Genomic DNA, 53,683 nt, shown 5'->3' with positions numbered 1-53,683 from the left:
CCTAGTACATATGTTTGCATACATAAGACTTCCAACCAATGAAGCATAGGGCCTCATCTTCATCAATTCAATCTCATGCTCAGATTTAGGACATTGATCTTAAGAGAACTTATCACCTTTGTTTACTGGGACATCGGCCTTATTACAACTTTCCATATTAAACCTGCTAAGGACCCTTTCAATGTAACCCTTCTGAGACAAGCCAAGCAATTTCCTCTGTCTATCCCTCACTATTTTGATTCCAAGCACATAATGAGCTTCTCCCAGATCTTTCATCTCAAAATTAGTGCTCAGAATTTTCTTGGTTTCCACAAGTAACTGCAAATCTGAGCTTGCAAGCAAAATGTCATCAACATATAGGATTAGAAAGATAAAGTTCGATCCTTTAAACTTAAGATAGATGCAGTCATCCATCTTATTTTCAGTAAAGCCATGAGATGTGATTACTTGATCAAACTTAAGAAACCATTGTCTTGAAGCCTGCTTAAGTCCATAAATTGACTTATTAAGCTTGCAGACCATCTTTTCTTTCCCCTTTTCAACAAATCCAATAGGTTGAATCATGTGAATATCTTCTTGCAAGTCGCCATTCAAGAAAGCAGTTTTTACGTCCATCTGGTGTAGTTCCAAATCGAAATGTGATGTTAAAGCCATAATAACCCTCATCGAGTCTTTGGAAGAGACAGGTGAGAATGTGTCATTATAGTCCACACCCTCTCTTTGATTGAACCCCTTTGCTACTAGACGTGCCTTATATCTTTCAACTCTGCCAGCAGCATCTCTTTTTGTCTTGTATACCCATTTACACCCAATCGGCTTAATATTGGGCGTGAAATTCACCAGTGTCCACACATTACTCTTGGTCATCGATTCTAACTCCTCTTCCATAGCTTTCTGCCATAGGGTGACTTGAGAACTTTGAACAGCTTGTTGATAAGTCACAGGATCATCAATATCCCCAATATCAAACTCAGATTCTTGGAGATAGACAAAATCTGCAGAAATAGCCGGTTTTTTAATTCTTGTAGATTTCCTTAAAGGCTGTTGATCAACTAATGAATCTGTGCTTTGAACATTTGATGGGTCTACCACTGTTGGAGATAGATCCAAAACATGATCTTCATCAGCAACTTCAGTAGTTTCGGTTCCAGGCATTTCTTCATCTAAATCAGTGACTGATGCAAGGGTTCTTGGTAACACAGAAACATGAGTATAATCCATGGAAGATGAACTATTAACCTGTTGTTCCAATTCTTCAAACTCGAAATTGTCTAGGACCAAATCTGATACATCTTCATCTTCTAGAAAAATAGCATTGTAAGTCTCTTGTATTCTGGTATGTGATTGAGGACAATAAAATTTAAATCCTTTTGATTTCTCAGGGTATCCAATGAAATAGCATGAACTGGTTCTTGGATCGAGTTTTCTTTCATGAGGGTTATAGAACCTTGCTTCTGCTTTACACCCCCACACATGAAAGTGATTAAAGGTTGGTGCTCTACTAGTCCACAATTCAAATGGCGTCTTTGATACTAACTTTGTAGGTACCCTATTTAAGATGTAATTGGCAGTCTTCAAAGCTTCTCCCCAGAGAAAACCAGGTAGCTTAGATCTTGAAATTAAACTTCTGACCATGCCCATCAATGTCCTGTTTCTCCTCTCTGCAACCCCATTCTGTTGGGGTGTTCCTGGAGTAATGTACTGAGCCACAATCCCTTGTTGCTCAAGATAGTAAGCAAAAGGGCCCTTCTGTTGCCCAGCTTCTGTATACCTGCCAAAATATTCCCCTCCCCTATCTGATCTAACAATTTTAATTACTAAGTTTAACTGTTTTTCCACTTCACTTTTAAAGATTTTGAAACATTCAAGGACTGCAGACTTTTCTTTTATAAGGAAGATGTAACTGTGTCTGGAAAAGTCATCAATAAAGCTCACAAAGTATGAATTTCCACAAATAGTTTTGACTGAAAAAGGTCCACAAACATCTGTATGTATGAGTTCGAGTAAGGCTTGGCTCCTCTTAGCATCTAACTTTCTTACATTGGTTGTTTTACCCTTCATGCAATCAATACAATCAGATGTATTTTTGAAATCAATGACTGGTATGAAATTTAACTTTGATAGCTGCAAAATTCTTTCTTTTGAAATATGTCCTAACCTTTTATGCCACAACATGTAAGTGTCATCAATATGCATTCTTTTGGTCGTAGTGTTCAAAACATGCTGAGTATTATTAACTATTGAACAATGCAACTTCCACAAATTGTCATGCAAGAATGCTTTTCCAATCAAGGACCCTCTTTTGAAAAAATTTGTGCATTCAACATCCCCAATGAAAACGATGCCTTGCTGGACTAGTTTTGATGCAGAAAGTAAGCTTCTCCTCATTAAAGGAACATAAAGGACATTTTCTAATTGTAACACAAAACCAGTCTCAAACTTGAGTTTAACTATGCCTACAGCTTCAACTAAAACTTTGGTTCCTTCACCAACAAAGACATTATAAGAATTTGATTGTTTTTGTTGTTTAAAACCTTGTAACGAGTTAGTTATGTGAACAGACGCACCAGTATCAAACCACCAAGAGTCTGCAGGAATTTCAATGAGATTTGACTCTTCACAGACATAAATATCAGTTCTACCTTTTGCCCTAAGCCAATCCTTGAATATTTCACAATCTTTTCTATAGTGACCTTTTGTTTTACAGTGATGGCATCTGATTTTCTCAATATTCTTAGCTTTCCTTTTAAAATTGTTAGATTTAGAGGAATTGGATATTTTAGCAGATAAAGCAGATTTTTCAGAGTAACTGGATTTAGAAGTTTTACCAGCATTCAAACTTCCAGAATTGGCATTGAACTCCTTTTTCCCTTTGGTTGTTTGTACAAAGTTGACAATCTCCACTTCCTTTCCTTTGTCATGCTTCTGTTTGTTTTCTTCTTGCACACACTGTGCAATCAATTCATCCACTGTCCAGGTTTTGTCTTGAGTGTTATAAGAAACCTTCAGTTGACTGAACTTCAAAGGCAGGGCTTGCAAAATCATGAAAACAAGTTGCTTTTCACATATATTCATATCTAATGAATTCAACTTCTCAGCTGCATCAGTCATCTTCATGATATGGTCTCTAATTGAGCCGCCTCCCTCAAACTTGTAGGTTGTGAGAAGTGTCATATACTGAGCGATTTCAGCCTTCTGTGATTCTTTAAACTTGTTCTCAATAGCAATGAGATAGTCTTTTGCCAGACAACACTTCTTTATTCCTCCTCGCACAGTATTTGTCATACCACTTTCCAATATAGACAATGCAACCTTATTTGCTCTTGTCCATCTTTCAAATTCCATTTTTTCAGATTTAGTGCTCTTATCATTAAGAGCTGCAGGCTGTGGCATGTCAAGTGCTATGTCATACTCATTTAGTGTCAAGAGCAATTCAATTTCTCTTCTCCACTTTCTATAATTGCTTCCACCAGTGAGTATAGGCACAGCAGCCAAATTAATTGTTTTGAGTGAACCTGCAGAATGACAACAATGAAATCAACTCTTTGAATCCAATAAGATTCCTGATTTCCATCAATTCTTTCACCTTATTCCAAATATGAATCAATTTAATCATATATGTATTCTCAATCTCCCAAGAGATAACACATATAGAATAAACAATTCATAAGGAATTTCAATACAGATTCATGTTTAAGAGAGTGAAAATCAAATATCACTCTGCAGATGTATTTAGCAATTTCAATGTTTGGTAAGATAGTTGCACTTATCAATTTCTATAGCAACGGAAGCACTTTAAACATACTGCAATATTGACTTACGGAATTACTAACAGCAAGACAAGAATTTATTTCATCTATATTTAAACATGTTCAATTTATCAGTAAGAACGTAGACAAGTAGGAAAACAATCATTCATACCTTCCAAGATTCATTTATGAATGCATGAATGAACAAAATCAAGATGGCAAAAATGAAGAAAGAAAAGAAACAATCTTCCTTTGTCATCACCATTCTTTGAAAGAAGGAAAAAAAAAAAACCCGAAAACCCAGAAGTGATAACCCAGAAAAAGAAGAATCCGAAAAGCCGTTTTTTTTTTTTTTTTTAACCGAAATACGACGTTGTTTAAGTGTCCCAAAAAAAAAAAAATTTTCTGGGTTCGCAAGACTTTGAGAATATGGCAGATTTAAGCTTTTGTTCTTCAACTTAGATTTTCTTAATTCAATGGTCGAAATACTTTGGCTCTGATACCACATGTAAGACATATATTAACACATGTATGTCTTAATACCATAATTCATAAGTTAACCAATTGAATTATCAAGAACTAAGAACAAGATATATATCTAGACCAAACATGCTCATGAGAAAACACTGAAAGTTTGCATAATAACTAACCTGCAGAACCCGAGATTGAAGACAGCGCCATTGCAGCACTTCGAATAGGCTTAACCTTCTCCTCTTTAACAAAGCACAAGTACTCACCGAACAATAGGTATTCGGATCAATATCAAAATTGAGCAGACCTTTGCAAGAGCAGTGGCTAAACATATATATAGCAGTGTTCCAAGAATTCTCCTATTAGAATTCGTATGGAACTCAAACAGCTAAATCATATCACAATACGAATTAAATGGACTCCTGATATTGAGTCAAATCCCATATAGAATTGGTATACCACACTCTCTCATAATTCCATAACAAAACAGGATTTACCAAAAGCTTATCAACAGAACTTTTCCAAACAAGGATTTATACAATCTGGCTCTAGATGTTTGTCTCATACTCATACTCTTACAGTAACACTATATTTTCATATGCCCTATGGTACTTTTACTCACATGCAACTACAAAAGTTTTCCACTCATTGATTAGTTTCATGCAAATTGACGTTACTTTTTTTGAATCAACATTTATCTTATTTTGCAGCAACACAATCTGCTTGATTATTACAAACAAATCTTGCATAGACTACTTTCTACGACCCAAAAGCTCGATACATTGCGAACAATCATAATTAGCAGCTTCAAATATAAATGAGGAGCAGCTCCCTTAAGTTGTATTCTCCTTCTCACATTCGAAATTTTATTTTAACTATCCAGAATACAAAAGAGCACCCGGGTAAGTGATTGGGAATCTTTTTGCAAGAGATACCCGAAGTGGTGTTGCTATCTTTTTCTTATTGCTTGTGATTAGAGATTATGATTTACATGAGGCCAGAGTTGTTTATGCTATCAACTTGGGAAAACTCAGTATGGGAAGTGCAACGAAGTACGGAAAGTGCCAAACATTGGGAACTACGTACCCCAGGAGGAGTTAGGAACAGGAAGAACAGCTAACTAAATGAAAGATACCGATACGTACCATGAGTTTGATTTCATAGTGCTGTGCAGACTGTACAATTAATAAACAGATCTCTCTTATTATCAGAATACTCCAATTTCTAATTGATCCACAAAGTTTGAGGATTTTTTGACAAAATGGTCTGATTGATTGAAGTTAAGTAGCATCCTGTAATATGTTGTCCGATTCGGTCGTGTCCCATTTGGCTATTTGGAATCATCTCTACTAATTAAAAGAAGTTGATGAATGTTTCTCGCACAGCAGATTAATCAATTATTTATAATATTTGCTTAAATAAATAATCATGCATCAAGTGCTCTCTCCTTCTCTTCTTGTGTTTTTGTTTGAAAGTGAATTAGTCACGAGCTAGCAAAGGACATTCCCATGATTGGAAGTAGTGTTTAACTTCTGCAGAAGCAAAGGGCGCTGAAATTGAGCTTAATTAATTACCAGAAGAAAATTTAATTTCTTCCTAATGATGCCTGAGTTCAAGTTAGAATTTACTTAGCTGCATTAGTTATTTGCATAAGATTGTAATCAAGTGGGAAAAGATGAGCACATCTCAGATAACACCATGTGAGCTACATGTTTCAAAGAATCCGAACTCTCCAGACGCAAGCGGCTAATTGCTCCAGGTATTAACATAAAAAGAACTAACATATTATATATATGGTCCAGGGATTAACACACACACACACATATATATATAGAGAGAGAGAGAGAGAAACAGAGAGAGATATGGATGTTAGGGGGACATGAGACACCATTCCCCATATTTTTGCTGAAATGAAAACTGATTTTTGATATTGCTGTCGACTACTTGTAAACATAATAACTAAATGAGAATGAAGTGGAGCAACAAGAAATCATCTTATAATTATGATTAATATTCAATTGAATGCATTAATATTTAATTTAGTTCTTCTAACAATCGCGTGATCTTATGGTTGAATATGATCGTATTGGAGGAGATTTTGTTCCCCTTTCTCAGGTCATCTTTTGCTAAGATCATGCACATGTATAGCTGCGTGTTTACAGATGTTCATTCGTCCTAATTGTTGCAAATTACATTTTTGAATTTTTTTACGCAAGTTATATATATATAGTTTCTTATTACTACCACATGCAAATTGGTCAAAGTATACATGTTTAATGTGTGCAAAGTGTACATGTGTGTATATATAACATACCGCGACATTACTGACACTATATCAACAAGTCACAAGAACATGTCCATGTTCATATTTACACTACATGAACGCGGCATCTAGTATCGGCAACTCATATCAACATTATATCAATTATGGATGACTTATCAATGACATATCGAGTTTATATAAAATGATTCATACAAAAGTCTTAGTTAGTATTTTGGGTAATTAGTGCGATAAACTAGCTATAAGTAAGATCTAGCTCCAGATGAATTGTCCTATGCTCATTTAACCTATGCTTAAGCCTAAGGTTTCACTTTGTCCCAGATGAATCATGCACCAATTAATTAAATGACCAATTAATCACAGCAATTAGCGTTGTATATGGGATACATATAGAATCTAGCTGAACTAGTTTTTAGTTAAACGCATTTAGACAACCAATCCGTATTCATGCCGTTTAAAATTCTGATACAAGCATCTGCTTCTCAATAATATACAGGATGCATCTTGCATGTTTTCACAGGCAACTTATCACGGAAAAACAGGAAAATCTTTATCTGCTTATAATGTTAATGTAATGGATGATTCTGGTAAGTCAGTTGCTTAATTTCCACTCAAAAAGGTGTTTGAGGAATTCGAGAACAGTGATTAATTTTCTCGGAAATTTAGACGTGTGTGTGTGTATCCTTAATTAATCAAGTTTTGCAATGGATTAAACCAGTTTGTCCTGCTCTGTTCTATGCTTAATTTCCTCTTTTTTTGGTAAAAAAAACAAGTTGAAAAATTCAAGGTTTTTCTTGATGCATATGACCAACTTAATTTCCTCTTGTTCCTTCTTAAATTCAAGGTTTGGGACCACTAATAATGCTAGCTTTTCAGTTTTCTTGGAAGCAATAGCAAAGATTATATACTCCTCTATTCTGATATGTACTTACCAGCTCCATATATTTCTGATTAAATTGTTAAACAGGTTCTTGATTCCTGCATTGAGTTTTGAAACCAATAACAAAAAAGAGACAGAATTAACAGCCTGAAAAATAAAAAATAAAAACCCTCCAATAAATCATTTTTCTAATTTCAACAGTTCAAAATAAAGTGCAGCCAGCCAGCCTCCTTTAACCATGCCATGTTAATTGGATGGGGAACACTAGAACTATAAAAACTATGAATTGAGAATCTGAGATATATCTTAATTATTTAAATTCATGAGGACCTTATGCATATCTTATCATTTGGCTTGATATAATTAAGATGACTTGGTAAACAATCAACTGTATTCTTCAGCAGCTGCACAAGAAACGTTTGATTTGATTAGGAGTCTTAATCTGGTTGAATAATTATATATATATATATATATATATATGTTGTTTGGCTGTCTATACAAATTACCACAAAACAAGAAAGATATAATTACTTAATAAAACTAATGATTCTCTCTTAATTAGTGCTACAAAATCTGTCTTGGGTCAATAAGCTTCCAGCATTACCCCCTCTACCGTGTTTAGTTACGCAGATACGGAAACCCTTTACACAGAGACAAAGAAGGTGAGAGAATCGCTAACTTATCTTTGCTTAAAATAATTTATGAATCAGCAGGAAATAATTTAAGTTGATTGCTTTTCAAGATTGATTACGGGACTTAATGACAATCGGGACAATGATTTGTTTAATTTTTTTATTTTCTATTTCATTGTATCTTCTCCTAATTCAATTCTCACTAAGATTTGCTGCATATTCCTCTAAATTGCTGATTTTGAATTATTACTTTCATTTCTGATTGAACTCATCGCTATTTGTGGCCAATATTGCGACAACATTTACAATGTGATTACTTGATTCAATAGTTTTCTGAAGAAGCCAGAACAAAGCGATTGATCCAGTTTAAACAAGTGAAGTATATATGCAGCACTTGGGTGGCGGGGGTTGAAATTGAACGTACGCAAATTATTCTCAATGTGATGAGTGGTACTTTTAGACACATGCAACAAAATCCCAATCAGATATTTATATATTTCTTCCACTATTGATTAAACACTCAAAAATTGATAATTCTCTATGAACAGACGTTATTATCTTCTTTTGCATCAACACTTTCTGCATAGACTACTCTTAAGTTCTATGAACCAAAACTTCGATACGTTGCAACAATCCGTTGGGCCCTCCTTTTTCCCGCACCAAACTCAATCATTAGCAGCTCAGTTATGCCATGTTACTAATTGGATGGGGGAATATATATACCCTTGAAATCTTTCTGCATGCTATCTTCTTTTTGCTTAAGCTTAGTGATTAGGGCTAATGATCGATTGAGAGAAAAGTTGTTTATACTTACTGCATACTATCAACTTGAAAAAACTCTTTAACAGCGACCATGAGAGTGATTTGCATAGTGCAGACTGTAAAATTAACAAATAGAATCTTTAATCTTGGTTTTGATACCATGAGATTTGCATATTTGCAGCTTAAAAATTAATTGCAGCAGTGGATAATAAGATTAATGATCTTTTATGCCGGGTTTACAAGATATCTTCTTATATCAGCACATGGTTTCTACAAAGTTCTAGGATTGTTTGATTAATTAGCAATGTGATTGATTGAAATTAATTAACATGCATATATGTTGTCCTATTCGGTCGCATCCTATTTAGCTATTTAATAAGAATAAGAGTAAGAATAATATTTATTTATCAGAAGTGCAAGAATACGCTTCTCAGAGATTTGTATTATTGTATAAGCATGCCAAGATTTTATTTCTAATGATGATTAAATTATATTTAGATCCTTGTCTAATTTGACCAAGTTGGAAGAGATGACTATGTATCTCCATGTGAGCAACATGTGCATATGACCAACATAAAACTAAAAAAACAAACACAATATAAAACAAAACTATTAACAACAACCAAGTAGCAACCAAAACTTATTCCACTTTCAAGCAAGAATGAGAGAGAAAGGAGACATGATCATTCCCATATGTGTTGTTCACTTCTAAACAAATTAATTAATCAAATTACGAAAATTAATTACAGCTACAAGGAATCGACTAAGGCGATTTAGTGCCTTATAATGTTTTAATTTTGGTTCTTGTTCCTTGTTAACATTTTCTTAAATCTTAGGTTGATTATGGTCATAATTGGAAGTGAAATTGTTCCCATTCCTCAGATTATATGACCCAAAAAAAAAAAGATTATGTCATATGATAATATCATGAAAATTGGTATATGAAAATGTTGATTCATCATGTTTTTTGCAACTAATAACCTGATCTTTTAATTCTGTTTCAAATAGCCATGTGTGTTATTTAGGGCATGTTTTATGACTTTTTAAAATGGTTAAAAAAGTCTTTCTCTTTCATGTGAAGAGAGTGTTGTTGGTTCATATAAATATTTTTTAGTGCTAAAAAGAATATACAATCAACTGCATTTCCATAAATAACTTAAACTTATATAAATTTTTTTTACTTACTTTGTAGAAAAAACACTTTCAACATAAATTACTTGCGAGCATAAGTTAAGATATGGATATATATAAGGATGACTTCCCTAAATATACAAATTCTACAAAAGGACAAAAATATAGCCCATTAAATTTCCTGTCACCCAATAGGTCTTTTGAGCTGTTTAGCCTCGCCCAACAAGACCACAACTTACAACCCAGCCTGTACAATTTGTGATCCTAAAGATTAAGGCAAAAAGAAATGCAGCAGAATGTTAAATGTCCCACATCGGTGGGTTCAAAAAAATCCAATGGGTATAAATAAAATTACCATACTCTAACTAATACCGATTTTTTTTGTGGTAAAACCCCACACCTGACGGATTAGGCAAGTGGTAAAGTTGAGGATAGTATTGGTGTCTTTAGAGTGGGGTGGGCCTGGCGATTCAAAAATCCAACATGATATCAGAGCCCACAGTTTCGGGTCCGTGCAAACCAACGAGCTTGTCACTCAGAAGGAAACAAGTCTGAACTCATAATATAGAGACAACCGCTAAGTTCCATTAAAAACAAGTGGGCCCAACATGAGCCGATCTCTAAGTTTTAATTACCGATGTGGATCTCCATGTGTAAACCACTAAATGGGGTTATACGTGAGGGGAAGTGTTAAATGTCCCACATCGGTGAGTTCAAAAAAACCCAATAGATTTAAATAGAATTACCCTACTCTAACTAGCTAATACCGAGACCTATCTTATGCCCAGAAACAAGACTCATGTACTCCTCTACTTGTTTTTTTTACCTTAATTTTACAATTCGTAATATAATCTCGTGCCTAAAGAGTGCATGAAGATAAAAAAAGGAGTGCAAAATCTTCCTCAGAAGAAAATTAGGAGAGGGAATTCATGGAAGCTGCGTCCAGTACTGATTCAAGGCCAAACCCATATTAAATATTGTGAGTCACTTTTCACCAACTTATGGAAAATCATATCAAGTTTATTTCGACCAACTTATTGATTGCAGGGAATAAATCAGATTACAAGGTATGATTCAAAACGCATCATTAATTGGTTCATAGGAAGGGAGGTGTATCATAGAAGAACCAAACATGATAACAGAAAGCGAATTTTCTCACGACTGTAAGTTGAACAAAATATATAACCCTAAAAATTCCTCCATAAGAACAACTGTAAGATCCGTTTAACCAACCAACATAGATGTAAGGTGTCATCAAACCATAGTAGTTTTGGTCTGTTGATACTTCTCTTCTCAACCATCGAAAAGATCCCAAGAGCGAATCACCATTCCACAATGATGAACAAAAGGTGTCATCCAGCTATCTAACTTATATACAAAGAAACAAAATGGACTCATGTTTACAAAACAATGTGAATTTACAAAAAGTTTGAAGCATATATGCACATCATCCCATAGAAAAGGTTCCATATATATACATACATAATATCTCAAGGACAAAGGAAATTCACGCTTGAAGATAGGTGAGCTCTGTAATGTATAATTCGATACAAGTTTTCCCTTGTTTACACGTCCTACTGTTAAAACATTTACGCACATTAAAAGGTTTCTGGCTCTTTATGTTTCATTAAGTATAATTGATCACTACTGATTGATGCTGGTCTGGATCTCTCAAAAACAATATGCAAACAAGAGACCCATCAAATAAGATCAAATCACTCTGAGAAACGAAAACTCCAGTAATATCAAGAGACCTAAAATAAGAGTATAATAATTAGGGAAGTGATAAACACTCTTTTTAACTTCTTATACACCTCTATTAAATCTTGTTTGTTGATTTTGTTTGATCTATCCAATATGATTGCCATAAACTAAGAAGAGTGTGTGAGAAGCTAAAACGAGTGTCTCCCTTACAATTATTTCCAGCAAAGATATATAGCTTATGCATCACATTAATGAAATAATTCAAACAAATATTGCATCAAATTAACAAGATATTTAGCATACTAAGTAGTATAGTAGTAAAATAAAACCCAATTAATACGGATCCACAAGACAGACAATTCTATAAGCAATGTGAAGCATACATTTATGAAAGCAAAACAAGCCACATATATAGCAAAATCTTTGGCTTCTCCAAACCCTAAAGTGCTATGAAGATCAAACTATATCCATAAAGAAAACATGAAGTCAAATATTTTCTTTTAATTAAAATCTCAGGATCCCAAAAGCATATCCTATGTACTCAACAAAAAAACATCATGAGTACAAAAGATTGTAAAAAAGATTAGAAAAGATATCCTGAAGCAAAGATATAAAACTCAACTATTTTCCGTACAGATGCAAAATCATGATTGTATGTGTGACTCTCTATTGTGTGCCAATTAATTCATGTTTAACTATGAGGAGAAAAGCTGGTCACAAATCTGAACGCCATGGTAGATGGGTAAAAATCGATCTAGAGTAAGAAAAGCCAAAGCCGAAATAAAAGAGGATATCTAGAGAGCTCAGAAGTACCCAATAAACAAAAGGTGCCCATGCCTTCTCGTACCATTTCGACCAAAGTGGACATTCCTGAGATCAGTACATGGTTTGCAGTTTCAGAAAATTTATCCCCATCTGAAACTCTGATCAATGAACTCAAAAACTCTCCCTCATCTTTCTCTTTATCGATAACGACAAAATCGCAGAACTCGAAATGGTGCAGGTGGAAGCCAAGCAAACCGACACAGAACCCAAACCATAAACATGTGTGGTTTGCTGGTTAGCCTGGTTAAACAAATTAACAGGCCAATAGGAAATACAAAAAAAAGCAGCAATGTCAAGATCAATGAGCTAAAACATAGATTAGAGTATTACTTAAAACCAAATTAAAACAATAGTAATGCCAGTATCTCATATAATAAATTCACCAGAACCCTAAAAATTGTAAAAGTAAATGAATATACTCGGCAGTATTTGTTGGATTGCCGTCTAATAGTAATTATCCAGTCTCCACCCCATGATGCTGATGATCCACCAGAACCCTAAAAGCATATGATGATATTAGTCATTTATTGCCGCTGCAGCATCATCAAGATTCTCATATCATCAAATGGGGCTAAAATTGGAGCCCAAATAAGATTGTGAATCTTGATGATGCTCCACCCGCAAAAAGTGACTGGTTTTTCTTTCTTGTATTGAGATGGTATTTTTCCATCCGCATCCATCATCACAGGAGGTAAAGGAAACCCTAGATATCGATCTAACCCTAAATCCATGGAAAGAGAAAAGTAAGGAGAGGCAGAGGAGGCATGACTGAGAAGGACTTTAAATACAAAAAGTAAAGGTAGCAATGTGAATATTTATACATGGACCCAGGGACCACAGGGTGAAAAGAGAAAAAAAGAGAAAAGGGTAAAGCCTTATATAGTTCTTCTCTGTGCTTGAACCGGCAATGGAAAAGTGAAAATATAAAAGGAATTATTTGAAGGCTCAACGGGAAGTGGATAAAGAAAACTGAGGGAGTGGTAAGAGGCGGAGGGCATGAATATATAGAGATTCACCACAGGAGTAGGCTGGTAATTTAATGAGAGAGACAGAGAGACAGAGAGAGGTGGGTTGGTGACGAGAGATATGAGGAGAAGTAACAGTTATCAATCGTAATATTCGGCACCAAATTGACCAAAATCTCAATCCCCTCTGACCCAGTCTGTGCTCCACAGATGTAAAAAATAAAACAGAATAAAAATTAAAAATGACTTTTTGCTAACGACCCTCAAGTAATGCTCATTATTTTATTTATCACTGTTAAATGAGTTTATATTTTGAGATGTGTTTATTGAATAGACATAATTATTAAAATTTAAAATTATCTAACAATGATAAATAAAGTGGTGAGTGTTTATATTTCAAGATATGTGTATTGAATAGACGTAATTATTAAAATTTAAACTCGTCCACTTGAGGGTGGTGAGAAAAAATGATTAAGTTTGACATTAGAACACCAGGTCTCGTGGTTTGAGGAACCTCCTGATGTACTTTTTTGGATATTTTGCTTAAGGATAGTATTACTGGTTAAGTTTTTAGTGTGAAACACTTTTTTTTCCCTTTGATTGGGTTGAAAACCCAGTAAGGTTTTTATGGAGGCACATTGTTAGCACCCAATCCTCCGGTTTTATGTATTCCTCTTATTCAATAAATATCTTACTTGAACTAACAAAAGGCCACTTCTCTCTCTACAATCAATTATTTAATTAAATTAGCAATTGTACGCATGATACGCATGTGCTTAATTATTAAAATTTTGAAACTATAATTTACAAAGAGAAAACATAAAATGGTCGGCTAAATCTTTTTGGTGACGACCTTCAAACGATTTTTCGTCGTTGAAGAGGTTGTTCATATTTTTAGCGATTAGTTTTTAATAACTATTACATCACTAGAAGTTTATTTTATTTGAGAAAAAAACGTGAAAGAGAAAATGAGGTAATTGATACGGTTACCTAGCTGTGAGGCTTTTAAAAAAATTATTTTGTTTTTAATTTGCTATACTACTCATAGCTTTCATTTTAGTTATGTTTCTTTTATTTTGGTCTTCATTGCCACATCACCTGCTAAATTAATGACAATCATCTTAACTTTTAATTATGACCATTAGATGAAAAAAGATCCAAGACCTAGTGAGGAGTGTAAAGATATTTGTAAAAATAGTTGTCCTTTAATTCTATCCTTTTGTTAATAGCTAGGTAGTTTAGAAGTTTAGATTAAGATGGTATTGGAAAATGAAAACTTAACCAGTAATAGTACACTTTAACCAGTAAATGTACACTTGGTGATGGTGATCCTGTTCAAATATTATTGTTGTTGATGTTTTGGGGAAGTGTGGGGATGGCGTTTAGGTGTGGAGATTAAATATGTTGCGTCCTCCACAAGCATATTTCTTGTTCTTGAGGGTGGGGATCAATTGACAGGCCCCCTTCACCCAGATCTCTGACCTTCATGAATGAATTGAGACCCTATACATCTAATTCTAGCTAGGGTTTAAGGTTCCTTGTGTTGATCCTTCATTTCCCACTTTTGGTTTCTTTTGAGGGAATAAGTTTTACAATTTTATGCCCTTTAATGTCCTGTAATCTACATGTCTAATCCAACTTAGTTTTCCTAAGCGCCTACACCATCTTCTCTAGCTCTTATGTTTGCATTGGCTTAAGTCACCCCCAATTCTACATGGCTAATTACTTTCCCATCAATCACTGCCTCTATATAAATTTATAACAAACAATCCCATTGTTTCCCTTTTATGTTTCTATTTGAGCTTAGTTAGCTGTTTGGGAAATCTAGTTTTATTATCGTGACGAGTACTAGTATTGCTAGAGACACTAATTACGTGACAAAGCAATAGTTACACTGAAAAGCTCACAAGTAGATGGAACTTATCACATAATCTTTCACAAATATATGGAGCTTATCACATAATATTTCACTAGTAAACGAGTTTTATTGTTTGGTTTTTCTTTCCAAACCCCATTTTAATTATAATTGTGCCCAGTAAGTATACTTGTATCAGCCATCTTGCACGACTCAAAAGTCATTTGAATACGCATTTTTCCGTTTTCAGTGGACAGCTGTAGTGGTCCAAAATTAAAATAAATGGAAATCTGCAGTGCATCTTAATTAATTAGCATGGGGTGGTCATTTTCTGAAAGATCCATTTCCCACTTATCTAAATTTATGCGATGAATTTACAACCAAGTTTTATTTTACTGGTCATTATGTTTATACGCATTTACAACCAAGTTTTATTTTACTTCGTTGACTTTACCACTGGTTTTGCCCGCGAGTGATGAATTTCACCAGTCCATCTTTTTTGGTTGGAAAGAGGCTAATGTTTAATTAGAGTTTTTGTACCATCATAGTATTAGAAAACTGAAAAAAAAATGTCTATCCTCCAGAGCCCCACCCCATTATCCGTTGCAATGCTAGATATCCAGTATATATATGCTCATAATCATGTTCCCATTCATCAAACTTTGAGAAAGGTGTGATGAATCATGATACTTCTAAGTGGATTAATTAAGATAAGATTACAAGAATCTTGTTATATTAGAACTTTTGGATCTATCCTACTACTCATACGCAGGACATGCGCAATACAAGTGGAAGGTACGATTCCCTGAGTGTAAGATATCATTTTCAACCAAGATAAAGGATTTGGAAGATAATCATAATTTTATGGGGTCTAAGGTAAGCTTTATTGAAGGAACAAATTGAACTTCACTAGCTTTAAGAACCTTTTCTTGAGTAGATGGCCTCTTAGTTTTTAATTAAATTTCATAGTGTTTCTCAATCCAGAATAGGGTGAAGTAAAGAAACTTCAGGTTTTACGACCAAATCAATTGAAAATACCTAGGGAGAGTGGCTCAATTCCTTATTAGCCTTTGTATGGTTTGGCAAATCTCAAATGTGAGACAATTCCTCAAATTCACATACGAAGGCAAGCATGCCAATTAAATTTTGCAGACCTACTTTAACGATGTTTTGTGTAGATTTCTTGTTCGGGTAAAGTATTTATACAATACCAATTAATTTTAAGGTTTTTCACGTTCAAATCATTGATAACACTCAAAGAAAAACACTTAAAAAAATTTCACTGACCTCTCATTGAGAGGAGCACTGATAGAATCATGTAATTAAGAATCAATTAAAGCATAATAAGTGGTTAGCAGTGACTTAGAGCATCTCCAAAAGAGTCTACAAAACTAAATTTAGAGTGTCACACATAATTTTCTGTGCTCCAGCAGAGTTGTTAAACTTTAAATTTAGAAAATGTCCTACACTCTCTAGATTTAGATAGTTTCAATCCCACTCTTCAAACATTTTTTTTCTGATTATTAAAAGTTATCTTTGTCAACGTTTAATAAAATTAAATATAAAAAAAAAGTCACATGATGAAAGTAATAAAAAAATATGAAGATTCGTGGAGTATGTAGGAGCAAATTAAATTGTGGATCAACAAATTTTAGTGAAGCTCAATGGCCATACATGCTCCATGTTATCTCATTTTTGTTGTCTACGTCTTAGGTTTGAAAAATCACCATGGATCATGAATCTCACATTGGTGAAAGAAGCAACTTTGCATGTCCATATAAGTAATTGGCTAATTTTCATATTACCAATTAGTTTTATGGTAGAACCTCAACTTTTTTCAGTATATAGTTGTCATGGTGTTTTTTTTCTTTATCTAAATTAGAATAATTGTAATATTTAGTATTCACATCCACACACTCTTGTGTGTGGCTTACTCTTTTACATCTTATTCTTTGTTATTTATTTGTGTTTAATTTGGATTTTTTAAAAGTTAAATTATTTTGTTTTAAGATCCCAATTAGGGAGGGGTATTTTGGAGATATTGAAAGTTTCATCATTTTGGTGTGTGCTTCATATAAATATATATGAAACGTTTTGATCTAGACACCTCATTTTTAAATGTCATAGACTAAACATCTATTCCTTTTGCAAATTTGATTAAACATTTTCCCTACAATTTTGATACTTTAATTTTATTTCATTAGAAGTCTATTCACGTTAGCATTCCCTTTTTTTCCTATTTTTATGCATCTCTTATTATGATGATTTAAGATTTTTTTATTAAAATATTTATTTTAGTAAATTAAATAGAATGTAACAAAACTTGTTGTTACATTTAATTATAATGGTACATTTAGTTACTTGGTACTTTGAATTTTTGGTCCATTTGGCTTCTTGGTACATTTGAATTTTTAGTACATTTGAATTTTTGGTACATCTAGTTTTTGGTACATTTGAATTTTTGGTATGTTTGTTTTCAAAACATAAGTTTTATTACTTTTTGACCTAATAATGAAGAATTACTTTAATTAATTATTTTTTTAATATAGAAAGATTCGTTAACAATGTAAAAGTTTAAATTATTTTAATTAATTATTTTTTTTATAGAAAGAGCCATTAATCAACGGACAATAGCATTTTTTGTTAATTCAAAATTATATGATTTATCGTTATTATTAATAAGGATTTATCTCCGATCAACTAAAAGTTGTTCCAGAGACTTATCTACCAAAAAATAAGACTGTCCAGAGCATTGTGTATGAATCAAACATATTTTTAAACATTCCAAAAAGATGAATATTCATTTTAATATAGTTTATAATTGGGTACATTTTAATTCGGGGTTGGTATGTTTTCGTTTGACGTTGGTACATTTTCATTTAATATTGGCACGTTTCCATTTGGCGTGGGTTTACATTTAGATTTGAAAAGTTTAAATTTTAAGACTTAAATATAGTTGAAATTATTTAAAATATATAGCAGATATTTAAATGTAAATTAATTTCAATTAATCCGAAGTAGTTCAAGTCTGAGTATCTTAATTAAATGTTTCAAAAGCTTAATCAAAAACTCAAAAAACATAAATATTTAGTCTACAAAAGTCTAAAATGAGACATCTAATTCTAATTCTCTCTCTCTCTCTCTCTCTCTCTCTCTCTCTCTCTATATATATATATATATAGACTAATTAATAGTTACAAATAAAAAAACAGCATGCAAATACAAACTCAACTAGCTAGCCACTTAATTAATACCTATGATTTAGTGGTATTTTTGTCCATTTTTAATGATAGGTTTAGGTTCATCTCAATTTTTTTAGATGGTGAGTTCGATACTAACTTATTATGGTTGATTTATTGTATAAATTAACTCAAATTTCTCAACCTTTAATATAAATGCATCCATGCATTAGAAAGAAAACAAGCTAACTGACGAAATAGGATTTTGATTTTTTTGAACAAAAATAGGATTTGATATTTAATTTGCATTATGGTTGCAATTTTGTATCTAAACTACCTATTAACAAAAATCTTTTTATCAATCAAAATAGAGTGAAAATATCAAATTAATCCTGTCAATAAAATAATTTTATTGTTTTTTTAGTGACGAATTAATTATTCAAACAGTCATTAAAGATATAAACAACCTCTTAAGCGACGAAAAATGATTTAAAAATCATCATCAAAAAATTTTAGCCACCTCTTGCAAAATTTAAATAAGCATATTTATAATATGTGTACAATTGCTAGTTTTATATTATACAAAGAGTATAAATGAACTGTTTCAGTCCGAACAGAAAAAGAACATTGGTTTCAGATTAGTTGATAGCAGTAGAAGTCGCACTGTAATGGAGGCAGATTGGCTGCCCTCCTTTCTCGATGTCTTTCCCATTTTTTTTATTTTGAGCGGTTATGATTAAATTATGTTAATATTTTAAATTAATTTTTTTATAAATATAATAAAACAAAAAGTAATAGGAATATAAAATATTGATGTAACTTAATTGTGATCATACAAATATAAAAAAATAAGAAAGACATCAAACAGAAGGGTAGATAATCTTTCTTCCATTATAATTATACAAAGCTTATTATTGGGTGGACGGTGCGGGAATCTGACATCCGATTTACAACTTTGAAGCAGCGAGATACATATATATAAAGAGTTGATGTGACATTGATGTGGCTGAAATTGTACTGGAGAGAGAGAGAGATGGCGTCGAACACGAAGTAGTGGATCAAAGCAAGCAACGCGCGCTCACAGAAAACACTCTCGATCTCTTTAGTCCTGAGACTCCACCTCGTACGGGTTGCTGAGGTTTCTGGTAGTCAGCTCTAAGATCAAGACAAAGTTTACTTTATTAATTATTTGATATTTGACTGTGTAATACAAGAATAAGAATCTTTCATGGATTCTTTTTGTGAGGGTTTTTGAAATTTTCTAATTATGTCTATTTATTGTATATTGTGCAATAAAAAATCATTGAGAATTTTTTTATTTAAAATTGAATATAAATAGTACTTGACAAAAATTGACATATACGATAAACAAATGTGATTAAAAGATCATCGAAATCCTCACAAAGAGGATCCTCGAAATCCTCACAAAGAGTATCCTCATTCCACTATAGCTTTAATTATTATTGTTCTTTAATACTAAATTTTGTTTTTGGGGGTGAAATCCTAATCCTAAATCAACTCGCTCCAACTACTGTGTTTTCTTTAGTAGGAAGATATTTCACTAGAGTCCAAGCTTCAATCGATTATAATTACGTCACTCGCATCTTTTCAGATATTTCCTCTAAATGAATTTTATACATGACAAAAAGAGATCCTCTCCGGATCTCTTACACCAAAACCTGCGGATCAAGTGATCCTTGAAATTTGATCAAACGGTTAAAATTATTATAACTTTTAAAATAAACCTCTATTTTTAGCTGTTTAATCAAATTTTAATGCCTGGATCACTTGATCCGCATGCTTTGGTGGAAGAGATCCGGAGAGGATCTCTTTCCATTTATGACCTATCAACGAATCGAAAGGGATTTTAGAGATAAGAGCCTCAATAAGATAATTCCTAGAATATAACCTGAAAGGTTTTATATATTCAAAAAAGATCATTTATTTTAATGTACCACGACATATCACTTATAACAAAACCATAGATTTTACTACTATTTACAAGTATGTCATCAATCATTGTCTTCAACGTAACCTCCACCATCAAAGTTTTAGAAACCTAACTGTTGATTTACTATCAGTTTATCACCATAAACGTAACCTCCACCATCAAAGTTTTAGAAATCTAACCGTTGATTCACTATCAGTTTGTCACCATAAATGTAACCTCCATTGTCATACTTTTGAAAGTTCTCATACTGATATTGTGAACCAGTTCCATTGTCATACTTTTGAAAGCTCTCATACTGATATTGTGTGGAGTACATATGCACTAATTTACATCCAAAAATTGTCTTAGCAAAGGCATGATTACTTTACAATGCTTACCATGTGTGTGTTGAAAGGCCTATGTGGGGATTTTGCGTTGTTTGGTTCTTTCGGTTGAATTGTTACGTTTGGTTATGTGATGTAAATAACAAATATGTACGTTGTACGAGCTTAGGTCCGATAGTTTTAGTACGGTTAATTAGGTTGTTACGTTATATAGTTTAGGTTAGATAGATTTGGTATGGTTTGTATTTTCTATGTTTTAGTTCCTTAGGTTAGATAGATTCGGTACAGTCAATTTGGTATGGTTTGTATTTAATTTTTATGTTTTAGTCTTGTAGGTTTGATGATTCCGCCATTATTGATTCGTTAGCCCTTGTACATTAGTTATGATTTGTAACACTTGATGCTTTTCAAACCTATTTTTTGTGTTCGAATCCCAAAAACAATTGGGCCTAAGGGTAATATAGTCAAACTAAAAATACAATTGGTAAATTTACATAGTTGTATTTGAAATACACTAGATTAGAGTTACAATTAGTGAACTATTTCTTGTGCCACAAGGAATAGTGAAACCCCGGATTAATTTCTTAATTATAGGCTAAGAGGTTGCTGCGTGGAATACAATTTCATGGCTTTAGTATTGTAGTTATAAGCATATTAGGGTTTTTAGGATCTATTAGTGGGTTGTATTAACTTGAGATGTGATGCCTATGCAAGTTTGAAGTCCCTATGCACACTGCAACACATCACAGACGCTAGAATTCCCTACCAATTTGTGAGTAAAGAGCAACAATGCATAGAAGTGCTTCAAGCTATCTAGTCCTCGTTTGACGTCTTCTCCAAGAATGTAAAGCTTATGTGTTTTGATTAGCATGAAATTATAAAATCTTCAATATAATTATATACTGGGTCCATGGGGTAGGTCTGCATATAATCGATACCTTTGTTTTATTTGAAATATTGAACCATCAAGGTCTTAATCATGCAATGCACTACATATTATTTATCTTTTCAACATATGATCATTAACATTTTAGAAGAAAAAAAAATTGCCTTGAGTATCAGTGACTTGGTCAATACATATAGCTTAAGAAATTATAACTATAATTAATATGGCATCACATATTTAACCATATCAGTTGGAGTCTCTCTCAACCGTTCTTTGAGGTAGTATATTGAACCTAACACTAGATAGCTTGTGCAACAGCTCAGGAGAGTTCTGTTGGTTTACTGTTTACAATATCATTAGTGGATCTATCGAATCAAATTATGCTTTTGGAACCATTCTAATAAAATTAAAATATGTTCAGAAAGCTTTAGGAGCCCCAAGTATGGTGACTTGGATCATTTTCACGTGCCAATCAGCCAATGCCACAGGCCATGGCAAGAGGAAAAACAAAAGATCTGCTTATCCATCAGCTGGGTGTTGAGAGAAAGAGAGAGAGGTTTTGTTTTTTAATCTGCTGAGAAATATTCCTTTTGAACCAGTGGCCGGTGGGGACTAAGTACTCTTCTCGTGCCCTACAACCGCCTTGTCTTCTTTTAAAACGAAATCCAAGCCTGCTATAGATTTTCGTAAGCACTACCTCCAAACAAGTCTTTCAATTTTCTTTTTCCTTTTTGTTTTGTTCTTTTGTTAATGCGCACCATCTTAAGATGAATAGTTTATGCTTAACTAATTGGTAAAGTGTTAATTACGATACATCGTCTTCTTAGGAGGCACGATTAATTTAAGGCCTTTCCCCAAGTAACTTTTCTGATATATATTTTCTGTGTTACCATGTGAAAAACTCGATTGGAAGACTTTATTAACTTAAAGTTATTGCAAATTATTAATTTTCGAATTATACAAAATTTATTTTACCATGCCCTGATATTTTAATTTCGTTAGAGGAACCAACAAACATTATAAACCTAGTTCTCTAATACGCACTAGCATATAAGTATAAACCAGAATACTTAGAAATTTAATTATTAAATCTTCGGTATAAACCCTAAAGTCTTTTAATATACACCGGTGTATAGTTTACATAAGAATATTTAAATATTTATCATTAAGGTCTCGTTTTGAAGTGCCTTTAAAATAACTGAAAGCGTATTTGGTGATTTTTTTTTTGAGAACTAATCCTTAATAAAAATGCAAGTGAATACTTGAAAAGCACTTAAGTGTTTCATGCAACAAACTCATAACTAGGCTTCTTGCAAGAAGCACTTCAAACACTTTTGGAGCCCAGTAATAATTTCTCTAAAAATGCTTTTAGTTATTTTTAAAGCTCTTCCAAATGAGCCCTAAATTTTTGACCACATATCCAGCTAATCCTCAATTGCACCGGTACATGTCATAAAACAAGGCACAATAAATTTTCACAAAACCCTAACCTAGTATTCTACTTTCTTGCCTTCTGGGCGCACCGCCTATACTGTTTTCTGAAATGATTTGTCAAAAACGAAGCCCTGAAATCTCGCTGAGGAGTCTGGACTGTGTTTTGACACAAGACAACTGCAAGCAGCTACATTGCATTACAATTTGCACTTGTATATATAGGTTTAGCTTACCCCATTTAGAAACCACAGTGACCTCGCTCTACAAATCGTATAGCCTCATTTCAGGTGCCTTTTTTTCTTCATTTCTTCTCAACACGCTATCTCATTTTTCTTCCCACTCTTTCTTTTGTTTTTTGCTTTGGTGTGTCTCGACATTAGCTCAGATGTACTAGATATATATACTTTTATTTATATAGCAACTTTTTCTCTCCTCTACCTATTGATCCCAGAGTTATATATGTTTTGAGTTTCGACCAAAAAGTATCATGCTACAGTTATTAATTTTGTAAATTCAATGATTCGTCAAAATCTTTAACAGCTCTCTTGAATCTTATGGACGACTGATTGAAAGTATCCAAAATACCATTAATTGTTGTACGTAGTAGTACCATGTGTATAGAACTTTAGATAAACTAACTAGGATTTATGTTACGAGTCTTGACTTGTTTGTGTGTTGAACTACAAAAGCAAATGGAGAATTTTTAGGTAGTCGTGTTGGTGACAAAGATATATATCAAATCGTGATCCCATGCATCGAGAGTCGAGAGATGGATGATCACAGGAGAAAAGGTTAATTGGCTTTTCTTTCTGGGTTAGGAGGAATATGACTCTGACTGAGTATACGTACGTAGATGTGAAGTGTGTTGAGGTGGACAGACACGAACTGTGCCATGCGGGGCTCTCGCTCGTAAGGTTCATACTTTCCCGTTTTGGTAGCTAGGTCCTTTCTTTTACAGCTCTTAGACTGCTCTCTCTCTCTCTCTCTCTCTCTCTCTCGTACTAGGATGCGCTATCTACAAACTTTTTTTATTTGTCACACATTCATTTCAATTTTTTGTCGTCGTCAAATCAAATGAATTAAAAAATATATCAAATAACATTAATTAACAAGAAATGTATAAGAGGTAAAAATTGGTGTCTTAGTAGCACCCCCTTTATAAATTTAATTTATATTTAGATTTGCATTTGAGTATTTGAATCCCGACAAGATCCTCCCCAGATCCTTTTGGTAAGGATCATGAGAATCTGTGAATCGTGTCCGTTCATCGTATATCGTGTGGTCATTTTTTGTCAAGTACTGTTTATGTTTATTTTTAAATAAAAATATTTAAAATGATTTTTGACCGCACGATGTACGATAAACGAACATGATTCATGAATTTCTGAAATCCTCACAAAGAGGATCCGGCAAGGATCCGAACTCAATCAAATCAACAGTTTCAACCAGAGCAATGATGGATGGAAAGTAAAAGTACGTATACCTTGGGTAGTAATTGTTCGTGATGCCATCTCAAGGCATAGCTATATAGCCATATAGGGAAGGGTTTCATTTCTGAAAAGAAACTAGGGTTTGAAACATCTTTTTACATTTCCCCATTTCTCTGGCCATTTTGTTCTATCAGATCGATGTGAAGATATGACGCCATGTTACCTCATTCACATATCTAAGAAAATGTCTTATTGGCCTGTCACGTTGAGTCATCTTATATATTAATTAGCTTTCTCTGTCAATCTCTCTCGGCTGCAACGTACAAACAACTTGCCATGGTTTAATTGGTACGCAAGTGATCATGTTCTTCGGGATTTTGCGCTTGTCAAAAGGAAACTGGTTAAAAGAGTAAAACCGAAAAAGAGATGTTGGGGGTGAGACACTCTCCCTTTCAAACCCTAATTTCACTCTTCCAAATAAAAGGAGTCGCTATATCTAGCTAGCATTTGGATTCTTCAAAGGATAAGAACTTCAATGGTGCGTTTAGTTAGAATACACTAAAGCCTTTATAAACTTATAAAGTTGGGATCAAATAATTTTTATTAACTTTAGAGAAGTTATTTTTTAATTGAGGTGTAATTAAAAAAAAATTATTTATTGACTTATTTATCCTTAAAAAAAATTATTTTTATTAACTTTAGAGAAGTTATTTTTCAATGGTGCGTTTAGTTAGATTCTTTGGGCTCAAATTATTTTATTCTTGCACATATGTATTTAATTTAATTGTACTTCAAGGTGCTGTTTCTTTATGCCCAATGCTCTGTTGTGTATGTTGATGATGAATCCCACATTGATGAGAGGAGAGACCTTGCATATGCCTATAAGTAGTTGGGCTACTCCCCATATTGCCAATTGATTTCATGTTGGAATCCTAACTTTCTTCATGGTATCAGAGCATATTGTCCCACTTGTGCTTCAGGTGAAACCTAACAGCCATTTATGGTCCACGTCACTCGAGTACATGCACTTGTGCTCGAGGTGAAACCTAACAGCCACTTGTGCTCCAAGTCACTCAAGTTGTATGTCTGAGGGGCGTCACTCGAGTACAGCCACTTGTGCTCCATGTGAAACCTAATAAATCTCACATTGATGAGAGGAACAACTTTTAAGTAGTTTGGCTATTCCTTATATTGCCAATTAGTTTAATGATGGAACCTCTTCAATGTTAGAAAAGGAGTTGAATATCTTTTTTTTTTCTTTGTCAATATCAATCATGCCCACCCAAGGTCAATATGAACAATCAGTTACCTAAAAATATTCGTGTTGATTGTGCAAAAAGAAAGCATCAAACCCCAACTTGAAGTAAAAATTATAATTACATGGAGGTGTGTTTCCTTAAGATAGGACCAAGAAAATTATAATTGATTACAATGTGAAGTTTTTATGACTTTTAAAAAGGTTATTCCTTTATACAGTATTAATTTAGAGAGGTTTTACTCAATGGGCTAACAATAATGTAGTTCAAATTCGCCTTTGGCGAAAATCGAATTTAATACATCTCACTTACAAACAAAGAAGAATATTACTATACCGTAGTATTAAATGGCAAAAGTGTCTTCAATTAATCGTAAACATATTTTTGATTACTTAATTGAAGAGGATCGATGAGTACCCCTTAATAAACCTCTAGATATATACACTTGAAGAGTGAAATATAAGACTGGTATCTAATGCTAGATAGCTAACAAATAACAATGCACATATATCGATCCCAAACCTCAATGATTCCTCCTAGGACAATAAGACACATCATTTGTACTCCAAGTGTTCTTTAATCAGTGAGATTTGGCTGTGCCATTGCCAATGTACAATAATTCAATCCCTAAAGGACGATCCTTACCTGCAATGTTTCATCACCTCGCCTTTAGTGTCAATCCTTCATCATCATTACTTGTCCTTCACTTTCACATGTGAACTCCATGTCTCTTTCCAAGTAAATGTTGGGCGATGTTACTAGTTAAATTATTTAACAACTTCTCGTGCATAAAAAAGATTAAGGCTTTTGGTTTATAATTCATGATTTTCATTTCATTTGTCATCAAATCTTAGGGCTCAACTCTGGTTAGGTGTTGGAAAAACTACCAAGTTTTAGACTACGATCATATGTGTAGAGGATATTTTCGATGGAGCGGTAAAATTAGACTATGAAGTAAATGATATTCTCAAAGTTCATGTAAGATTCGAGGGTTGAGATTTCACAATTTTCATTATTACTACTATTATTTTTAGTAAGTTTGTAATTTAAACGAGTAACAATAGTTATCCATGCACTTGATGTATTATGTTCAATTTCCTGTGGAGGATTACTTGTATAAAACGGAATTAAAGAAAATGATCATTAAGTGAAGGTAAATTCGATACAATAACTTGTGTTAAATAGAAACAAATCAATACAAAAGGGTCAACAAGTTAAATTAGACGATTTTGTAAATGTTAATTTAGACTAAATTGAGAATGAAGAGTCATTGAATCACTGTTATTTTTTTCATCAAATTCAAGTTTTATTCGTAATCCAGGATGAGTATCAACAACATATAAAATATAAACTCATCTTCCAGCCACCAATCACAAAGGGTCACTACAAATTAACATTCCACTAAAAAGAAAGCACGCTTGATTAAACCACGCATCATCGACATAAAACAAAATTTATACTACTAGCTTCACAAGAAGGAGCTATAAACTTGCACATAACAAATTAGGTTGAGTTTTTTCAAACTTATTCCGACTAAAAAATTGTTCATGTTACCATTGACCTCCAAAATTCCATCCAAGTAAATTCCCCTATGGCGAGAGGGTGACACAAAGTGCGACTATGGGCTTTGTCTGAGCCCAACTCAGCCAGTCTTTTGGGCCCGTAAAGCGGAAAAAGCGCGAGAAGCTCTAGAGAGGGTCCAATCTTTGGCGGCAAAACCGGTTCGAGCGAAACTTCCGTGGGCTTGAAAACCCGAACCGGCCCACTTCTGGCACTGTGCAAGTCTGCTTCTTCTTTACCATGGTGGAACACTCGAACTGCAACAGAAGAAGCAGAGAAAGCTAGGGCACAAAACGCAGGCACGGCCTCGGCTCCCTCCATTCGAAATGCCGTTTATCTCCAAAATTCAACGGCAGTCCGATTACAGACGCTTCCCTTCCTCCACTCCCATCGTCATCGACAATGGCGCCTCCTATTTTCGCATCGGGTATAACCTCGCAACAACCCTAATTTCAACTTCCGCGTGCGTAATTCATGGCCATTTTTGTTAATTTTCACCTATTTTGTGCGGGATTTTCAGGTGGGCAGGAGAGGCCGAGCCTCGTGTTATTTTCCGCAACATTGTTCAGAGGCCGCGCCACAAGGCCACCGGTACGCTCGATTTTCTCACTGTTATGTATTTTGAGAGCTTAATTTGCAAGGTTCAAGAAGCTTTTTCGTGTATAATTTTGTGTTATTATCGAAGGTGGTAACTTTAAAGAAATATCAAAAAAATTTAAAAAAAAAAAAATTCTGTATTCAGGAGAAACTGTGACCATTGTTGGAGACCATGATCCTGCATTGTTGAAATACTTTGATTGCACGCGGTCGGGACCCCGCTCAGCTTTTGACAACAATGTTGTTTTCCAGTTTGAAATTATGGAATATGTAAGTTCAGTTTACTAATGATGTTCTGTATTGGTTGGCGCACTCAATTCATTTTTGCCTTGGCATTTAGCTTGGCTACCAGCTCGAAATGAAAAGTTTACATGGTTTTGGTGTACACCGTGTCTAAAATTTATAGTGCATCGATCTTTTCTGGTTTGCATGCAGTAATCTTAGACTTGTAGCCTTACTAATAGTCTCTTGCGTCTGTAGATTCTTGACTTTGCCTTTGATCGGTTGGGTGCAAATGGATCACAGGTATGATTCAAATTGGACCGTTTGTTTCCTCGTTTTACTGTACTTGCTGAAGCTCTAGATTTTGATTATGGAGGTTCATTTTGTTAAAAGCTGTTTTCTTTTCTACCATGATTTTGTCTATCTTGAGGCCAGTTCTTTTTAATGAGATTGCCAATACCAGTTTGCATGAATGATATGCAATAGTGTTCTTTTTTTCTTTTTTTTTTTTTTTTAGATCGTTACAAGTATATGCAAAGTCATTTATTTTGAAGCCTTTTTTTTCATGTAAGGTTTCAGATCAGTTTATATATTTGTAAGACCTTTTCCTAAACTTTGTGTTCATTTGAGGGCAGAACAGATTGATCACCCGATCCTGATTACTGAATGCGTGTGCAACCCATTTCACTCTCGTAGTAAAATGGCTGAACTTTTGTTTGAGACATATGGAGTTCCATCTATAGGTATCAACAGTAACTTAAAATTTTACCTCTCTTCAGACATGCTTCCTTACTGGCTCTTTGGCCTGTGTTGTTTTTGCTCCCTTTAATATGTCTACTTTTGTTGAGATTTTTTATTTTTCTTTGTTTCCATACTTACAGCATATGGTGTCGATGCTGCATTCAGCTATAAGTATAATCAGCAGCATGGGGTTTGTGATAAAGATGGTCTTGCTATCTGTCCTGGGTTTACCACTACTCATGTTATTCCGGTATGCTTTCTTGGTCTTGGTAATTGCTTAACTAATGACGGATTTAGTAATGAAAAATATCCAAGACTGAAGTTTCATTACATCTCTGATTGTCAATATAATGATAAATAAGCTGTAGTTTAAAATTTTCTGTTGCGATTCTGGTTTTCCATAAATCCCTTCATTAGTACCTCTTTAAGTGAGCATTATTATACAAATTGGTTACTCAGTATGTTATCATGATTCATTGTGGGATTTATAGGTTGGGATTGTGGAAAACATATCTAGTTTTATTGGCCTCAAGCAAATCTTCAGTATGGAATTCCACTACTGCAGTTCATATTTTCAGAACAACTAAGAAATTGATAAAGATGATAACATACCCAAGACCTCTCTTGATTGCTAGGTTGATCATTTTTTTGTATGTCATTCCCAGTTTATTGATGGTGAACCCGATTATAAAGGAAGCTGTCGAACTAACATTGGTGGGTACCACATCACTGATTATATGAAGCAACTTCTCTCACTTAAATACCCTCATCATATGTGAGTATAATTTGGTTGGTTTCCAGTTCACTTGAATGGGGGACCGATTGAGTAATATTTCTGATTATGTGTATCTAATGCAACAGGGCTAGGCTTACATGGGAGAAGGTTGAAGACCTGAAGATGGAGCACTGTTACATTGCTCCAGATTATGTGTCAGAAGCTCGGTTATTTCAGGTATTGATGATTGCCTTTTCCAATCCTTTCGCCTATCCCAATCTCGTTAGTTAACTGTTGATATATTTTTTGTTTTCACAGAGGGGGGCAAAGGAAGCTGAAGATAAAACAAGGATGTGGCAGCTTCCATGGGTTCCACCACCTACTGAGGAGCCCCCTTCCGAAGAAGAGATTGCAAGAAAGGCAGCCATTAAAGAGAAACAAGGTCAACGATTGCGAGAAATGGCTGAGGCGAAGAGATCTTCTAGGATAAATGAACTGGAGAATGAATCACACGGGTTGGAGTTTCTTCTAAAACAGCTTGAACAGGTCGAAGAGCCTGATATACCATCGTTCTTGTCAGCCACTGGCTATGTCTCCAAGAAGGAAGTAGAATCTGCCCTGGTGAAGGTAAGACAATCGTTACTGAAAACAAAAGGTGAACCAAAGGGTGAACAAGCTGAGCTTGACGAGAAGACAGATCCTGCAGGAAGCGAAAGGTTTCCTCTTTTAAATATACCTGACAACATGCTTACCTCTGAGCAGGTATGCTTTTATGCCAACTTTCTTTCACATTCCCACCATTTTGAATTCGTTGTGTATTGCACTTTTAGGATGTGTGCATAAACTGCACACAATTCATTGCTCTTAACACCTATTTATGACTTGAAAAACCTGAGGTCCTCTCTGTAAACCTAACATTTGAAGGCGTCAACCAGATAGCATTTGAGCTTTTTCCTTATATTCATCTTGCTTTTAGGTTTTCACATCATCGTTAATGGAGTCCTTTGGTACTGTTCTCTTGACAGCTGAAGGAGAAAAAGAGACAGTTGTTTCTAAAAACCACATCTGAAGGTCGGCAGCGAGCTAAACAGAAGCGTCATGAAGAAGAATTAGAGCGGGAAAAGAGAAATCAACAAGATGAGAAAAAACGTTTGTATGTGTTGACACATGGTTTTTTATTTTGGCAACGTAAAACAAAATCAGTTTATTGTGATCAGGCTTTAAGGAGAGAAAACCATTCATGTTTGTTAAAATTAAGATTTTATATGGTTCACTGTTTAGCATTCTAGATTCCTCATGATGATTTTATAAGTTTTGGAAATGTGTACCATCTCCTCGTTAATTATTATTTTCTCTTTGTATTGTAGAGAAAACCCGGAGGTTTATTTAGAGCAGTTGCATGCTAAATATAAAGATCTTTCAGAGAAAGTTGAACAGAGAAAACGACTTAAGACAAATGGTGGGGGTCATACAAATGGAAATAATTTTTCTGGAAATGTTGGCCGTGGCGAGAGATTAAATGCTGCACAGAGGGAAAGGATGCGCCTTTTGACAACAGCAGCTTTTGATCGCGGCAAGGGTGAGGATACTTTTGGCGCAAAAGATGAAGATTGGCAACTATACAAACTCATGAGCAAAGATAACGATGATGATGATGAGGGACCAGATGTGGATGAAGCAGAGCTAGCGCGTCTCTCTTCTAGGCTCAAGGTCTGAACTTTATTCTGCTTCACTTAAGGGCTGGCTGTGGTTTACCTTTGTAGTTTTGATCCTAATTATTTGTTTTGGTTCATTGCTTTGACAGGAAGTGGACCCGACATTTGTTCCCAAACCAGATATTGCAAACCCTCAATCTGCTGAAGCACCAAAGTTTCGTCCTCTTACCCAGGAAGATTTTCAAATTGTTTTCGGTGTTGAAAGGTTCAGGTGCCCAGAGGTCTTATTTTGTCCCAACTGGATTGGAATCGACCAGGCAGGCTTAGATGAGATGGCTGGGGTGTCGCTGAGGAGGCTGCCAACTAAGGGCCAAGAGCTGGAGGAGAGGCTAACCAGTTCAATATTTATGACTGGTGGGAGTAGTCTTTTTCCTGGCATGAGCGAGCGCTTGGAGGCAGGAATCCGGATGATTCGGCCGTGTGGTTCACCCATAAGGATAGTCAAAGCATTGGATCCGATTCTAGATGCATGGCGTGGGGCTTCTGCTTATGCCGCCGCCTCCCACTTCCCGACACAAACTTTCAGTAAGGAAGACTACTATGAGAAGGGTGAAGACTGCGTTCGCAGATACCAATTTCGGTATTATACATTGTAGTTGTTTAGGTCACCTTTATGCCTTGATATATGCCATTATTGGTGTTGTCAAACGTAGATTGCAGAGAACATGTTAAACATTGACGATGAGCATCGCAATTTCAAACAACTTTTTCTTACTAAATGTGTCATTTGCCAATTTATGTGGCAATTTGATGTAAAAGTTTGCTCCTCTAAACTTTCACTCCAATCTACTTTAACTTGTGTGGGGCTTCCATACCATGTCATTTGTAGGGTTTCTCTTACTTTTACTGTGGATTTTATTCTCTTTAGACTCCACATTTGTCTCATTTAGTATGAAGTTGCTCTAGTAGGCTGTACTCGAGTGACAGTCGGACTTATTCAACCCGAAACCAATCCCTAAAAGAACTTATTTGGCATGACATGACACATTAACGTTTCGTTATTGATGCATCGATATTATAACACGTATTTAATAAATCTGTTTCTTGGGATATTAATCTACTGCTAATCACATTATAACACGTGGTTTAGTATCATCCTTAGTCTAAAATTTTTTCGACCCCTTCACAAAATAAACAATTTTACTATACTTTAGTGGATAGCACGAATGTTGAGTAATAAATACTTGGATGTATAGTTATTAATCTAATAAATAAGAATCCAACAACGAAAAATTTCGGTGTATGGTACGTACTAGAAACATAGTAGGTTTAAAGGCCAAGCAATAAACAATTAACTTCAAAGCAACGGCCAGCTTTAGACGAGCTCGATCAATGCAAAAATGACCGTTGGAGGATTCTGTACATGCACACTGCACATATTACAATTTATTCACAGAAAATAAAAAATAAAAAAGAAGAGAAAAACCCAGCACCGCTCCTATAAACCCCACCGTAATTCGACCGTTACAAGTCTTCCGCCACACTGAACCAAGAGAGAGAAACTCTAGAGAGAGAAAGAGAGAGAGAGGCCTTTCCTTCCATTTCTGTTCCTTTGGCCTCCTCCTTCTCTCTTCAAAAACCCCATTAATTATACCAATTAGCTATATGATATCTTTACATTCTTCAGACCCAGCAACCCAGCAACTCCTCCGCCAAGCAACCAAGAACCGCATCCAACAGAACCCAGCAATGGAGTCACCTCAAACCAGGAAATCGGGGCTCAACCTCCCCTCCGGGATGTCCGAGACATTGCTCCGCCTCGATTCCGTTTCGGGTTCCTTTCGTGCGGTTTCGAGCCTCTCAGCGTCGCCGGGTTCTTGTCGGGCGATTTCGAACCTGTCCTCGCCGTCGAAGTCCTCGACTTGCAGCGACAGATTCATCCCCTGCAGATCCTCGTCGCGGCTTCACACGTTCGGGCTCAACGAGAAGGCCTCGCCAGTGAAAGAAGGAGGCAATGAGGCGTATGCCAGGTTGTTGAAATCGGAGCTTTTCGGGTCTGATTTCGGGTCTTTTTCTCCTGCAGGTGGCGGAGGTGGTGGTGCAGCGTCGCCCATGAGTCCCAGCAAGAACATGTTGCGGTTCAAGACGGAGAACTCGGGCCCTAACTCGCCTTACTCGCCGTCCCTTCTGAGAAATGACAGTGGATTTTCCAGCGAGACGACGCCTCCCAAGCCTCCTCGCAAGGTCCCCAAGACACCCCATAAGGTAATTAATTATCCATTTTCTTCCCTCCTTTGATCTCTAATTTTAATGGTAATTTTGGGAGAGTGTGAAAGATCAAATCTTCACAAGGAAAAGGTGATAAAATACATTAATTTAGCTTAATTCAGCTCAATTTAGCTTAATTAGTTTAATTGTAGTGCAGTAACATGTTGATCTGATGGATTGGACTAAAGGGAATGGTCGATTTGAAAAGCTGCATTTCCTATGCTAATTTGCAGTAACTTCACGGGATACCCGATATATGTCATCAAACTATTGATATTATGTCGATATTGTGTTGTTATTTGATATAGATGTCGATATGGATGTCACATGTGTCTTTATAATGTTTATATGGTGTCAATAATGTATTGCTATTTTGTCATATATTTATCGATGTGTTGTTATAACCCCGCTCCACGAACAGTGGAGCAGGATCCCCCCTTAAGAAGGGGTTTATTGGGGAAAATGCGATGACTGATTTCAAAGGCTCTAATTGGTTGCAGGTTTTGGATGCTCCGTCACTACAAGATGACTTTTACTTGAACCTTGTGGACTGGTCCTCCCAAAATGTCCTTGCAGTTGGACTGGGCACCAGTGTTTATCTCTGGAGTGCATCAAACAGCAAGGTTAGTTTAATGACAGATTTACAACTTTCCCATTCCGTGGTGTAGAAATCTAATTTGAAAAATCTCTCTGCTGCCACTGTTCTTCATTTTATAGTGGGTTTGTGATGTATTGTGTTTCCTCAGGTGACAAAACTGTGTGACTTGGGGCCTAATGACGGCGTGTGCTCTGTCCAATGGACACGGGAGGGTTCATACTTGTCGATTGGCACAAGTCTTGGTCGAGTTCAGGTAGCTATTTGTTTGAATTGGTTGTCCTCCGATTTTATACACTTGATACATAGATGGTCATTAACTGTGATGTTTTGTTCTAGGTTTGGGATGGGACGCAGTGCAAGAGGGTCCGAACAATGGGTGGGCATCAAACAAGGACTGGAGTCTTGGCGTGGAACTCGCGCATATTAGCTTCAGGGAGCCGAGATCGGAATATACTTCAACACGACCTTCGAGTCCCAGACAACTATATCAGCAAGCTTGTTGGCCACAAGTCTGAGGTATGAAGACTTCAAAAGACTATGTACTTAAATGAGGTTCTTGGGAATATGCAAACAAAATTAACTTTTCTTCAAATTTCAATTCTTCAGGTATGTGGGCTGAAATGGTCCAATGATGACAGGGAACTTGCATCCGGTGGCAATGATAATCAGGTAGCCATTACAAACTTGTGTTCATTCTTTTCCTCGTTCGTGTTCTCTTCTCTTGCTCTCTTATGCTTTAGTCAATGGCTTACTTAGTGGCTTGTGGTGAGCAGCTCTTGGTCTGGAACCAGCAGTCTCAGCAACCGGCTTTGAGACTGACAGAGCACACAGCTGCAGTCAAGGCCATTGCTTGGTCACCCCACCAGAGTGGCCTTCTTGCATCTGGAGGCGGAACTGCTGACAGATGTATTCGGTTCTGGAACACTACAAACGGCCACCAATTGAACAGCATCGACACAGGAAGCCAGGTAGACTTCTGTTTCTGTTTATGCGTATGGGAATAAAGGAGAATACCCTCAACTCACACAAGTCGACTTTGTAGGTCTGCAATCTTGCATGGAGTAAGAATGTCAATGAGATAGTCAGCACTCATGGTTATTCCCAGAATCAAATTATGGTGTGGAAGTATCCATCCATGGGAAAGGTTAGCATTTCAAGTGATTTTAACTTTGTAAACCTTTACTTCAACTCGAAGCATAAGAAAATTCAGAAAAAAGTGCATTTTTCTAGTTATAATCTTTCTATCTAACTCCTAGTGGAATGTACTTATAGGTTGCCAATCTAACCGGCCATAGCATGCGAGTTTTGTACCTTGCAATGTCACCGGATGGTCAGGTATTGCACCATTTTTCCCCCCTATACGTGTATGCACAATTTCTTGTTGCTAACGCCGAGATCTCAGTTCTAACAAGCTCAAATGAAATCTCTTTTACCGCAGACAATAGTCACTGGTGCTGGGGATGAGACTCTAAGATTCTGGAACGTCTTTCCATCTGTGAAGACACATGTAAGCATGGATATCATGATCCAATCCTTACACTGATCAAAATTTTAAGCTGCCTTATCTTCCCTCCAAAATACGTCATCACTGCTTCTCTGATCCTTTTTCTTTTTGTTTGGTATTTCAGACGTCAGTGAAGGATACGGGTCTTTGGTCACTAGGAAGAACTCAGATTCGATGATTCTCTCTTGCACTTACACATGAAGCGATATCTTGTAAATGGAGATACTCTTATTCTTTCCGGTCAGAAGAATACTGTAATTTATCAGTAGTGAAAGGCACAAATTTACTTCTTTTTCTTTGGTTCTTGTTAATCCCACGGGAAGTTTTGAAGTTTGTAAAGTGTTATCTGGTGTACTATGCAAACCCTAACGATTAAGAAATTCAAATATCTACATTTTCGGTGTTCATTCCCGGAGATCTCTGTCTTCATAAGTTTTGTCAGTTCCTTGATGTTTTTCTTGTTCTCATCCTTCTTTTAAGACTAAGAACATGACAAATGTTGGATTCTACTTCTAAGTTTGGGGTGCAATCTTCATTTTATGTCTTTGCCTGTGACTGCAGACCTTGACAGATCAAATAAATCTCTCTCGATGATGATCTTGTAGCTTTAGGCCTCAACAATGACGCCTTTCTGAACAGCGGTTTGCAAATCTGATTGATTTCTGCAAAACAAGCAGCCAGAAGATGGTAAAGAAATATATCCAAACAGAGATTCAATGAAGCAATTACCGCTCTTATACTACCGAAAAAGGGGGAAAGGGAAGGAATTAAGAGAAGAACCTTGCACATCTTCACTCTCTAAAAGCTTTATCACAAGATTGCCTCCCCTTTGCAATACACCGTTATCATCTGAACTCGTAGTTGCCCCAACATTACTTTCCTCCGTTTGAATTTTGTTGTTTGAATAAGAAGGCTGCTCCACCAACAGCCAAATTCAGTGCTTGCATTCCTAACTCGAGCGATAAAGCTGCATCTTTACTTGAGATTCCAGAAACGAGGGGACACATATCCAACAGCACCACAGAACACGCTTTCTGCTGCACAAACATAATGGCAAAACAATAAATTCTTTTCGTATTCCTACATCTGCAAGAGGATCCTAGAAACGTTTTCCTTCGTAAAACGTAAGGTTGGCTTCTAAGTTGGAAATTCATGGAAAAATGTTACAATGCCGGAAGTTCGCAAGGAACCAATGTATCATTTGTTTCACACCTTCAAACATCCTGAAACAGGGTTGAAGGACAACATGATCATAAATCGAAACAACAGCATAATTAACCAATATTTTAAGAATCGAAAGACGTAAATTAGCATAAGCATTTTGAAGCCATTGTTAATTAAAGCTAAAGAAGCCCAGAGAACAGTACCTGTGGAGAGAGTTCCCTGACTTGAGCTCTCGGTAGCTTCATCACGTCAGCGCAAACAGTTTGAACCCTTGAATCACAATGATCAGCAGGAATCTTCCACTTCTGTTCTGCAAATTCCGCATTTCACAACCCAATTACTCTATAAATTATCAAATAAACAGATAAAAGCACGGGAATTTAACTCGAAAGGATAGCGAAAAATGAGACCTTGAGATCAATCCCGACAACAAGGCCGCCATTTTTTAGGGGACCCAAACTCTGGCAAGGCACCTGCAAATTTCAACAGAAACCCATGAATGCTACGAGGAGACAGTAGAGATTTGAGTATAAAGTTTGGATTTTGAAATGACCAAAAAGGACCTGAAGCCAAGCGCCGGGAGCACAGCCGAGGTCGAGAACAGAGGAGTCAGGGGTTATGAGCTTGTACTGCTTCTGCATCTGAAGGAGCTGTTTCAACGATGTGGGTGGGTTAGTGGTAATTAGAGACATGGATTTTGGGTAAAATGGTAAATCAATGAATACCTTGAAGGCTGAGCGAGCCACATAACCCAGGCGTTGAGCTTCTCTGTAGAAGAAATCTGGTTTTCCTGCCCCACTCATCTTACCTCCTCCTTCTCTGTTTCTTTCTCTGGTTTCTTCTTCGCAATAAAACCCTAAACCCCAACCAAGGCTGAGGAAAGTTTTATCATTATTTTTTTTTTCAAATAATAATAATACGAGGAAGGGATCCGGAGATGTTCATTTTCCAATTTTGAAAACCAAATCAAAATTTTGAGTGATATTTTTTTCCAACGTGTTAATACAAAATCATATAGACATAGTCTTATACATGATTATGTTTTGGTAATCGAAGACGTCAAAGTGAGATGAACAGTTTTACTTAGGTAATTATCGGTTCTTAATTAAATTGATGATGTAGTAAATATAAGACTGATGTAGAAACGTCACTTCCACTTTTTAGACTAAATTGTACGATTGGTTTTCCTTACATGTTACTAATTTGAATAGAAGCCGAAGCTCTACGATGACGAGTTTTTGTTCATACGTGCTAGTTTGGTTTTCCTCGTTAGCCCGAAAATAAATCGAATGCCTATCATATCATTATTCTGACGTACATTCAAATTAACAAATAACCAAAAAAAATACATCAATATGATATTTTTCTAATGGTGCAATGTGAGAAAATTAGTACTCATATTAAAACTCATTCCCCAACCTAAAATGTGTAAATCAAAGTAGCCCTAAATTCTTTGGTGGGTAATTGAAAAACTAAATTGCAACTCATTTAAGTTCAAAAGATCATTACCCATAATAAAAACGCAATTTTGTTGGATAAAGCCGGTGGCCGTTGAATGGGAAAGCGAAGAATACAACACAATTGTAAGATAAGAGTTGTTGCTGTTGTCCCACATCGCCCAATTGATAAAGGAGAAGCTGGTGGAGGGATTATAAAAAGGACCAGAAGCCAGATTTGCTAAGCATCTTTGCGCTTGGGGCAATGACGCAGCTTATGAGGTTCTAACCGAGGCGCGTCTATTGCTGGTTGAAAACTATTTCCAAACCCCCTCATTGGCCTGGGTTCAGCCTTGGCCTTTGAGAATTTCTGGAAGGGCTCCCTTCGGGGTAAAGCCCTGCAATTCTTAGTATAAAATTTACAAATTCGTAAACGAGTCAAACGAGCGTATTGCGTGGTTCAAGTGGAACTTTTTGAGTGCCGTCCTGATGGTCGAAATCCTGGTAATAGAAGTTCGATCCCGTAAACCCGGTTAAGCCCTGGTCGAAGTTAGAAGTTCAATCCCAGTAAAACCCGAAGGTTTGATGGAGGTCCACTAGGCCTAGACTAGACGATAGAAGTTGAATGAGGCGATGCCATTGAAAACCATAAGCAATCTGATGCTGGCTTGGACAAAAGGTCTTTTGCATGTCTGAGTACCGGATCCAGCCATGCGTGCCTCCATGAGCAAAATAGGGAGCTAGTCTCTGCATTGCGTCTCCCATAGCCATAGGAGAAGAATGTTGTCTGATCTGCTTAAGTAACTCGTTGCCAGTCCTCTTATCAATAGCTGCGACCGCTCGTGCACAAGGCGTCAAAAAAATTCTCAAATCGACGCCACATCCTTTTTCCCTGCCTCTTTCCGCAGCCTTTTCTACCATTTGCCCCCCTTCGACTGACCGTGTTGTTGTACATTCTTGATTGTCTCGCTCTGCAATGTTTCACAAAGAGGAGATTCTCCTTGTCCACAGTTTAGGAAAACCGTGTCAACCATTTACTCACAGTTGATTTGGTTTATACTGCTAATTGCTTGTTACTCCTCCCACCTTCTAAAATCGCATCCTCATGATGAGGGTTCTTCCTTTTCCTCAAACGATCAGAAGAGTATTCGTTCTTCTTCTCTGCCTCAGCTCCCATACGTATAGCCTCTGCCTTCCCCTCTTTAAATAAGAACGCGTTACTTTCCAAATCGACTATCAGACTATAACCATTTGGAAGAGTATTCGTTCTTCTTCTCTGCCTCAGCTCCCATACGTATTGCCTCTGCCTTCCCTCTTTAAATAAGAACACGTTACTTTCCAAATCGACTATCAGACTATTACCATTCGGAAGAAACCTACTCGCTTCCTCAAGCCTCTTTTAAATTTTGCACAACTGACTATCCCTAATGCTACTGGTATTGCGAGAGGTAGTAGTGTAATGACTGGAACATGAAGGATGAATTTCATCCCCGGATTCATGGTTCTGATCAACATAAGTAGTCATATCAGAAGGGGAAGAAGAATAAGAAGCTCATAAAACGATTGCGTCTGCATTTTGAAGTGTTGCAGGCTCATGATACATTTCGGTCTTTCTTCTTTATCTTCTTCAATAAGAATTTGTCTAATGTACTTGAGAACTACATTACTAAAATCAGAGTCCTCCGGTGAATCCCCATCTGAATTCGTGCTCAAATCCGGGCCCAAATTACTCGAAGATGGACGGGAGGTGCACAGTTTTGATCAAGAAACATACTACTATTTCTCAATCCAGTATCCAGATTCTAATTCATCAAGGCTGCAAGAGGTTCTTCCCTGAATTCCAACAGCTCATTACTGGAACCATAAAATCCACTCAAAAGATTGATCCGTGACCACTGAGATTACAAGTTTACTCCACAGCACCGGAACTCAAAAGCTCCAATGTGCTTCGAATTTGTATGTATCTCAGGTTTTCTCACACTAATATCACTGAGAGTATCAGAATTTTTCATGCATCAAAACCCCAGAAAAATAAAACCTACAATATATGTATAAATACATTTTGATGCATGTGAGCTAGTATTCACGAGAGTGAGTAACTGTCAACTGTTGATGCATGTGAGTCTCATAAATCTATCAGACCCGAGTAACAATCACTCGCATGCGTGTGAATATCTCTATTAGCCCTTTACTCCTGTCTATCACAATCAATTACTTTAATGTTTTTTTAGTTACGCACTCATACGAATCACCCCAGACTCAACTCAATTTTAATCTCTCTTTTTAAGTTATTCCTTTTCTTCATGTTTTCTTTTTATTTTATCCTTTGGGTTTTGACCAAAGGCCCAAAGACCAAAAAGCCATGAGAGGAGTGAGGAGATCAAATTCTCAAAACACCCTTTCACACGTATAGGTAAATAGAACAACGTTGTTTCAATAATTCAACTTCTATTTTAGGCCGTGTTTTGCGTGTTATTGTGAGCTTCCGACAATAACATGTACAGTTAGTTAACACTCCCACAACATGGTGCATTGTTCGGTCACATTTTCGTATCGAAATCATTACAAATATATTTCATTATAGCATCCAAGTAAATCGAAATTAAGATGAGACCTCCTTCAATCACAGTGAAAACTAAGAGTTACTAAACCAATTAGTCATGTGACATCCAGTATATACTTGAAGGGCATTATTCGCCTCCATACCCCGCTAAACAACCAGGTGACCCGAGCCCGTACCTTTTTGAGGTGTTTTAGATCCAGCTTACTTCCTTATGATTTTGTTGACCAATGCAAAATACGTAGGTAAGGAGGCAAGAAGAAGTTGAGTAGTACACACTAACAACTCAACTGTATAAACTTCTTTTTTCTTCATCCACACATGTGATTTCGCACGTGCCAAACGTACTAGCATGTCAGAGCCACCACCCAAGTTAGTTGGCCAATTATAAATAAAAAAATAATAATTAGTCCAACAGAAAAGGTGTAAATTGCACGCAACTCAATCATCGCATTTGCAATCCATCTTTGAATTGAAAACAAAGACTTCGATTGACTTGCAATGCAGGTAACAGCACATCCACATGGAACTAACACACAAGCAACAAATTAAAGATTATTAAATGTTTATTCCTGTTGATGAACATTCACATTTCTCTACATTACATGATAAAATAAAATTTCAATTGAATTAAAACAACTGTGAGTTTCTGTTAGGCTGATCTTTATTCCGGCGAACCATTTACATTTGCCGGCCTCCCTCAGATAGAGACGTCGGCAATTGAATTTACCTGTGGGGGGTGAGGATTTTACACAAATTTCGGGTCATTTGTACATTTGTCTTCTTCTTTCCCTGTTTCTGTCAACGTTTCCTGTTTTTTTCTACATCATACAATCGGATACCTTTCAGCTCCATGCCAATCGGTCGGGTGGGTCTGTGATCTCAGAATGCCGGCAAGGCTGGGTGCTTGCCGTGTTGCTTAGCTTGGTGTTGGCACCAGTAAGAATGGGCAGCCAACACTCGGTCCAAAAGCTCCTGCGGGACTGGCTCTCCCCTTCTTTGCTGAGGAGAGATTTTCGCCGTGTGGACTAAGGTTTTCCATTTATCCTGCATAAAACCACCAGAGTACATCAAATACAACATAAATCAAGTAACTTGTGCTTTCCAGAGAAGCACTCAGCTGCAATGTAAAATTGCTTTATCAATCTAGTAACAAATAAACGATTGAGTGATATAGACAACCATACAAACAAAATTTACCTTCAAGTCCACGTAAGTTCGATGATCTGCATTCTCAAATGCACGCAATTTAACATCGCGCCACCTGCAAATTCAGAACATTGTTAAACCACTATATGTCCTTCAAAATGGAATCACATGTCTCGCACTGATTCTGTTACATGGTAAAGAAAATCACACCTTCCAGTGCCAAGTTCCTCAACTGCGGTCACCAATGCTTCAACTTCTGAGACAGAGAATGGTCTCCTGGTTCGCCGCTGTGCAAGCTCTGATCGCTTAGTTTTCTGGCTCACAGGAACTACGGCTAGTGGCTCCATGCTCATTTCTGGAATAGCAACTAGCGCCTGGGATTCCAGCATTGTTTTGTCGGTCAATATGTCAATATGGGATGAAACTGGTTCATGCTTAGTTTCAGCAACACAGCCTGAATTGGTTATAGGAGAAAGGACAGATAACACATCGGACATAGTAGAGTCCAAAACAGGTGTGCCTGGGGACCTGAAACAGCAATGCAATATTAGCTATAATGAGAACATATGTGATAAGCTGTAACTCAAGTCAATAGAGCAGACCCGTAATCCAAAACTTGTCCTATCCATTGAGATTAAAGCTCAATACTTTTTCCACAGGAATCATAAAACCACCATTATGCAGAATTAACACACTATTGCCTACAAAACTTTATTAATTAAGAATATATGATACTAAAACAAATAACACATACCGGAGGGAAAATTCATCCATTAGTTGTCTAAACAGCCTCAAATATATTAGTATAAGCGGGTTGAAGACTTAAATAAATATAGAAAGGAAAGTCATAAATTCCAGCAAAAGAACACTATCTCAGATCAACAATTGTGAAAGAAAACAAAGTCGACCCAAATGGCCCATCAAAAAAATTCAACTTAAGACAAGGGTCTTCTCACAACACGTCAATTACCTGGTCACAAGTACTGTCTCGCATGATAGTGAAGGAGGGTCGCCAAAACACAAAGATGGAAGGGCTTGCATGGGACTAGGCTCCAACATAAAATCCAGAGAATCCAAACTGTCTTTGGAAGAAATTCCCATCTGCATTAGAGTTCTGTAGTCATCTGTTATCTTTTTCCCTTGAACAAGTACTCCAACACCTAATCCATCCCTAAGTATGGCATTCACTGCATCCATGACTGTCCTCTGTAAAATTTCGTAACACAAATGTAAAATATTTAGGCCCACAAGTGACGAATAGTCAACAACTACTTGCTAAAATAAGACCCACTACTAGCGAATAACAAGGATATTCCATGCCATTTGAGAAACATTCTTATTGTAAACAGGATGGACAATAAACTATTTCGTGTCCAGTGCACGTACGAAAACTAAAGCAGTTGAGTTAATACCTTCAATGAACCGACAGTTTCAGTTTCTGGGACCTCAATGACTAGCTCTGGCACCCTAAAGGATTTGATTCTCAATTTCACTGCACAAGGAAAGATAACGCCCCGTGATACTGGTTAAATACAATCAAATAAGAAGTGTGTTTGACACCAAATCTTCGAAACTTTAATCACCATGAGATTCCTCAGAGCGAAAAGATGCTTGATGACCAATAACTGCAGCTGATATTCCGTTTGCTGCACAGAAGAACAACTATTAAGCAAAACGAAACCACAAGCCTTATCCCCAGAACACATAAGGGAACAGTAACAACAAAATATCTACGTAGTTGTGCCAATGTAACATACCAGCTGGACCAGTTTTATCTCCGTTATCAGGTGAATTAGAAACACTTTCACCACTAAACCCTCCATCAGAAGTCACTACCGAACTCCGGTCAACTAGTTTCCTCCTCTTATAAAGAGTGTCACGTTGAGATCTTTCACGGTTGTAAAAGGTTTTCCTTTTGTGATAAATAGGTTTTACTCCCCCATCTAGAAAACCGAAAACATAAGCTCAACATTAAATGAATTCGCATATATATATATATATATTTATGAGACTAACCGAAGCACTAATTAAAAACTTACCATATCTATAGTGTTCAAATTCCCTCAACTTTGGAGTCGCTTTCCAGTACTTGGATGTCAGTAACTTCCTTATTTTTTGGCCTCCAACACGTGGTGGAGGCCTAAAGACCTTCACCCTATTGCTAGGTTTAATGCACCTAGAAAAGTTTTCGTCATCATCTCTACTACCTAATTCAATATCATTCTTATGCCTGGAAAAAGAAGCATTAGGAATAGGATCCCTGAACAATGACAATTTGACATTGCTGTCTCCATTGAGCATTGCAGGATAGTTTGCATGCAGTTCGGTTGGATCCTTTGAACTGCATGGGTTAGCTATCTTCAAAGATCCAGTTTCTAACGGCTTACTATCTCCCTGTACTTCAATTCCAGTTGCTACATTACCATAACAGGACTCCACAATACCCGGGGAGTCTCCCTCTACCTTACCAGAATATTTCTGAAATGTGGGCCTGCTACTGCAAATTACAGACTTAGCATGACGCCCAGCTTTTGCAGAGCTGTCAGAACTTGTAATAACTGAAGTGCGTTCCAAAACAGTATCACTGTCGGCATGCGGAAATTCTTTTATAATACCCTTCCGATTGATGTTTTGGGATGTCAGCCCTAAAGAAACACTTTCTTCAGAGCTTCCCTGATCAAGGCACTCTTCTTTCAGAGGTTTATGTTCATCTTGTCTTTCCTGCTTAACATCTATGCCAAAGGCAGGCTGCAAATTTCCTTCAGAAGCATTACTGGAGGCAGAACTTTCACTCTCCTGCAACAACTTGCCAGCTAAAGAAGCCAATAATTCAAATGCACTGATTTGGCCATCCTCGACGGACTTCCTATGTGGGCCCCTCTGAAACCAGTAACAGAAATTGGTGAATTCAATGCAGGGTTTATCATCCAAAACCAAAAAGGAAAGAAAAACACAGAAAAGCAACCCTAGAATTTTGGCGAATACTTACCCTAGCTGATCTGGGAGCTCTAGGTATATTAGGGACCTGGAAGCCATTAAATCCAAAATCTAGCCTCTTCTTCAACCCCATATCTCATGCATACATGGCAATTTGAACTCATCAAACACAAAAAAGCATCACCCCCGCATCCAGTTCACTGTCATCGGATATTCATTTCATAGAAAGAAGAACACGTGTCAGGCTTAGCTTGGCGAAAATGTCGAAACAAAATCTTATTGATCACAAAAGGAAGATAACAATAAATTCAGAATCCTACATCATGCTACCATATCGAAACCAACATAAAATAAAATCCAGCAATGAGACTGTAGCGATATAATGTTCCTTCTTTAAAGCTGCATATCCTAACTAAAATAAGAAAATATAGCAAGAATAGACTGCCTCAGTGATCAATAACGTAAAACTCATGATTAGCTCTCCAAGTCTCCAAACCACCAAACCGCCCATCTAGATACAATTGCCTATTCTTTCCCATATTTCTTAGAAATCAAACAGATCCCTCAGATTGATTGAGGAACAATACCAAAAACCAACACAGTAAGATTTGGAATATAAAACTACTCGAAAGACTTGAACCACGCTTGAAATGAAAACATAACGGTACGTAGAGAATCATAAACCAAATCTTAAAACCCTAATCAAAGGTCTTTTCGCAAGAAAATACCAGGTAATTGAACAGATACAATATCAGCCATGAACAGGAAGCAAATTGGAAGTTAAGACTCCAATCACATCTGAACTAATTGTTTAACATAGCAAAGAACTTAGAAATGTAAACTACATTCAAATTCATAAACCCAAAACCCAAAAAACCAATTCCCATTTGATAAATTAAATACATAACATGAAGTTGAAGAATTGCAAATCCAATTAAATTCATCAAAAGCAATAACAAATTCAACGCCAATTCCGATCTTAATTTTGTAATCTGTTTTACGCAGCGATGAATTCAAAACAAAAAACTAAAATCCCATAAACCTCAGATCAACAGAAATGGACTCCATGCAAAACAAAACCCATGATTCTGATCACGATCACAAATTCTCAATCAAACCCAATTCAGCACAACCAAACACGACCCAAATTCTACAATCAGATCCCGATCTCAATTGGAATTCCGAATTGCATGCAGCAATTGAAGACACCAAATTGCCCAAAATTCCAAACAAACACGATAAACCGAAGCAAAACCCATCAGTTAATGACCAAAACAACGCAGAATTCCCAAAAACTCATCCCAAATTGCATCCAACAAAAAACCCATCAAAGAAAACCAAAATCCAGCACAGAAACTAGATTTACTCACCTCTTGGACAAAGATCTTCTTCTGGGTTAAATCTAACACCATATCTACAAATTTTCCGGGAAAGGAAAAAAATACAGAAATTCTGGGAAATGTGTAAGAGATCTGCGAGAATTGGAAATGAGAATTGGTAGTTCTGTCTCCAAATCTCTCAGTGAAAAGGAAAAAGGAAAAACCCAAGTCCCGAAAGAGGTCTGATTTGATTGTAAAATTGTAATAAATTGGTATATACAAAAACCATGCAGAACAAACAGTGGCCTTAAACCCCTTGTTATATAAGCTCTACGGTTTTCTGACCACATAACCGGGCGAGCCAGTAAAAGGGCAATAATGTCCGGCTAATTGCATATTCCCTAAACCCCCTCTCCTTTTTTTTCCTTATTTTTTCTCTCTTTCTTGGACCAGTTCTTCCTCTTCTTCCTCCTCCTTTTCTAAACCCCATCCATCCACGCGCATAATCAGGTGGAGATGGGGTGTCTTGCCACGTGTACCTCTCTCTCTATCCACGACACCATGTCATATTTTTGTCGTTGTTTTTGTTTAATTTATTGGTCACAAATTTAGATTCATGAAGTTTGTGAGAAGTTGAAAACAAAGAGCGAAAAAAGTCTCCTATTTTTATTCTTTTTAGTTCGGATAATGAAAATGAAAAAGAGAGATTTTGCACTAATTAATATTGAGAGGAGAGAATAATATGAACAAGGACAATAACAAAGTTTGAGGCTCAAGCTCGTTTGCTATTGTATTGCTTGGTCCACTAGGGGAAATCCTTTAATGGAAGTAGAATAAGCAAGCACCAGCTTCACGTTGGTGTAAATGGGAATCTATATTTTAACTGTCATAAATTCTCTTGCAAAACGTTCTTTTTCGCTTCTACATTTAGATGACGGGAGTTTCAATCAAATTGTCGTTGCCTAGGAGCCGATTTTGAAACTCAAGTGTAACCTCATTTCTTAGTTTTTCTCCATGAGCGTTTTAGTTTGTTTGTAGTATAGTATGTCCTTTTGCGGTCGATTTGTATTGACGACTCAAATGGATTTGGTTTTGATGGCTGAATCATGTATTTATATGTACGTGTTGGTTTGCAAGTGATTCTCTCCAAGTCATTTCAACACAAAAATGTTTGAATTGGTCACTGAAAAAGGTTTTAACCACGTTTGGTATCCTATTTTTTATTCACAGTTGCAATTGTTAATATTAAAACTTACACCCTACACCTTTAAAAATAATACAAAACTTACAAACTCTATAATTACTATAATTTCGTGGCGGTATTTGTCACATCCCGACCTGGGCGGGATCACTTCCCGGACTCAACTCCACCGTAGCACGATATTGTCCGCTTTGAGCTCCCAACACACCCTCATGGTTTTGTTTCTGGGAACTCACACGAGAACTTCCCAGTGGGTCACCCATCATGGGATTGCTCTCGCGTGCTACTCGCTTAACTTCGGAGTTCCGATGGAACCCGAAGCCAGTGAGCTCCCAAAAAGCCTCGTGCTAGGTAGGGATGGGAATATACATATAAGGATCACTCCCCTAGGCGATGTGAGATGTCACAATACTACACATCAAATTTGTGCATCAAATAATGCGACACATTATACATTATATAAATTTTTATAACAATTATTAATCAAATTTCAAATTAAACTAAAGTACAAATTTAATTCGTGCAACATCATTTAGTACACCTAACATTATTCTAGTTTGCATACGCTCATAACATACGAACGACATGCAATGTGATATTACTATCATGCATAGTAATTTTTTGGCTTTTTATCCAAAATGCTCCTTGAGATTGACATAACTTCTCACTTTGAACCATGAGATTTAAAATCGATATAAGTGATCTCTGAGTTTGTCCAATATCAATCATTTTAGTCATTCCATAAAAATTCTTCGTTAAATAAAACCAAAGTGACAATATACCCTCAAGTTAATAAATGATGGGCCAAACTGATATGACGAAAATTAAGGGTATTTTTTCATTTTTCTTATTTAACGGAAATTTTTTATAGAATGACTAAAATGATTAATGGTGGACAAAACTAGGAACTAGTTCTATCAATTTTAAATCTCATGGACCAAATTGAAAAGGTATGTCAATCTCAAAACTATTTTGCTAAAAAACATAGTTTTTCAAAATAAGTGTCTCTTTTAGGTATGATATGCTTACCAAATTTGTGTTTAATTTTGTTGCCAAAATGAGGCAGCATTTAAATTTGGCCCCGCTGAATCTCCCGTTTACTAAATAAGATGCATTTATTGAGTTAGCAAAATAAGCACCAATTAAATTTTGTTACCAAATGTGTATTGGTAGTTGGTACATTTATTTAGTTAGCAAAATAAGCACCAATTAAGTTAAGTGTTTCGACCCAACAAAGAAGCACATGCCGTAGCGGCTTTCATTCAATCGACAGGAGGGTCTTATATTTGGTTATATTGGTCCTGACTTTCTTTTTAATATTCTTATGAATGATGTAAACTTATCTATTAAACTTGATTGAATAAAATCTATCATTTGACAAAAAATTAAGAAGTTTTAAGTATTTCAACATAACTAACTTGTTGCAGGGAAATGCTTTCCTTTTCATGAGAGGTTGTTTGCGACAATATTATACTTAAATGGTCTTTTATTTTCCGACAGTTAAATAAGTTTGTATTAAAATGTATTATGTTCGATTATTGTCAAAGACGAATTTGAATTATATTATTTCTAAACCATTGTGAGGCTAAGCCCACCCCCTCCCCTTTATTGTAGATAATATCGCTTGTTAAAAAAAATATGTTAAAACATTATGTGATATACGTCAAACTAAGTTTTAAACTAAATATATTGAATATGTTCTTGTTATTATTTAGCTAGTTTTTTTTTTTTTTTTTTTTTTTTTTTTTTGTAGTATAAGTGATATTCAACACTAATTTACATTGAAATTACTTGGAGGGAGGAAAGTTTGAGCCGGAAACAAAACGTTTCATCTTCGTATCATCACTCACTTAGACTTGGCTTTATTTTGTAAAAGAGGAAGGTGGAGTATTGGTTAATTTCCTTTTGCTTTTTTTACCCAAAAAAAAAGCCCCTTTGCTTTTTACCAGCTCTAATTAATCTGCAGTATAAAATTAGTCGAAGAAAGAAACACACGGTAAAACTCAATGGTAGTATATTACTCGTGGATCCGTGATGGATCGATCTTAGAATATACGAATATTACAAGAATAAAATGTTTAACCTTTTGGCATGCCCCATATATATACATATCTATACATATCTATGGACTATAGGCATGTGATCATGTGGATTCATAAACCTTCAACTTAATATATATATAGAGCGCATCAAAAATGGAATCACCCCAATAATTTGTAATTGTATATTCTAAGGTTTTTTTTTTGTCTAATCAAATTACAAAAAGGCTTATACACTTAGAAACGACACATCATCATTAAGTGGGCCTCGATTTTTTGACTAAAAATGGTAAATTGACTAAAAAATTGAGTTTCAGATGATAAAATGAAGTAATTAAATTCGAAAAGCAAAGTGAAATTCAAGTCGAGTTCCAAAGGCATTGCAAAAAAGAAGCCTTATGAAAATACACTTCAAACCAATGTTAGCATCAACTAAGTTCCATTAATTAATTAATTCAAATCATAGTTATATTTGTATAGAGTTTTTAAAGAGTATACGGGCCTATTATTTACATTAAAAAACGGATTTAACCTATCACATATATATCTATATATATATATATATATATGTGTGTGTGTGTGGGGGGGGGGGGGGGGGGAAATTATGCCAACTTGTTAATATAATAACAGTGAGTGTGTTCCTATGCAACAGCTTGCAGTGGTTAATCCAAGCATCTAGCTCCGGATCCCGTCACTAATAAGATTATTCTTATTTTAATTAGAACAGGGAGATTATAAGTAATTATACACTTATCCGCAAGGAGATCACGAAATTCGTTGCTGCACTGCCATTCCATTTTCATAAGTTGATATAATTTTAATTGGTTGTTTATACCCTAAAAAAAAAAAATCAGTTTGTCCCCGTAGCACAAATTTGACTTCGCATTAGTAATAATGTGGGACCCATAGGCGGCACATCATTATTTAACTATCAAATTAAAGGACTGACTAACAGAGGTATGACATTGCAACGAATCATAAATTGATGGACTGACTAACAAATGTATGACATTTCAATGCTCAAAATATGAGGTATGAATTTATTTGTGACCTAAAATTGAGGATGCGAAATATGATTTACCCTATATTTTTTCACTCACTTTACATGGATTGATGTCGTTCTTTTAGTTATAAAGTGAATGCAAAAATATGATATTTGGGTGTGCGTGGCAATACTCGTATAAGAGTTATTAATCTTCACGCACAAGTTAAGGTTGTCAGTTACTTAGACCATCGTAAGAAGGAAAACTTGAGTGGCAACTGCCTTACCACATGGTAGGAACACATGTTACAGCATCAGGCTCATTAATAGAACCTTTTGATTTCAATTCCTTTCACGTAGTACGAAGTTTCCAACCAAGTTTTACTCAAGGTGATTCGTACGAGGGGATTCTAGCTAGCATACAATGAACAACTTTTTTTTTTTTTTTTTTTTAATTTTTTTTATTTATCTCTCATGTCACGTCATGTAATTAAAATAACATGACGGATATTACAGAAAAAAATTACTGTGTTTCTCATTAACAGGCAAGACCCTTCCCTCATTAAGGGACGCTGTAGAGGCTAAGGCATGTTTTGAGAATATTTTGTTTAATGGTTCAATTGGGGTAGGGTCGGTTTGACATTGTTGAAATTATTTTTAAAGCAGGTTTTTAAAAAAGTTAGGGCTAAAGCAGAAAGTAGAAAGCAACTTTATCTCTGCTTCTAAAAAGAACATTTTTTTTTTCTCACAACAGAGCAACCATAAACTAGTCCGTAGTAAAACCGCATAAACCTAAGAACAAATCAATGGCCTAAAACGCGTTAAACTAAACCAATGGTTTTAACATCACATGGCTAATTAAGATTATGAGGTTTCGCCACGTGGAAATTGTGCGACACTTTCCCATGACTTGTCGTCAGTCGCAGTTGGACATGAATAAAGAAGTGGTGGTAGCGGAAAAACGATGGATTAAGGCAGAGAATATTTGATTTCAACTCCTTTCACGTATTACGAAGTTTCCGACCAAGTTTTACTCAAGGTGATTTGTGGGATTATAGCTAGCATACAATGGACGATTTTTTTTCTTTATCTCTCACGTCACGTCATGTTATGTAATTAAAATGACACGACGACAATTCATCCCTCATTAAGGGACCTTGTAGAGGCTTAGGCATGTTTTGAAAATATTTTGTTTAATGATTTGATTAGGGTTAAGGTTAGTTTGACATTGTTGGAATTATTTTAAAAGCAGTTTTTTTTTAAAAATTAGGACCAAAACAAAAAGCAAAAAGTACAAAGTAGAAAGCGAAAAGCGGCTCTATATCTGCTTCTAAAAATAACATTTTTTTTCATATACTAGCCCGTAGTAAAACCACATAAACATAAGAACAAATCAATGGGCTAAAACGAGTTAAACTAAACCAATAGTTTTAACACCACACAACTAAATAAGATTACGATGTTTCGCCACGTGGAGTTTGTGCGACACTTTTCCATAATCTGTCGTCAGTCGCAGTCGGACATGGATAAAGAAGAAGTGGTGGTAGTGGAAGAACGATGGATTAAGGCAGAGAATATTTGACGGCGTTAGTTACGATGATGGGATTCGAATGGGTGGTGCGTAGAAAAGGTTATCCCGTCAAACTGTCTGGATTGGCAGTTGTCTTACACGCTTCCTTCGCTTTCTTCAAGAAACCCACAATAACTGTCCTGCCACTCCCGCCAACGTGCCCGGTAACCGGTCACCCTTTTGCTTTTTATACGAGCCAATCACATTTTGTGCGTAAAAGGTTACAAAAAGAGATTTGTATACACAATTTTTTATGCGGACACCATATTCGTAGGAAAACTAACAAAAAATTTTAAAAAAATTAAGTTTTAATGAAAAAAAGATAAATAAAGATGTGATGAATAGTATCAGGAAAAGGTAAAAATATGATTTTTCGTTAAAACTTTCTATATTTGTTTGGATGCCGTATTTTTATTTTTTAACAAATAATATTATTTATACTAAGGAGAAAGAGTGAGATCAATATCATAATTTGCTAGCGTTTGGATACTATACTTAAACATACATATTTCTTTGGACACACCACTTCGATTTATAATATTCTTAAATTAATCCTATGTTAAAACTACAAAAGAAAAAAATTGCACAGCCTCACCGTTGTAATAATCCAAGTCAAGTGAGTGAAAAATAATACTATATTGTTGTACTAACGGCAAACAAGTCTCATCTTTAAGAGTCTTGTAGATAAAATATTTACTCATGATGATACAACATGTTTCTCCTACTCATTGAAAAAAATTAATTGAATGTCACAAGTGTGTACCTCTTTATTTCTTTAATACAAGTTCAGTGATATTTCTTTTGCACTCTTTAGGCACGTTGCATGATGAGTACTAGAAAACGAAAGGATATACACATTGTGCATAAGTTATTATCCTACTGATCATGTGTGACGGGGTTGGAACGTTTTAGTCACACTAGCAAACGAATAATGGTGTCTTAAGAGAAATCACTAAGATGACACTATTAATTAATCCATTTTATGATTATAAGGATGGAAATTTTTGTTTTGTAATTAGAATTTAATGAGGACATACAACAAAATGCCAACTATAAATCTTGATAGAAATATAGTATATACACAATTAGGTAATCATCAATCATAACCACCACGAGATGGTTCAGTGGTTAGGGATAAATTCCAGGTTTGTATCCACACGGCATGTTTTGCTTTCAATTCTTTGCACTGATGAATCACACGATGGTAGTTAGAGGAGGCTGAAAAGTTTCTATGAGTCTTTTCAATCCCCAGAAGGAGGGACTGTCATAATTAACGAAACCGCCCGTTGATACTTTTTTAAAGAAGAAAAAACCAATTACACAAGTGATAGTTGTCAAGTCACTTAAAGACAAAAGTAAATGAATTAAGTAGGGGTGAGTGTACTAAACAAATGGATCATGCCAATTACTTGACAACAAATTGGGAACCAAGTGGGATTGTGAGAGTGTGTTTGCTCAAAAATAAATCGAAAAGTGTGGAATCAGACATGTCCCCAAAGGCAACGACAAGGGCGTATTTACAAGGGAGGAATTAATATTGCAAACAAATAACATGAAAGAGATTTGATGGATTAATATTAAATAAAGAGAATTAATAAAAGATTTACGTGTAATATATGGTGCATGGAAAGGTGATATGATCCAGAACAAAAGAAAAAAGCACGTGATTGCTAGCTAATTGTGAACATTCTGTCGATCAATGCCTGCCTATGGTTGCTCCGCCCAAGCTTTGGCTAGCTAGCTGTTCCATTG

General features: G+C 35.8%; 3 protein-coding genes, 1 non-coding gene and 1 pseudogene across 4 annotated transcripts; 3 read left to right on the top strand and 2 right to left on the bottom strand.

The window, feature by feature from the left end:
• The first annotated feature begins 27,539 nt into the window (after positions 1-27,539).
• LOC103935571 (actin-related protein 5) lies at positions 27,540-32,086 on the top strand. Its single transcript, XM_009345345.3, has 12 exons — positions 27,540-27,701; positions 27,795-27,865; positions 28,017-28,141; positions 28,352-28,396; positions 28,734-28,836; positions 28,975-29,084; positions 29,500-29,609; positions 29,696-29,786; positions 29,868-30,311; positions 30,575-30,702; positions 30,917-31,259; positions 31,354-32,086. Exons 1-12 carry the CDS (start codon positions 27,601-27,603, stop codon positions 31,858-31,860), a joined length of 2,178 nt encoding a protein of 725 aa, XP_009343620.1. The 5' UTR covers positions 27,540-27,600; the 3' UTR covers positions 31,861-32,086.
• Positions 32,087-32,575: 489 nt separating this feature from the next.
• Positions 32,576-35,981, top strand: LOC103935563 (protein FIZZY-RELATED 3). Its single transcript, XM_009345335.3, has 10 exons — positions 32,576-33,469; positions 33,973-34,095; positions 34,219-34,323; positions 34,407-34,586; positions 34,677-34,739; positions 34,844-35,038; positions 35,113-35,214; positions 35,343-35,405; positions 35,509-35,577; positions 35,699-35,981. The coding sequence occupies exons 1-10, from the start codon at positions 32,870-32,872 to the stop codon at positions 35,750-35,752; spliced, it is 1,554 nt and encodes a 517-aa protein (XP_009343610.1). The 5' UTR covers positions 32,576-32,869; the 3' UTR covers positions 35,753-35,981.
• LOC103935552 lies at positions 35,876-37,631 on the bottom strand (annotated as a pseudogene).
• A 790-nt stretch (positions 37,632-38,421) lies between these two features.
• Positions 38,422-38,572, top strand: LOC125480273. Its single transcript, XR_007260651.1, has one exon. It is a non-coding gene; the product is annotated as a U4 spliceosomal RNA (small nuclear RNA).
• A 2,710-nt stretch (positions 38,573-41,282) lies between these two features.
• LOC103935542 (telomere repeat-binding protein 3-like) lies at positions 41,283-46,547 on the bottom strand. Its single transcript, XM_009345317.2, has 10 exons — positions 46,191-46,547; positions 44,873-45,020; positions 43,923-44,763; positions 43,641-43,826; positions 43,467-43,529; positions 43,296-43,375; positions 42,854-43,089; positions 42,094-42,411; positions 41,935-41,998; positions 41,283-41,781 (listed from the first exon to the last, which is right to left on the bottom strand). Exons 2-10 carry the CDS (start codon positions 44,951-44,953, stop codon positions 41,617-41,619), a joined length of 2,034 nt encoding a protein of 677 aa, XP_009343592.1. The 5' UTR covers positions 44,954-45,020; positions 46,191-46,547; the 3' UTR covers positions 41,283-41,616.
• Between the last annotated feature and the right edge of the window lie 7,136 nt (positions 46,548-53,683).

Source organism: the organism of the source record quoted next, unplaced genomic scaffold (genome assembly GCF_019419815.1).
Source record: "Pyrus x bretschneideri cultivar Hongxiangsu unplaced genomic scaffold, Pyrus_bretschneideri_v1 Contig32, whole genome shotgun sequence".
Taxonomy (NCBI): domain Eukaryota; kingdom Viridiplantae; phylum Streptophyta; class Magnoliopsida; order Rosales; family Rosaceae; genus Pyrus; species Pyrus x bretschneideri.
Note: the sequence above shows the minus strand (reverse complement) of the source record. Positions and strands in the feature narration are given on the sequence as shown.

What these genes read in the sequence shown, in the direction of transcription:
- LOC103935571 (XM_009345345.3), top strand. Translation starts at nt 27,601, where the DNA reads ATGCCGTTTATCTCCAAAATTCAACGGCAGTCCGATTACAGACGCTTC. An exon ending in AGTTTGAAATTATGGAATAT is followed by an intron (nt 28,142 to 28,351) that starts GTAAGTTCAGTT and finishes TTGCGTCTGTAG; the next exon opens with ATTCTTGACTTTGCCTTTGA. An exon ending in GTCTCTCTTCTAGGCTCAAG is followed by an intron (nt 31,260 to 31,353) that starts GTCTGAACTTTA and finishes TTGCTTTGACAG; the next exon opens with GAAGTGGACCCGACATTTGT.
- LOC103935563 (XM_009345335.3), top strand. Translation starts at nt 32,870, where the DNA reads ATGATATCTTTACATTCTTCAGACCCAGCAACCCAGCAACTCCTCCGC. An exon ending in GGAGTGCATCAAACAGCAAG is followed by an intron (nt 34,096 to 34,218) that starts GTTAGTTTAATG and finishes GTGTTTCCTCAG; the next exon opens with GTGACAAAACTGTGTGACTT. An exon ending in CCGGTGGCAATGATAATCAG is followed by an intron (nt 34,740 to 34,843) that starts GTAGCCATTACA and finishes TGTGGTGAGCAG; the next exon opens with CTCTTGGTCTGGAACCAGCA.
- LOC103935542 (XM_009345317.2), bottom strand. Translation starts at nt 44,953, where the DNA reads ATGGGGTTGAAGAAGAGGCTAGATTTTGGATTTAATGGCTTCCAGGTC. An exon ending in GAGACAGTACTTGTGACCAG is followed by an intron (nt 42,412 to 42,853) that starts GTAATTGACGTG and finishes TTGCTGTTTCAG; the next exon opens with GTCCCCAGGCACACCTGTTT. An exon ending in GAGGAACTTGGCACTGGAAG is followed by an intron (nt 41,999 to 42,093) that starts GTGTGATTTTCT and finishes CTGAATTTGCAG; the next exon opens with GTGGCGCGATGTTAAATTGC.